The sequence below is a fragment of the Dama dama genome, chromosome 33 (assembly GCF_033118175.1).
Source record: "Dama dama isolate Ldn47 chromosome 33, ASM3311817v1, whole genome shotgun sequence".
Classification (NCBI taxonomy): Eukaryota; Metazoa; Chordata; class Mammalia; order Artiodactyla; family Cervidae; genus Dama; species Dama dama.
In genome coordinates this window covers 45,371,380-45,432,327 of record NC_083713.1, presented here as the reverse complement: position 1 = coordinate 45,432,327, position 60,948 = coordinate 45,371,380, and the positions used below count along the sequence as shown (strand labels likewise).

General features: G+C 39.3%; 1 long non-coding RNA gene across 2 annotated transcripts; it reads left to right on the top strand.

The window, feature by feature from the left end:
- Positions 1-1,826: 1,826 nt before the first annotated feature.
- On the top strand, positions 1,827-42,534 carry LOC133050950 (uncharacterized). 2 transcript variants are annotated; one of them, XR_009691740.1, is made up of 3 exons: positions 1,827-2,308; positions 5,524-5,686; positions 42,292-42,534. It is a non-coding gene; the product is annotated as an uncharacterized LOC133050950 (long non-coding RNA). The 2 variants fall into 2 exon arrangements; XR_009691741.1 differs by having other exon boundaries at positions 5,524-5,673; positions 42,292-42,306.
- Positions 42,535-60,948: the final 18,414 nt, after the last annotated feature.

The following is a 60,948-nucleotide window of genomic DNA, read 5'->3' as shown; positions in this document are numbered from 1 at the left end:
TCATTAACTGAGATTTCCCACTAAATGTTGTTTGAACAAAAGCCTTTTAGGCTAAAAATGGGTTTTAAAAACTACTGGTCAATTGTGTAAATATGACCAAAGTCTCTATAGTTCTCAATTGCATCATACATGTGCTAAATACTTAGACTCCAAAGAGAAGCCCCTATTCTCAAGAGCACTGACAGTCAGCTCTCCAGGATGCAATCATTTGTGTTCAGTGAGAGAAAATTAAAGGGCAATTTGAAAGGTTCTCTCTTATGCTCTTTTTCCAGCTTATATAGTTTTCTTTTCTGTTGTTCTCAAGATAACCACATAAGTAAGAATAATTAATTTGGGGGAGGTTTGCATTCATAAGCTGCAAACTATGGTTAATATTTAGAATTTGATTAAGAGATCAAAAAATGTCACTCTGTGAAATTGGAGGTGCACTCTGACTCTGTCTTGCCCAATTACCCTGAGCCTAGCAGCTTCTGGGGTTCAGAGGTGCCAACCAGAGGCTGTTACAAGGCTTTCTCCCCTATGGGTCCAATAAGAGCCTTGAGATCAACACAGCATGCTCCATATTAGGATCCTAGAAAGTGTGGTCTTTGAGGATCTTTGACCTTCCAGGGGAGGGTCAGCCAGTTATGGTCCAGGAAATGGAGGAGGAACTGAATAATGGGATCATCCTCTCTACCTTGAGGCAGGAGAGAGAATAGCAGAGAAGTTTCATTCTCATGCCTTGAAAGAGGACTGACAACCTTCTGGTGCCTACAGTGCCAGCCTCCAGGCCCCTCCACCTCTCGCATCCTCACTTAAGGTGTCAGCCACGCTGAAGTCCCCATAGTAGTCTCAATGGGCCAATGAAGAAAAATTGCTTCACATCTAAGCAGACTTAACACTAGAAAGAGGTAAACAAAGGGAACAATATGAATAGGCCTCCAAAGAAATAGAGATGCTGGATGAGATAGAGAACAACTTGAACAAAGCAATGATTAGAACTCAAGTTTTCAAGTAAGGCACAAATTAGACTTCCTAGAAAAAAGTGCCCCCCCCCCCCCCAAACCTCCATGATTTCCAAATAAAAAAATTCAATATGGGACTTATAGAAGAAGATGGCTATTTATATAATCAGGAAAGAATGATACATCTATATTTTTCATTTAAAAAAGTATATACTATATGCCTGGCACAATGCTAAGTGCTGGATATAAATGGCCACAAGGAAATGATTTTTGTCTTCCTGGAGCCAAAAGACTCGAGAATGACAAAAGGGAAGGCCATTCTGAAAAAGTGACACATTAATGAGTGTGATTAAAATTTTAAATAGTATAAAGCTCATAGGAACAAGAAAAGGAAAATGGATGAGATAGTTCATCTCTTTGAAGTTATCTGGCTGAGATGAATTGTAAATATACCACTTACGCTGCCCAATTAAAGAACCAGGGAGTCTTCAAAATTCTACATGGAGAAGTAAAGTGTAAATGATACAGTGAAGGCCATGATACAATTAATGTTATTATGGACAAGGATATGTCATAATAGGAGTATGATCGATTGCAACTAACATTTTTGAACATACATAAATTGCACTGTGCTAAGCGCTACACTTATTGTCTCATTCACTCTCTATAAAGTGTCTTCTATACCTTCCCCATTTGATACATTAAAAACCCAAGGGGCAGGGTTGTTACTCAATTGCCCATTCACAAAACTAGTGAGTAGTTGAATCAGAATTCAAACACAGGTCTTACCTGCCTGTAGTGAATTCTCTTCCATGCCCTGTAAGCCGCTCTTTACAGGAAACTGCCCTCAGCCAAAAGGCCCCTCTTCTTGTCACTTCAGCAGAGCTATAGCTATATAGTAACTCATTTTTAAACCAGGCACCCTCATGCTCTTCTATTCATCTCTGGCCCAAGAACACCTTTCAGATCTTTTAATCACATAATATCTTGCCTAACTTGTTGGTTCTTTTTGTAGATTAAATCAGCAGAAATGAAGAATGAGTAACAGGTGATCAGATCTCTTCCCTAGCTTCCTTTCAAGTAATTGCCAGAACAAACTCTGCGACCAAACTGTGTGAACAAGATAACATCTAGAGGAAGATCACAAGGAGTCAACAAGTCTCCACACAAGTCTGCACAGAAAAGGGGATGGTGATGACTCTGACCCCTATTTCAATGGTTAACTGAGATTACTTCTCTGTTTCTCTTAAAAAGCTTTGATGGCCAAGTGGAATCTCTGGAGGTGGTTTTTGGGGAATGTGGATTCCACCATGTCCTCAGATTGCCAGCATTCTGATCAAAGGCACTTTTCCCTTCTACCATTTGTGAGTATGTAACTTATTTTGTAAGCGGTAAGCAGTGGGAACCAATTCATTGGGTAACATACCCTATTCTCCTCTAACCTGGAGTCTTGAGAATCAAAGATGTGACCATTCTGTGTTTCTGCTGTGGTTCTGGGAGAAGGGTCATCTGATGACAAGTCCTGTTTCTGAATAAAGAAGTATTCCTTGAGCCTACAAAACAATTCATTAAGCAAATTGCTGTAACTTTCCTGAAAATACTGCTTTTGCTCATTCAGTTCTCTTATCTTTAATTCTGGACTCTGAGTCAATTCATTAGTTTCCATTCTATAATGTGATTTGCTAAGTGATCTTGGGCCTCACAACAGACTTTTCTGACAGATGTACTTTCCTTTATCAACCCTTAAGTTGATCTCCTATGAATTTGGTTAATATGAATGATTTTCTCAGCTCCAATCATGACTTTTAAAATGAAATACATTTATATTATATTTTATTTATTTTTTTAATTTTAAAGAAATGAAAGACAGTCCATGAAATGCAGTCCCAGTAGTTATCTATTGGACTTTATTACATATTTATCTATAATAAAGCAGTTATCTTCCACAAGTGGGCACTTTCAGAAGAAATATATAGGGCCTATACATTCAGCACCAGTACTATAAATGTTCTTTTTTTAAAAAACAAACATAATAAAGTAAGTATGCATAAAAACATCAGTGAATTATGTAGACTCCATTGAAAACTACACAATAGAGACACATAAGGCTTATTTGCTATCCTTTCAGCTAAGTTTAAAATTTGCCTTCAAAATTTTGTTCTCTCAGGCCTCATCTAAGTTCTTGCCTCAAGAAGAGGAAAGTTTATAATAAAGCGAGGTTCATATAGTACTCATTAAGGACTTTGTATGTTTGACTCTATTAGATGAATACTATTACTATTTTACAGATCAGGAAATTGAAGTCCAGAAAGAGCAATAGTTTGCCCAAGGTCACACAGCTAACTGGGAGCAAAGTTGAGCTTTAAAACCAGACTGTTAGAGGTTCACCACTATAGTCTTCTTTTCTGCTTTTCATTCTGCCAAAAAAACTCAAACCCTCTGGTTTCTGTCTTCCTGCAGGGAATTCCCTGAATTTTCTCCAGGGAACTTCCCTTTTCCTCTCTCTGTTATTTAGAGCAAGCTCCTAATTCCCCATGCATGCACCTTAATGTCTCATTAAAATATGTCTCTGTGTTAACAGTTCTACATCCAGTTCCCTAAGTAAAATGAACACAAAGGAAGGTTTCTGTTGCATAAAAGGGGCAGTGAGAGATACCAGAATGTGCCACCCAAAATATGCCTCTTTGGAGTATGGGTTATTTTGAACTAAAGGCCATAGAGACCCAACAGACATAGCAGAGGCTCTAAAACTATACATAAGATTAGTAAGTAAGACTTCCATTTGTAGAAATGTCTCTCCCATACAGGAAGAGGAGGACTTTTACCAACTTTTTTATGAATGGAGAAAAGTGAAAGTGAAAGTCACTCAGTCGTGTCCAGCTCTTTGTGAACCCACCGACTATACAGTCCATGGAATTCTCCAGGCCAGAATACTGCAGCAGGTAACCTTTCCCTCTCCAGGGAATCTTCCCAACCCAGGGATTGAACCCAGGTCTCCCACATTGCAGGCACATTCTTTACCAGCTGAGCCACAATGGAAGCCTACGTCATACTTAAACCAGCACAACAGGATTTTCCTGGTGGCGCAATAGATAAGAATCTGCTGCCAACTGCAGATTCAATCCCTGGTCCTGGAAGATTCCGTATGCTGCAGAGGAACGAAGCCCATGCTCAACAAGTACTGAGCCCTTGAGCTGCAACTATCAAGCCCATGTGCAGCAACTACTGAAGCTCATGCACCTAGAACCTGTGCTTTGCAGCAAAAGAAGGAAAGCAAGAAAAAAAAATGTTAAAAAAAAAAATCTGCACGGCAGTTTTTTACTAAACATATTTTTCCTGTCACCTTCCCCAAACTTGCCACTACCACCCAGAAAGCCCCAAATTCTTTTCTTTTGTTGGTATTTAAAGCCAACAGGGTATCTAACCCCAAATTTGGGTGACTCATTGCTGGGTGCTTCCATGTGTACATGTTCATGTTTATGAAATTCTATTGTTTTTCTCTTGTTAATCTAATTTTCAGGGCTTCAGTTGGTAAGATTGGTAGAGGAAGAGATTATTTTCTCCCCTAAGACGAGAGAAGTAAGGTGACACCTCTAGGATCACATAACTGGGCAACTGCCTCTTGCAAGACTAGAAAGAGTGACTCATTCAATTCTATATGCCAAATGGAGCTCACTATCGAGACTGAAGGCTTGGAGCTTTCAGCATTTTCAACTTTGGGGCTCCCTACTCTGAGAGATAGACATTATATTTATAGTTAAAGGGTAGCAGAATGTGTCACCCCAAAATATCACTGTAGGAGTTCACGGCATTCCACACTAAAATATGCCACTTTGGTTTTTTTTATTATTTTGAGCTGTAGGTAGTTGAAAAACCACAAATGCAGGGAGAGAATTTTTCTAACACCCCTTATCTGTCTAAAGACAAAGCCTCCAAAAGGAACTCAATTGTCACAAATCCCCTCCCCAGGAAGAAGTTTCATCAGCCAGCGAAGACAAATATATCACAGGACAGAAGACAAAAAACTGACACCACAGCCAGACTTTGTCACAAACTATCAAACCTCCTATGTATTCTCCTAAGGGTCCACTTGTCTTTCCATCTTTTGTAAAAACCATTTACTGTGCCCTAAGAGCTTCTACACCCCTCTTCTGCTTTTCCTGTTAAGATGGTATTTAATCCTGAATTCTAAAGGCACCTAGGGGAGTGACTCATTTTTCCTGGATATTTCCTATGGATACATGCATATACACGTTAATAAACTTCTATGAGTTTTTCTCTGGCTAATCTTTTACTAACATGTTCTCAGTCAAGAACTCAGAAGGATAGAGGAAAAATTATTTTTCCCTCATACATAATCAGGCTCTTCAGAAAATGTCCAATCAATTTTCTGATATGATAATTAATGGGAAGCAGCTGTCTTTTCCCTTTTATTTAAAAAGTGGGATTTATGGGAATGATATGGGGATTAATATTTATAAAGTGCTTTTTGAAAGGAAGAAGCACTGTGATTTTTCAATAGAGTATAGAGTTATTGGAGAGTGAGATTAATCTATCTCTTGTAAATCTCTTTAACTAGGCAAAATGGATATGACAAAGGACCTGATCAAAAGCACCCCAAAGACATCAAGTGCTGATCAGTGCATACTGTCAGCCTTTCCAGTATTTCAGAAAAGTCTGCAGAGCATTCCTCCTTCTGCCTGCCTCCTCTCAGTGTAACTTATCACCAGTACGTAACCTTGGTAAGGCTTGGGGACAGCTTTAGTTGTTCCACACACATTTAGTTGTTCTTTTCAGCAAGATGTCACATCATAAAAAAATAGGCTTCCTCCCCAAAATAATGTAGGTATTTTTTAACGGAAAGATTTAATGGGTAATAGAGAAGACTGTTTAGATTGCCTATACCACAGTGATACTTAGTAATATCTCTATAATACATCTTTGATCTATTCCCAAATGTTCTTTCTGGCTGACTTATGTTCATGGCCTAATCTCTTCCAGAGCCTCCAAAACCTTAACTGTTTTCTGGAGCCCTTCAGCTCTGTCCACACTTCGTTTCACAAAACAAATCAAAGCTTGCTGGCCAGTCAGCTTTGTGCCCCTAAGCAATCAATTCAGGTTCAGAGATTAATGTTACTCAAGTCTGTCTCTAAAGCTTTAGTCCAGTATTCCAGGAAGCAAATCCTGTACTCTAGGAAGCAAAATAGGAACACTCAAGAAAGGTATATGGGTGAGAGTGTGGGAAGAGAGAGAGAAGCAATTCTGATTTAAAAGAAGCAAGATTTTCTTCTTTCTTCTATGTGCTAACATCTGGAAATGTACTCCCATCTCTAGACTAAGCTGGTACCTAGAATCAATCAATTAAACACAAGATCTCATTTGAGATAAATGATAACATGAGGAAATAAAAAAATCACACGGCCTAAATTTCTTCAGCAGTCAGTGTGTATCAATAGATAGTTTTAATCTAAAATAGACTGTGGGCAGAGTTAAGTTCAAGAAAATTAAAAGTGAATAATAGTTACTGTTTTAAATGATTTAAAAAAAGGGTAGCCAGTAAAATATCATAAATATATTTAAGACATTAGTCTATACAATAATACAACAGAATATTAACACTAGTCTAAGGATTGAAAAACAAAATTTACCAAGTAAATTTGAAGATTGAATTGACTTTATCCAATGATTGATGCAATGATTCTATAGTCAGCAAAAACAAGACTGGGAGCTGACTGGCTCAGATCATGAACTCCTTATTGCCAAATTCAGACTGAAATTGAAGAAAGTATGGAAAACCACTAGACCATTCTGGTATGATCTAAATCAAATCACTTACGATTATATAGTAGAAGTGACGAATAGATTTAAGGGATTAGATCTGATAGACAGAGTACATGAAGAACTAGGGATTGAGGTTTGTGACACTGTACAGGAGGCAGTGATCAAGACCATCCCCAAGATAAAGAAATGCAAAAAGGCAAAATGGTTGACAAGGCCTTACAGATAGCTAAGACAAGAAGAGAAGCTAAAGGCAAGGGAGAAAAGGAAAGATATACTCATTTGAATGCAAAGTTCCAAAGAATAGCAAGGAGAGATAAGAAAGCCTTCCTCAGTGATCAATGCAAAGACACAGAGGAAAACAAGAGAATGGAAAAGACTAGAGATCTCTTCGACAAAATTAGAGATATCAAGGGAACATTTCATGCAAAGATGGGCACAATAAAGGACAGAAATGGTATGGACCTAACAGAAGCAGGAGATATTAAGAAGAGGTGGCAAGAAGACACAGAAGAAGTATACAAAAAGATCTTCACAACCCAGATAACCATGATGGTGTGATCACTCACCTAGAGCCAGATAACCTGGAATGCAAAGTCAAGTGGGCCTCAGGAAGCATCGCTATGAACAAAGCTAGTAGACGTGATGGAATTCCAGTTGAGCTATTTCAAATCCTAAACGATGATGCTGTGAAAGTGCTGCACTCAATATGTCAGCAAATTTGGAAAACTCAGCAGTGGCCACAGGACTGGAAAAGGTCAGTTTTCATCCCAATCCTAAAGAAAGGCAATGCCAAAGAATATTCAAACTACCACACAAGTACACTCATCTCACACACTAGCAAAGTAATGCTCAAAATTCTCCAAGCCAGGCTTCAACAGTACGTGGGCCATGAACTTCCAGATGTTCAAGCTGGTTTTAGAAAAGGCAGAGGAACCAGAGATCAAATTGCCAATATCCGCTGGATCATTGAAAAAGCAAGAGAGTTCCAGAGAAACATCTATTTCTGCTTTATTGACTATGGCAAAGCCTTTGACTGTGTCACAGCAAACTCTGGAAAATTCTTCAAGAGATGTGAATACCAGACCACCTGACCTGCCTCCTGAGAAATCTGTATGTAGGTCAAGAAACAACAGTTAGAACTGGACATGGAACAACAGACTGGTTCCAAATTGGGAAAGGAGTATGTCAAGGCTGTATATTGTCACTTGCTTATTTAACTTATATGCGGAGTACATCATGTGAAATGCCAGGCTGATGGAGCACAAGCTGAAATCAAGATGGCAAGGATGAATGTCAATAACCTCAGATAGGCAGATGACACCACCCTTATGGCAGAAAGTGAAGAAGAACTAAAGAGCCTCTTGATGAAAGTGAAAGAGGAGAGTGAAAAAGTTGGCTTAAAACTCAACATTCAGAAAACTAAGATCATGGCATCTGGTCCCATCACTTCATGACAAATAGATGGGGAAACAATGGAAACAGTGAGATACTTTGTTTTGGGGGGCTCCCAAATCACTGCAGATGGTGACTGCAGCCATGAAATTAAAAGACGCTTGCTCCTTGGAAGAAATGCTATGACCAATCTAGACAGCATATTAAAAAGCAGAGATATTACTTTGCCAACAAAGTTCCTTCTAGTCAAAGCTATGGTTTTTCCAGTAGTCATGTATGGATGAGAGCTGGACTCTAAAGAAAGCTGAGCACTGAAGAATTGATGCTTTTGAACTGTGGTGTTGGAGAAGACTCTTGAGAGTCCTTTGGACTGCAAGCAGATCCAACCAGTCAATCCTTAAGGAAATCAGTCCTGATATTCATTGGAAGGACTGATGCTGAAGCTGAAACTCCAATACTTTGGCCACCTGATGTGAAGAGCTAACTCATTGAAAAAGACTCTGATGCTGGGAAAGATTGAAGGCAGGAGGAGAGGGGGACGACAGAAGATGAGATGTTTGGATCGCATCACTGACTTGATGGACATGAGTTTGAGTGAGCTTCGGGAGTTGGTGATGGACACGGAAGCCTGGTGTGCTGAAGTCCATGGGGTTGCAAAGAGTTGGACATGACTGAGTGACTGAACTGAGCTGAATGATTCATAAGTTAGACAAGCAGAGAAGAACCCCAAGGAACTGTACAGTAGGCTCTTACAGTTAGAAAGGAAAAAGAACAGATTGTTTCAAAGCAAGGTCATCTTCCTCTAGGGATGAAAGGAACTATCAAATGGATTACCTCACTAGTGCTGGTACCTCACTAGGAAATTCCTGACTGACTGGTTAAGATTACATCCTTGATGGAGGTTGAAACTGTAATAGGTTAGGTATTAAGTCTTGGTTTGGTGGCATGGGTTTAGCACAAGTGACTCCATCTTGAGTCTATTGTCTCTTTTTTAACAATTCCCCTCTTTTGATCAGACTCTCAGCTTAACTGAGAGACCTGACCATAATTTAAGGTGCTAGTGCTCTGATGTTCTTATAAGTTTTGTTGATCCTTCTTGTGGTATTCACAGGTCGTGATGCTTTTTTGCTTAACGTATATGATATTTTCAGGCCACAACTTCAGATTCACAGTGTTTTTTTTTTTTTTTTTTAAAGTCAGTCATTCTCTTTGTTCCTTTTCTGACATTCCAGTCTTAGGGAGATCATTTGCTTGGTGGTTTATGGCTGCAAATTTGCATTTAAAGCCTTTCAGACAATACAGTGCATCAGGGAGACCATTATGATTATTGTAAGTGGGATAAATCCCAGTGCTTGGAGTGCACCTAGAAACCATGGTCCCCAAGACCCAAACTAATTAGAGTCAAGTAAGTCAAAGAAACACCCTGCTGAAGGGGTCTTTGTAAGCCAAGCTGAGTGATTTTATATAACTGAGTTTCAGCTTCTCCAGAGGAGTTAATTAGGTGCAGCAGGATGTTGGTCAGAGCATAGACACCTTGCTAAAAGATAATCACAGGCTGTCCTGTTATCAAGAACAACTTTGGGCAGAGAATCTAAGGATTTTTGTTGAGCAGCTATTGCTTTGACAGCAAATTCCACTGAAATTCCTAATTTCAAGAATTAGGAAGAGGCTTCTCATGATGGCCTCATTCACATTTACTTCTAATCAGGAAAGTAGGGCCCCTGCCAAAAGAAGAAAATCAGAAACCACCAGATAATGCCTGTTGAATCTGTGGCTCAGGACTAGAAAGCTGATAGTCATGGAGACCAGTAAAAGTTTAAGGATTTGTAGACCACACAGGCAGTTTTATTTTGGTTACTTTTGCCTTGTGTTCCTTTCTTTGCATAGAGGGCAGATGTAAAGTTAACCAAGTTTGTGATTATTCATCAGAGAAAAGGAAATAGGCCAGGGGTTCTCTACCATCTTGGACAGATCAGAATTTTTGATGACAAATCTAGCAGTCTGATAATTTACCCCCCTTAGCAATGGCCTGGGAGATATGGGTGGTGGCATTACCTTTCCAGGCCAATGCCAGAGTAAAGGAAAGAAAGAGAAGATGACAGGGTTTCATGTTTAGTTACAGTATAAAATCGTTTTTTTTTCCCAAGTATTTATAATTTGGCTGCACTGGGTCTTAGTTGGGACCTTTAGGTGTGGCACATGGGATATTTAGTTGTAGCATTCAAACTCTTAGTTGTAGCATGTTGGATCTAGTTCCTTGACCAAGGATCAAACATGGGCCACCAGGATTGGGAGCGTGGGGTCTTAGCCACTGGGACACCAGGGAAGTCCCACAGTATGAAGTCTTGATCTGGTATCATGGGAGGAACCAGTCCCCCTCAGTCTTGATGTTGGCTACTTCTCTTTCTAGTCTATTTGATTTAGAGGGCTCCAAAATTTGCTTAGGGCCAGACTGCAGGTATAGCCTTCTTCTGAGGTTCAAGTCCCTGAAGTCTGGCTGTCATCTGGGTAGTGAGGAGACTTATTATGGTCCCCTACAAGGAGATTCAAGGGCAGACTTTGTTCTCAGTGATCCCAAGGAAAAAAGGGTGAGAAAATTGGAAATGTTAGTTTGGAGACTCATATTTGAGGAAACTAGAATGTGGGATCCAGTCCAATTTACAAGTATATAGCAAAACTTCAAAACAGGATTAGAATTTAATATCTACAAAGGTGCAAACTTAATTTTTCTTTCTACAATTATCCCCATTTCTTTTTTTCAAGGATAATCACAGTAAATATAATTTGTTTTTGTTACACTTGGCCTGATTATTTACGTAAGTGCTGCAAAATAGTGATTAACCATATAAACTTTAAGACGGCATAGCTGAAACCTGGTAAGCAAGGGACCAGGTCTGTTTTTCCAAGGGGCTATTTTGGCTCTGTAAAGTCAATCTTCATTTCTTTAAACTGTCATATCTAAGTCTATGCACATCGCTCTCAAATATGCCATTCCAGTCAAAGTCTTGGGAATACGGCCAATGTTTTTAATTGTGTCCTGTTACAAGGAGAACAGATTCTTATTAAGCTTATGCAAATAACTAACTGTATTGCCATGAAAAGAATATTTAAGAGTTTCCAAAGTCTTGAGGGATCAGGTAGGGAGAAAAAAATATTTCATCTTTGTTTATAAATATTGTTGTTGTTTGTTTGTTATTTAGTCACTAAGTCATGTCCCATTCTTCGTGACCTCATGGACTATAAACCACCAGACTCCTCTGTCCATGGGATCTCCCAGTCAAGAATACTGGAGAATGTTGCCATTTCCTCCTACAAGGGATCTTCCCAACCCAGGGATAGAATACATGTCTTCTGTGTTTCCTGCATTGCCAGCAGATTCTTTACCCACTGAGCCATCAGGGAAGCCCAAAATGAAAGTAATGGTCGCTCAGTTGTGTCTGACTCTGTGACCCATGGACTGTAGCCCACCAGGCTCCTCTGTCCATGGGATTTCCCAGGCAAGAATACTAAACTGGGTAGCCATTCCCTTCTCCAGGAGATCTTCCTGACCCAGGAATCGAACCCGGGTTCGAATCTCCTGCACTGCAGGCAGCTTCTTTACCTTCTGAGCCACCAGTGAAGCCCCTATGTAAAGGTATACTCAATCAAATTCTTGCATGTTATATATAGCTTAAGAAAAATATTCCTTTAAATTTGGAAAAACAAAACATTAAGTAACTAGCTATGTTGCAAACAAAAAATCATAAAAAATAGAGCTATTCTCTTCACTTCATTTAGTCCCATATAGTTAATACTTTTGCTTGAATCTGGTTTTTCCATTAGTTCTTTATGAAAAATTTTATTGTATAGTTGATTTACAATATTGGGTTAGTTTCAGATGTACAGCAAAGTGATTCAGTTATATATATATATATGTGTGTGTGTGTGTGTGTGTGTGTGTGTATACACACACACATATTCGTTGTTTTTAGATTCTTTTCTCATATAGGTTATCACAGAATATTGGATAAGAATATTCCCTGTGCTATACAGTAGGACCTTGTTAGATGTCTGCCTTATATGTAGTTGAGTGTGGATGCTCATTCCAAGCACCTGACTTATGCCTCCCAGTGTTTATCCTTTGGTAACCATACATTGTTTCCAATATCTGCAAGTCTGTTTCTGTTTTGTAAATAAGTTCATTTGTACCATTTTTTAAGAAAATTAGATTCCACATATGAGAGAGATTGTATGATGTTTGTCTTTCTCTGATTTCACTTAGTATGATAATCTCCAGGCCCATCCATGTTGCTGCAAATGGCATTATTTCATTCTTTTCAATGGCTGACATTTCACTGTGCCACATCTTCTTTATCCATTCCTCTGTTGATGGACATTTGTGTTGCTTCTGTGTATCGGCTATTGTAAATACTGCAATAAGCATTTGAGTGCATGTATCCTTTCAAATTATGGCTTTCTCTGGATATGTGTCCAGGAGTGGGATTGCTGGATCATACAGTAGCTCTAGTTTTAGCTTTTTAAGGAATCGCCATACTGTTGTCCACAGTGGTTGTACCAAGTGTAGGGGGGTACCCTTTACTCCACAACCTCTCCAGCACTTTTTTGTCTTTTTTTGATGATGGCCATTCTGACCTGTATGAGGTGATACCTCACTGTAGCCTCAATTTGCATTTCTCTGATAATTAGTGATCTTTTCATCTTTCCATGATGCTCTTTAGCCATCTGTATGCCTTCTCTGGAGAAATGTCCATTTAGATATTCTGCCCATTTTTTGATTTTTTAAAAAAATTTTACATAAAATATACGAGCTGTTTGTATATTTTGGAGATTAAACCTTTGTTGGTCACTTTATTTGCAAATATTTTCTCCCATTCTGTGGGTTGTCTTTTCATTTTGTTGATGGTTTCCTTTGCTATGCAGAAGCTTTTAAGTTTAATTAGATTCTACTTGTCTATTTTTGTTTTTATTTTCATTACTCTAGGAGGTGGATCCAAAAAGATATTGCTGCAATTTATATCAGAGAGTGTTCTGCTATGTTTTCCCCTAAGAGTTGTATAGTGTCTGGCCTTACATTTAAATCTTTGATCCATTTTGAGTTTATTTTTCTATAAAATGTTACAGAATACTCTCATTTCATTCTTTTACATGTAGTTGTCCAGTTTTCTCAGCACCACTTATTGAAGAGACTGTCTTTTCTCCATTATTTATTCTTGCCTCCTTTGTGGTAGATGACTTGACCACAGGTGTGTGGGTTTATTTCTGGGTTTTCTATCCTGTCCCATTGATCTATATTTCTGTCTTTGTGCCAGTACCTTTTTGTTTTGATTACTGTAGCTTTGTAGTTAAAATTCTTACACTATTCAGTTCTGTGGTCTTAAAATTACCAGAGATCTGTACTTGTTAAAGTCTTTTTCATGAATCTCCTCACAGATGACATAATTTTGCAGAAATACTCTTGCAAAGCATTAGAGTAAAACAATAACTCTATGAAAGTGACATAAGCTATAAGATGCCCATTATTAAAGATCTGATGAGAGTTCATTAAATAATGGAGTGAGCAAGGAAATCTGCTTATTTCTGTGAAATTTTAAGATAATAACTAGAATTATGACTGACAGCATTTTTCCAGGACATATCAGATTTCCAGGAATTTTACGCAATTTTTCTGGAACACATAAAACCTATATCAAATACAAACAACATAAAGAAGGCTTAGCATTACTTCTTATTTGACAATGCTTTCCGTGTAATTTAAGATGTCAAGTAAGCCTAATTAGTTTAATATCTCTTTTTTTATTAGAAGAGAAACAAATCTTTTGAGATACTCTGGGGACCCTCTGGAAAATCTCACATAGTTCAAAGTTGAATTCATTTAGAATTTGATTTTTGGAAAGTTTGTTAAAAAATATCAAAGTTGTTTTAAAACAACTAAAACACTTTGCCAGATAAACACAGAAAGTTAAATAGTTTTTTTTTTTTTAAGTATATGCTTTTATTTTTTTATTTTTATTTTTATTTTATTTTTTTTTATTTTTTCAGTGGGTTTTGTCATACATTGACATGAATCAGCAATAGATTTACACGTATTCCCCATCCCGATCCCCCTTCCCACCTCCCTCTCCACCCGATTCCTCTGGGTCTTCCCAGTGCACCAGGCCGGAGCACTTGTCTCATGCATCCAGCCTGGGCTGGTGGTCTGTTTCACCATAGATAATATACATGCTGTTCTTTCGCAACATCCCACCCTCACCTTCTCCCACAGAGTTCAAAAGTCTGTTCTGTACTTCTGTGTCTCTTTTTCTGTTTTGCATATAGGGTTATCGTTACCATCTTTCTAAATTCCATATATATGTGTTAGTATGCTGTAATGTTCTTTATCTTTCTGGCTTACTTCACTCTGTATAAGGGGCTCCAGCTTCATCCATCTCATTAGGACTGGTTCAAATGAATTCTTTGTAATGGCTGAGTAATATTCCATGGTGTATATGTACCACAGCTTCCTTATCCATTCATCTGCTGATGGGCATCTAGGTTGCTTCCATGTCCTGGCTATTATAAACAGTGCTGCGATGAACATTGGGGTGCACGTGTCTCTTTCAGATCTGGTTTCCTCAGTGTGTATGCCCAGAAGTGGGATTGCTGGGTCATATGGCAGTTCTATTTCCAGTTTTTAAGAAATCGCCACACTGTTCTCCATAGCGGCTGTACTAGTTTGCATTCCCAACAGGGTAAGAGGGTTCCCTTTTCTCCACACCCTCTCCAGCATTTATTGCTTGTAGACTTTTGGATAGCAGCCATCCTGACTGGCGTGTAATGGTACCTCATTGTGGTTTTTATTTGCATGTGTCTGATAATGAGTGATGTTGAGCATCTTTTCATGTGTTTGTTAGCCATCTGTATGTCTTCTTTGGAGAAATGTCTGTTTAGTTCTTTGCCCCATTTTTTGATTGGGTCATTTATTTTTCTGGAATTGAGCTTCAAGAGTTGCTTGTATATTTTTGAGATTAATCCTTTGTCTGTTTCTTCATTTGCTATTATTTTCTCCCAATCTGAGGGCTGTCTTTTCACCTTACTTATAGTTTCCTTTGTAGTGCAAAAGCTTTTAAGTTTCATTAGGTCCCATTTGTTTAGTTTTGCTTTTATTTCCAATATTCTGGGAGGTGGGTCATAGAGGATCTTGCTGTGGTTTATGTCGGAGAGTGTTTTGCCTATGTTCTCCTCTAGGAGTTTTATAGTTTCTGGTCTTACATTTAGATCTTTAATCCATTTTGAGTTTATTTTTGTGTATGGTGTTAGAAAGTGTTCTAGTTTCATTCTTTTACAAGTGGTTGACCAGCTTTCCCAGCACCACTTGTTAAAGAGGTTGTCTTTTTTCCATTGTATATCCTTGCCTCCTTTGTCAAAGATAAGGTGTCCATAAGTTCGTGGATTCATCTCTGGGCTTTCTATTCTGTTCCATTGATCTATATTTCTGTCTTTGTGCCAGTACCATACTGTCTTGATGACTGTGGCTTTGTAGTATAGTCTGAAGTCAGGCAGGTTGATTCCTCCAGCTCCATTCTTCTTTCTCAAGATTACTTTGGCTATTCGAGGTTTTTTGTATTTCCATACAAACTGTGAAATTATTTGTTCTAGTTCTGTGAAAAATACCGTTGGTAGCTTGATAGGGATTGCATTGAATCTATAGATTGCTTTGGGTAGAATAGCCATTTTGACAATATTGATTCTTCCAATCCATGAGCATGGTATGTTTCTCCATCTATTTGTGTCCTCTTTGATTTCTTTCATCAGTGTTTTATAGTTTTCTATGTATAGGTCTTTTGTTTCTTTAGGTAGATATACTCCTAAGTATTTTATTCTTTTTGTTGCAATGGTGAATGGTATTGTTTCCTTAGTTTCTCTTTCTGTTTTTTCATTGTTAGTATATAGTAATGCAAGGGATTTTTGTGTGTTAATTTTATATCCTGCAACTTTACTATATTCGTTGATTAGCTCTAGCAATTTTCTGGAAGAGTCTTTAGGGTTTTCTATGTAGAGGATCATGTCATCTGCAAACAGCGAGAGTTTCACTTCTTCTTTTCCTATCTGGATTCCTTTTACTTCTTTTTCTGCTATGATTGCTGTGGCCAAAACTTCCAACACTATGTTGAATAGTAGTGGTGAGAGTGGGCACCCTTGTCTTGTTCCTGATTTCAGGGGAAATGCTTTCAATTTTTCACCATTGAGGGAGATACTTGCTGTGGGTTTGTCATATATAGCTTTTATTATGTTGAGGTATGTTCCTTCTATTCCTGCTTTCTGGAGAGTTTTAATCATGAATGGGTGTTGAGTTTTGTCAAAGGCTTTCTCTGCATCTATTGAGATAATCATATGGTTTTTATCTTTCAATTTGTTAATGTGGTGTATTACATTGATTGATTTGTGGATATTAAAGAATCCTTGCATTCCTGGGATAAAGCCCACTTGGTCGTAGTGTATGATTTTTTTAATATGTTGTTGGATTTTTTTTGCTAGAATTTTGTTAAGGATTTTTGCATCTATGTTCATCAGTGATATTGGCCTGTAGTTTTCTTTTTTTGTGGCATCTTTGTCTGGTTTTGGAATTAGGGTGATGGTGGCCTCATAGAATGAGTTTGGAAGTTTACCTTCCTCTGCAATTTTCTGGAAGAGTTTGAGTAAGATAGGTGTTAGCTCTTCTCTAAATTTTTGGTAGAATTCAGCTGTGAAGCCATCTGGTCCTGGGCTTTTGTTTGCTGGAAGATTTTTGATGACAGTTTCGATTTCCTTGCTTGTGATGGGTCTGTTAAGATCTTCTATTTCTTCCTGGTTCAGTTTTGGAAAGTTATACTTTTCTAAGAATTTGTCCATTTCATCCAAGTTGTCCATTTTATTGGCATAGAGCTGCTGGTAGTAGTCTCTTATGATCCTTTGTATTTCAGTGTTGTCTGTTGTGATCTCTCCATTTTCATTTCTAATTTTGTTAATTTGGTTCTTCTCTCTTTGCTTCTTAATGAGTCTTGCTAATGGTTTGTCAATTTTGTTTATTTTTTCAAAAAACCAGCTTTTAGCTTTGTTGATTTTTGCTATGGTCTCTTTAGTTTCTTTTGCATTTATTTCTGCCCTAATTTTTAAGATATCTTTCCTTCTGCTAACCCTGGGGTTCTTCATTTCTTCCTTCTCTAATTGCTTTAGGTGTAGAGTTAGGTTATTTATTTGGCTTTTTTCTTGTTTCTTGATGTAAGCCTGTAATGCTATGAACCTTCCCCTTAGCACTGCTTTTACAGTATCCCATAGGTTTTGGGTTGTTGTGTTTTCATTTTCATTCATTTCTGTGCATATTTTGATTTCTTTTTTGATTTCTTCTATGATTTGTTGGTTATTCAGAAGCGTGTTATTTAGCCTCCATATGTTTGAATTTTTAACAATTTTTTTTCCTGTAATTGAGATCTAATCTTACTGCACTGTGGTCAGAAAAGATGACTGGAATGATTTCAATTTTTTTGAATTTTCCAAGACCAGATTTATGGCCCAGGATGTGATCTATTCTGGAGAAGGTTCCGTGTGCACTTGAGAAAAAGGTGAAGTTGATTGTTTTGGGGTGAAATGTCCTATAGATATCAGTTAGGTCTAGCTGGTCCATTGTGTCATTTAAGGTTTGTGTTTCCTTGTTAATTTTCTGTTTAGTTGATCTATCCATAGTTGTGAGTGGGGTATTAAAGTCTCCCACTATTATTGTGTTACTATTAATTTCCTCTTTCATACTCGTTAGCGTTTGCCGTACATATTGCGGTGCTCCTATGTTGGGTGCATATATATTTATAATTGTTATATCTTCTTCTTGCATTAATCCTTTGATCATTATGTAGTGTCGTCCTTTGTCTCTTTTCACATCCTTTATTTGAAAGTCTATTTTATCTGATATGAGTATTGCGACTCCTGCTTTCTTTTGGTCTCCGTTTGCGTGAAATATTTTTTTCCAGCCCTTCACTTTTAGTCTGTATGTGTCTCTTGCTTTGAGGTGGGTCTCTTGTAGACAGCATATATAGGGGTCTTGTTTTTGTATCCATTCAGCCAATCTTTGTCTTTTGGTTGGGGCATTCAACCCGTTTACATTTAAGGTAATTATTGATAGGTGTGGTCCCGTTGCCATTGACTTTGTTGTTTTGGGTTCATGTTTATAAAACCTTTCTGCATTTCCTATCTAGAGAAGATCCTTTAGCATTTGTTGAAGAGCTGGTTTGGTGGTGCTGAATTCTCTCAGCTTTTGCTTGTCTGTAAAGCTTTTGAATTCTCCTTCATATCTGAATGAGATCCTTGCTGGATACAGTAATCTAGATTGTAGGTTATTCTCTTTCATTACTTTCAGTACGTCCTGCCATTCCCTTCTGGCCTGGAGGGTTTCTATTGATAGATCAGCTGTTATCCTTATGGGAATCCCTTTGTGTGTTATTTGTTGTTTCTCCCTTGCTGCTTTTAATATTTGTTCTTTGTGTTTGATATTTGTTAATTTGATTAATATGTGTCTTGGGGTGTTTCGCCTTGGGTTTATCCTGTTTGGGACTCTCTGGGTTTCTTGGACTTGGGTGGCTGTTTTCCTTCCCCATTTTAGGGAAGTTTTCAGCTATTATCTCCTCGAGTATCTTCTCATGGCCTTTCTTTTTGTCTTCTTCTTCTGGGACTCCTATGATTCGAATGTTGGGGCATTTCACATTGTCCCAGAGGTCCCTGAGGTTGTCCTCATTTCTTTTGATCCTTTTTTCTTTTTTCCTCTCTGCTTCATTTATTTCCACCCTTTTATCTTCTACCTCACTTATCCTATCTTCTGTCTCCGTTATTCTACTCTTGGTTCCCTCCAGAGTGTTTTTGATCTCATTCATTGCATTATTCATTTTTAATTGACTCTTTTTTATTTCTTCTAGGTCTTCATTAAACATTTCTTGCATCTTTTCAATCTTTGTCTCCAGGCTATTTATCTGTAACTCCATTTTGTTTTCAAGATTTTGGATCATTTTTATTATCATTATTCTAAATTCTTTTTCAGGTAGATTCCCTATCTCCTCCTCTTTTGTTTGACTTGGTGGGCATTTTTCATGTTCCTTTACCTGTTGGGTATTTCTCTGCCTTTTCATCTTGTTTAGATTGCTGTATCTGGAGTGGGCTTTCTGTATTCTGGAGGTCTGTTGTTCCTTTTTATTGCGGAGGTTTTACCCAGTGGGTGGGGTTAGACGATTGGCTTGTCAAGGTTTCCTGGTTAGGAAAGTTTGCGTCGGTGTTCTGGTGCGTGGAACTTGATTTCTTCTCTCTGGAGAGCAATGGAGTGCTCAGTAATGAGTTTTGAGATGGGTCTATGTGTTAGGTGTCACCTTGGGCAGCCTGTATGTTGACATTTAGGGCTATGTTCCTGCGTTGCTGGAGAATTTGCTTGGTGTGTCTTGCTCTAAAACTTATTGGCTCTTGGGTGGTGGTTGGTTTCAGTGTAGGTATGGAGGCTTTTGGACGGTCACTTATTACTTAAAGTTCCATGTAGTCAGGAGTTTTCTGGTGTTCTCAGGTTTTGGGCTTAAGTCTCCTGCCTCTGGATTTTAGTTTTATTCTTCCTGTAGTCTCAGGACTTCTCCAACTATACAGCCCTGATAATAAAACTTCTAGGATAATGGCGAAAAGATTCTCCCCCGTTAGGGACACCCAGAGAGGTTCACAGAGTTACATGAAGAAGAGGAGAGGGAGGAGGGAGATAGTGTTGAGCAGGAGGAGAAAAAGGGGGACTCAAGAGGGGAGAGATAGATCTACGCAGTTGTCTGTTCCCAGAGTGTCCTCCGTTGCCCAGACACCCACCAAGATTCACAGAATTGGATTGGGAAGAAAAGGGGAAAGGAAGAAATAGAGGTGTTCTGAGGTAGAAAACAGAGAGTCAAGACTGGGAGAGAATAATCAACACACTCCTGAATAAAAATGGGAACTGAATATTGGATTCTTAAATATTCACAATTTATATCATATATTGAAAAACAAAAATTAAAAATCTAGAGATTAAACTCTTAAAAATACTATATTAAAAACAAAAACCAAAACACACACACAAAAAATTTTAAAAATATATATGAAGTTCAGTTTAAAAAATAGGGCTTCTTTTTTTTTTTTGGTAAGGTTATAGTGTATTGAAAATGAAAATTAAGGAGTAGTAGAGGAGTACTAGAGGACTTGAAAAGTAATGAGGAAAAGAAAAATAGAAAATATAAGAGAAAAAGGAGAAAAAAAGAGAGAGAGAGAAAAAAAAAGAATTTTCCCTAATTAAAAAAATCGTAAAAATCTTTGAAAATGAAAGTTAAAGAGTAACAGGGGAGTAATAGGGAATTTTAAAGGAAAATAAAAGAGAAAAAATAAAAAAGAAAAAATAAAAAAAAATTTTTTTTTTTTTTCCTATTTAAAAAAAAAAAAAAGTAAAAATATATCTAGGAATTTCTCTGGAGCTGTTGCGGTCTGTGTCGGTTCGGCTGTTTCAGATATCTCTTCGTTCCAGCTTACACTTCTCGATATCTACAGGCCTCTTCCGGTGTAATCGGTGTTTTCTACAGGGATTTTAATCTGTTGCACTGCTCTCTTCAGAAGCGGTTCCCTTTGTTTATTTGGCTTCTGTTTGCCGGTCTCTTCAGAGCCTCATTTCCGCCCTGACGCAGGCGGGCGGTGGTGGACTATTATTCAGGTAGCTAGTTCTGTTGTGCTGCTGGGAGGGGCCGACGCTGCGGGGATGGGCTGGCGCTGCCGGGAGAGGCTGGCGCTGCTTTCTCGGTCTGCGCTGCTCAGGATCCCGGCTGCTCTACATGGAGCGCGCGGCATGCTGCGCGCAGCTTCAGCCCGCGGGTGTTCCACAAAAGCGCGGAACAAAAGGTTGCGTCCGCTCTTGTGCCTTCCCTGTCAGAGCGGTCCAGGCAGCCAGGAGCTTGACAGGCGCACTCTCTCCGGGTGCGGTGCGCCCACTCCCTTCCACGGTCCCAATCTCGGTTTCCGCCGGCGCCAGTCGGGTGCGTGCGCCTTCTGCCCTCTGCGTCCCCGGCCCCAGTCCCCGCCCGCACCGGTCGGGTGCCTGCGCCCTGTGTCTCACCGTGACCTGCTCCCGCCTCCGGCGGGTCTGGGCCAGTCCGCAGTCTGCGAGCTCTTCTCTGGACTTTCTCAGTCCCTTTATTCTGCGAATGGCCGGCAGCGTGTTTGGGCTGGTTAATTTTCTCTCTCTTCCCTGCTCTCCCACAGTTCAAGTTGGCAACTCACAAAAGCTCCCTCCGATTGTCCTCAGGGCGCTCAGGCCCGGACCCTACCCCAAGCAATGCCGCCCGCTCCTCTCCGTGCCGCCCCCACTTGCTGGTGGCGGATGCGGGTGTCTGGGGCACTTTTCTGCTGAGAGTTGCTTTTAGGCACGTAATCTGTGGGTTTTATTTATTGTTTCCCTCCCAGTCAGGTTGTCCTCCTAGATTCAAACACTTCCCCCAGGCCTGCCAGTGCGAGGGTTTCCCGGTGTCTGGAAACGTCCTCTAAAGACTCCCTTCCCGGGACGGATCTCCGACCTTAGCTCTTTTGTCTCACTTTTTATCTTTTATATTTTGTCCTACCTCCTTTCAAAGACAATGGGCTGCTTTTCTGGGTGCCTGATGACCTCAGCTAGCGATCAGAAGTTGTTTTGTGAAGTTTGCTCTGCGTTCAGATATTCTTTTGATGAATTTGTAGGAGAGAAAGTGGTCTCCCCGTCCTACTCCTCCGCCATCTTGGCTCCTCCCCCAATAGTTGTTTTTTTAAAAAAGATCTTAGCTTTTTTAATAGAGAAGATTGGGTGTGCTTAAGTAAGCAAAGACCTGTTAAAGACAATACAGAAAATTATTTTTGCCAAAACACAAAATCTTTTGTTTCCTAGGCAGATTATTTTATTTTACTATTTGTTTATTTATTTTTTAAAATTACTTTACAATATTGTAGTGGTTTTTGCCATACATTGACATGAATCAGCCATGGATTTACATGTGTTCCCCATCCCGAGCCCCCCTCCTGCCTCCCTCCCCATCCGATCCCTCTGGGTCTTCCCAGTGCACCAGCCCTGAGCACTTGTCTCATGCATCCAACTTGGGCTAGTGATCTGTTTCACCCTTGATAGTATACTTGTTTCAATGCTGTTCTCTCAGGACATCCCACCCTCGCCTTCTCCCATAGAGTCCAAAAGTCTGTACATCTGTGTCTCTTTTTCTGTTTTGCATATAAGGTTATCATTACCATCTTTTTAAATCCCTTATATATGTGTTAGAATACTGTATTGGTCTTTATCTTTCTGGCTTACTTCACTCTGTATAATGGGCTCCAGTTTCATCCATCTCATTAGAACTGATTCAAATGAATTCTTCTTAATGGCTGAGTAATATTCCATAGTGTATATGTACCACAGCTTTCTTATCCATTTGTTAGGCAGATTATTTTAAAAGATAAAGAATCTTTCACAATTTCTTACAAAGCAGAAAATGTATTTTATGTTTTTTAAGAACATGCGTTTTCATAGTAAATTTTTCAATGTGGCACAAAATACGTTTACAGTTAGACTCAAATATATTTAATTTCTCTGTAAAATTAAAACCCAAATGGATAAACCTATGTTCAGTAATTAATGTTTCAGTATTTTATTTTACTTGGAAATCATCTAGATATTTAATAACTATCTGTCATTTAACTAAGGGAAACTTTAAGGATTCAGGTTACCAAAAAGATTTGGGGGAACTATTTGCAAAGTTCATGTAAAAACTTCTTATCCTACTTACATATATTTAATTGACTTATTCTTAACAATTATATTGGACTACCCACAAAAGAGGCTTCCCCGGTAGCTCAGTGGTAAAGAATCTGTGTGCAGTGCAGCAGACATGGGAGACTCAGGTTCAGTCCTTGGGTAGAGAAGATCGCCTGGAGGAGGGCATGGCAGCCTACTCCAGTATTCTTGCCTGGAGAATCCCATGGACAGAGGAGCCCGGTGGGTTGCAGCCCATGGGGATGAAGAGTCGGACACAACTGAGGCTAGTGAACACTGCACACAGCACCCACAAAAACTCCACGTGACGTCAGACAAAGTCAGCCATTATTTCAAGCTGTTTTTCTGCCTGACAAGTTTTGTAAGTAAGGACTTTGGTTTCCTAAGGCCAGAAATTGTAAAACTTGCAAGCCTTTTGAGGTACACGAGGAAAGTTTTTGAGTTGCTAAAAATAGGTGAACGTTGATGCCTCTAGAGTTGCATTTCTAGTTTTGTGAAGATTTGTAAGATAAAACAGTTGCTCTCAATTCCTCAAAGAATTGGAATCCGGCTTAAATGACATCATAGGTTGACCCACGCATCCAACAACATTATCTTTAATTTGTGTTTTTTATATTAGGGGAAAGATTGCTAGATAAGATGGAAACCAACAGATTTCTATAGTCTGGATTTAGAAACTATTTGCCTTTGGAATGTTTTAGTAAATCCTTTAGTAAAGGCTTTTTTATTTTCCTCTCTGGGGATGCAGTTTCATTTAAGCTGAAAAGAGGGAAGACAAAAATAATTTCTACCAGGCTTTGAATATTAGCTGCCAATTTCTGACCAAATTCTGACCACAGAGCTGCTTAAAAAACAAAACAAAACTTTAAAATATCTTGTCAGGTTTCAGCTGGCATAAATAGTACGTATTCCTAGAAGTATTAAACAACTCCTTGTCAACCAGGAGAGAACAGGGTAGGGCACAAGCTTTAAAAGAACAACATAGCCCAATGACATAGCATAAACTGATTTAGTCAGATCAGTCCCTGAGTTGTGTCCAATTCTTTGCAATCTCATGGACTCCAGCATGCCAGATTTCCCTGTGCATCACCAACTCCTGGAGCCTACCCAAACTCCTGTCCATCATGTCAGTGATGCAATCCAAACATCTCATCCTCTGTCGTCCCCTTCTCTTCCCATCTTCAATCTTTCCCAGCATCAGAGTCTTTTTCAATGAGTTAGCTCTTCACATCAGGTGGCCAAAGTATTGGAGTTTCAACTTCAACATCAGTCCTTCCAATGAATATCAGGACTGATTTCCTTAAGGATTGACTGGTTGGATCTGCTTGCAGTCCAAAGGACTCTCAAGAGTCTTCTCCAACACCACAGTTCAAAAGCATCAATTCTTCAGTGCTCAGCTTTCTTTAGAGTCCAACTCTCACACCCATACATGACTACTGGAAAAACCATAGCTTTGACTAGAAGGACCTTTGTTGGCAAGTAATGTCTCTGCTTTTTGATATGCTGTCTAGATTGGTCATAGCTTTTCTTCCAAGAAGCAAGCATCTTTTAATTTCATGGCTGCAGTCACCATCTGCAGTGATTTGGGAGCCCCCAAAAATGAAGTCTGACACTGTTTCCACTGTCTCCCCATCTATTTGTCATGAAGTGATGGGACCAGATGCCATGATCTTAGTTTTCTGAATGTTGAGCTTTAAGCCAGCTTTTTCACTCTCCTCTTCCACTTTCATCAAGAGGCTCTTTAGTTCTTCTTCACTTTCTGCCATAAGGGTGGTGTCATCTGCCTATCTGAGGTTATTGACATTCATCCTTGCCATCTTGATTCCAGCTTGTGCTCCATCCAGTCTGGCATTTCACATGATGTACTCCGCATACAAGTTAAATAAGCAGGGTGACAATATACAGCCTTGACATACTCCTTTCCCAATTTGGAACCAGTCTGTTGTTCCATGTCCAGTTCTAACTTGTTTCTTGACCTACATACAGGAGGCAGGTCAGGTGGTCTGGTATTCCCATCTCTTGAAGAATTTTCCAGAGTTTGTTGTGACACAGTCCAAGGCTTTGCCATAGTCAATAAAGCAGAAGTAGATGTTTCTCTGGAACTCTCTTGCTGTTTTTATGCTCCAACAGATATTGGCAATTTGATCTCTGATACCTCTGCCTTTTCTAAATCCAGCTTGCACGTCTGGAGTTCACGATTCACATACTGTTGAAGCCTGGCTTGGAGAATTTTGAGCATTACTTTGCTAGTGTGTGAGATGAGTGCACTTGTGTGGTAGTTTGAGCATTCTTTGGCAATGCCTTTCTTTGGGATTGGAATGAAAACTGACCTTTTCCAGTCCTGTGGCCACTGCTGAGTTTTCCAAATTTGCTGACATATTGAGTGCAGCATTTTCACAGCATCATTGTTTAGGATTTGAAATAGGTCAAATGGAATTCGATCACCTCCACTAGCTTTGTTCGTAGTGATGCTTCCTAAGGCCCACTTGACTTTGCATTCCAGGTTATCTGGCTCTAGGTGAGTGATCACACCATCATGGTTATCTGGGTTGTGAAGATCTTTTTGTATACTTCTTCTGTGTCTTCTTGCCACTTCTTAATATCTTCTGCTTCTGTTAGGTCCATACCATTTCTGTCCTTTACTGTGCCCATCTTTGCATGAAATGTTCCTTTGATATCTCTAATTTTGTCGAAGAGATCTCTAGTCTTTTCCATTCTATTGTTTTCCTCTATGTCTTTGCATTGATCACTGAGGAAGGCTTTCTTATCTCTCTTTGCTATTCCTTGGAACTCTACATTCAAATGAGTATATCTTTCCTTTTCTCCCTTGCCTTTAGCTTCTCTTCTTGTCTTAGCTATTTGTAAGGCCTTGTCAGACAACCCTTTGCTTTTTTGCATTTCTTTATCTTGGGGATAGTCTTGATCACTGCCACCTCTACAGTGTCACGAACCTCCATCCATAGTTCTTCATGTACTCTATCAGATCTAATCCCTTGAATCTATTTGTCACTTCTACTGATTCAGTTCAGTTCAGTTCAGTCACTCAGTTGTGTCTGACTCTTTGTGACCCCATCAGTCGCAGCATACCAGGCCTCCCTGTCCATCACCAACTCCTGGAGATTACTCAAACTCATGTTCATCCAGTCGGTGATACCATCCACCCATCTCATCCTCTGTCATCCCCTCTCCTCCTGCCCCCAATCCCTCCCAGCATCAGGGTCTTTTCCAATGAGTCAACTCTTCACATGAGGTGGCCAAAGTATTGGAGTTTCAGCTTCAGCATCAGTCCTTCCAGTGAACACCCAGGACTGATCTCCTTTAGGATGGACTGGTTGGATCTCCTTGCTGTCCAAGGGACTCTCAAGAATCTTCTCCAACACCACAGTTCAAAAGCATCAATTTTTCAGCACTCAGCTTTCTTCACAGTCCAACTCTCACATCCATACATGACCACTGGAAAAACCATAGCCTTGACTAGATGGACCTTTGTTTGTAAAGTAATGTCTCTGCTTTTTAATATGCTATCTAGGTCGGTCATAACTTTCCTTCCAAGGAGTAAATGTCTTTTAATTTCATGGCTGCAACTACCATCTGCAGTGATTTTTTTTTTTTTTTTTAATTGGTCTTTTTTTTTTTTTTTTTAAATAAGCAAGGTTTTTTATTATTATTATTATTTTTTTCCAGTGGGTTTTGTCATACATTGATATGAATCAGCCATGGATTTACATGTATTCCCAATCCCGATCCCCCCTCCCACCTCCCTCTCCACCCGATTCCTCTGGGTCTTCCCAGTGCACCAGGCCCGAGCACTTGTCTCGTGCATCCCACCTGGGCTGGTGATCTGTTTCACCATAGATAATATACATGCTGTTCTTTTGAAATATCCCACCCTCACATTCTCCCACAAAGTTCAAAAGTCTGTTCTGTATTTCTGTGTCTCTTTTTCTGTTCTGCATATAGGGTTATCGTTATCACCTTTCTAAATTCCATATACATGTGTCAGTATGCTGTAATGTTCTTTATCTTTCTCGCTTACTTCACTCTGTATAATGGGCTCCAGCTTCATCCATCTCATTAGGACTGGTTCAAATGAATTCTTTTTAATGGCTGAGTAATATTCCATGGTGTATATATACCACAGCTTCCTTATCCATTCATCTGCTGATGGGCATCTAGGTTGCTTCCATGTCCTGGCTATTATAAACAGTGCTGCGATGAACATTGGGGTGCACGTGTCTCTTTCAGATCTGGTTTCCTCAGTGTGTATGCCCAGAAGTGGGATTACTGGGTCATATGGCAGTTCTATTTCCAGTTTTTTAAGAAATCTCCACACTGTTTTCCATAGCGGCTGTACTAGTTTGCATTCCCACCAACAGGGTAAGAGGGTTCCCTTTTCTCCACACCCTCTCCAGCATTTATTGCTTGTAGACTTTTGGATAGCAGCCATCCTGACTGGCGTGTAATGGTACCTCATTGTGGTTTTTATTTGCATGTGTCTGATAATGAGTGATGTTGAGCATCTTTTCATGTGTTTGTTAGCCATCTGTATGTCTTCTTTGGAGAAATGTCTGTTTAGTTCTTTGCCCCATTTTTTGATTGGGTCATTTATTTTTCTGGAATTGAGCTGCAGGAGTTGCTTGTATATTTTTGAGATTAATCCTTTGTCTGTTTCTTCATTTGCTATTATTTTCTCCCAATCTGAGGGCTGTCTTTTCACCTTACTTATAGTTTCCTTTGTAGTGCAAAAGCTTTTAAGTTTCATTAGGTCCCATTTGTTTAGTTTTGCTTTTATTTCCAATATTCTGGGAGGTGGGTCATAGAGGATCTTGCTGTGGTTTATGTCGGAGAGTGTTTTGCCTATGTTCTCCTCTAGGAGTTTTATAGTTTCTGGTCTTACATTTAGATCTTTAATCCATTTTGAGTGTATTTTTGTGTATGGTGTTAGAAAGTGTTCTAGTTTCATTCTTTTACAAGTGGTTGACCAGCTTTCCCAGCACCACTTGTTAAAGAGGTTGTCTTTTTTCCATTGTATATCCTTGCCTCCTTTGTCAAAGATAAGGTGTCCATAGGTTCGTGGATTCATCTCTGGGCTTTCTATTCTGTTCCATTGATCTACATTTCTGTCTTTGTGCCAGTACCATACTGTCTTGATGACTGTGGCTTTGTAGTAGAGTCTCTGCAGTGATTTTGGATAGAACCAGATAAATCTAAGATGGTAAACAAGTTGAAATCCACTGTACGTTGAGCCTCAATATACATTCATTGCAGCACTTCAGCAAGCTACATAACACACCCACTAGTGCCATGAAAGTTCTGAGGTCAATCCTCAAAGGCTAAACAGTGGTCAGTGGCCCAATTCCTGGAATTCTCCAGTCCTTCCCTGGAATGGTTGGAATAATCCTCCCACTCATTAAAAAGCTAACCACACCATATTTCAATGCCAGTCTCTCCTTCTGAAATGACCCATGCTCTATTTGTGGAGTGTTGCTCTCTAAATGAATCCAATTCTTCCTTCTCACTTTGTCTCTCAGAGAATCCTTTCTGCCATGTGACATCAAGAGCCTGAGCTTCATTAAGTTCTGAGAACAAGTGTATGAGCTCAGCTAAAAGACCATGGGTTCAAGTCCCAAACTGGGTTTTAGCCAAGTTCGGGTCCCAGCTGTGTGGGTTCCCCTCCCAGTCAGAGGTACATGGTTTCCCTTGGACTCTAGAGACATCCCCAAAGAGGATGGATGCAAAAGATATTTCATTTTCCTCTTTCTATTGGGTACTATACAGTTAGGAGAGCTGACTCTAGTAATAATTCTCACACTTAGTCAGTTTCTGCTTGTTCTCCTGGGTCCCCATCTGCAGCTTTGGTATCTACCAGAAATTGGCAACATTTTCCTTTCATTTTAATTTTTGTTTTCCCTTGTCACAAGTTTAGGAGAATAACATTGAATCATAAAATTGAAACACTGAAATGTAAAATCCCACATTGTAATATAAAATCAAATTGGGGAGGGGGCATCTATATGGGACCTTTCCCTTAAGAGTAGATATGGAGATGTCTTTAAGGTCATTAGTTTGGTGGACTTTTGTTTATAGTCATGCAAAGACAATTCAGCAACTAACCACCATCACTACCAAAGGCAATTCAGACAGATTACTAGAATGAATACTCAAATAAATGAGGATAGAGGGAAGCAGTAGGAGTTACATCAGGCTTATTGTTTTTAGGTACCTCTTATGTCATTAATTTTTCATTAACCTTTGCAATGAATCTTTTAATGAAGCTATTTTGGAATTCTGAAAACTTTTGGAGGCTTCTGCATACCAATTAAAATAGGTATCCCACTCTGCTTGCTTAATCTGAGAACCTTAACTTTCAAGCACACTTCCTAAATGATCTTATCTAACTGAAACATTCCTCATAATGGCCATGGTTATTTCCCTGAGTGCTGACAACAGTTTGGTAGGACCCTTAACTGCAAATGGAATTTAACACATGTTTCTGTCCAGCCATATCTAACCACAAATAGGATGCAACCCCTCATTTCTGTCTCAGTATTTTGGGAGGCCTCCAAACTGATGGTTACCAAGCTATGTTCTCATGACACAAAATAATGACCTTGTCTGATTCTAGGCTGTTTTTAATAATATTTTGCCATTTTGTAGATATTTATTGCTTCTAGGACTCTAATTCTTAGACATAAAATAAGCAAGTATTCTGGAAGGTGGCATGCTTAACTCTTTAGAATTTAAAGATTCTATCTCTTTCAGCTAAACCTTTGGGTCTCTTGGAGCCAAACTAATATCTGAGAGGGATGTGCCACTGGTTTGGGAATTGTGCATGATTTCACACAGAGTATCCTGTTGTACAGAAATTTTCTTGAGGTTTGCAGATACCCTAAGGTGAATTTAACTCATTCTGTAACCAACTTACTCTAACATGGCGGGGGTCTTAGAGTGAGCAGGCAAGCACTCTTCACAGCTTTGAAATGCTCAACCAAGGTTCACCAATTCTGCACCCCATTTTTTTTCCCTTCCAGCTTCTGAGATTCCCATTAGCAGTGTCTTTTACTGGACCCACTTCTGCTCAAGACAAACCTAGTCTGACCTTGGTTTAGTTCTGGACCCAAACCATTTTTTAAGATGGACCCAGTCCAGTGTTTAAATCAGATCCAGTCCGACTCTGGCCAGTTACCACCAACAGATTCCAATGTGGAATCTGGGGATTGAGAAAAGAACTGAACCAGCAGACCCCAAAGGATGCGAAGAACTTCGGGCTGATTCCAAAAAAGGAAGGGACTACAGTTGCTACCAGTAGTTCCCACTGTGGAATCAGGGACAGAACCAAGGGCTTGGGTTCCCAAGAAATGGGGAACTGTGAAAAGCCAGTTAAACTGGGAGCTAGACACAGACAGATAAGCTCAGAACTGAGAGGAACTTAACACCTGGACCTCAGAAGACAGAGAACTCAAAAGGGTTCATGGCTACTATGCAAGTGATTCCCATTGTCCCAAAGTTGGTGTAGTCTCCTTTGATCCCACTGCTGCCAGCCAATCAGTTAAAAAAGTCAACTCAGGAAATTTGAAGATCTCATTGGCTTTATTCAGTGATTCAAGAATCAGGAAATATCCTATGTGGCAAAAAGAAACAAATTCTGAGGACTGCACAAAATGGAAGACTTTTATAGACAGAAGGGGGAAAAGAATGGATTGTTTCAGATAAAGTCATCTTCCTCTACAGGATGAAAAAAGTCTATCAGGGGATTGCCTCCTTAGTGCTGACTAGGAAACTCTAGACTGGCTGATTAAGATTACACTCCTAAGGGAGGTTGCATCTACAGTTAGGTTAGGTATTAAATGTTGATTTGGTGACATGGGTTTAGCACCTGTGACTCCATTTTGGACCTGTTGTCTCTTTGTTAACAGAAAAAAAATGCATAAAACTTGAGTGAAAGATAACATTCTAAGGTTGTTTAAAATAAGCAAGTAGATAAATTTGCCTTTGGGTGATTTAATTTAAAATTCAAAATGTTCAGAGAGGTAATGAAACAAATATAGGTAAAATGTAAAATGCAGAGGAAGTGTTAACAGTTGTTTAAAGATAAATGAGACTTGGACCATAAAGAAAGCTGAGTGCCAAAGAATTGTTGCTTTTGAACTGTGGTGTTGGAGAAGACTCTTGAGAGTCCCTTGGACTGCAAGGAGACCCAATCAGTCAATCATAAAGGAAATCAACCCTGAATATTCATTGGAAGGACTGATGCTGAAGCTGAAGCTCCAGCATCAGCATATTTGGCCACCTGATAGGAAGAACTGACTCATTGGAAAAGACCCTGATCCTGGGAAAGATTGAAGGTAGGAGGAGAAGGGCACAACAGAGGACAAGGTGGTAGGATGGCATCCCCAACTCCATGGACATGAGTTTGAGCAAGCTCCAGGAGTTGGGGATGGACCGGGAATCCTGGCGTGCTGCAGTCCATGGGGTTGCAAAGAGTTGGACATGACTGACTGACTGACTGAACTGAACTGAAAGATAAACTGAGGCATTAACCTTTTAGGGAGTTTATCTGAATAAAATTTGATTCAAATTGGGCTGCACCAGAATGGTAATGGTTAGGAGTGCTCCTCCAATAGGAGCCAGGAGAAAGGCTTTGTGTATAGAGAAGGTGTGGAAGCTAGGAAAGGAAATTATTTGGCTGCATGTGTGTGCGCTCAGTTGTGTCCAGATCTTTGTGACCCCTTGGACTGTAGCCCACCAGGCTCCTCTGTCCATGGGATCATCCTGACAAGAACACTGGAGTCGTATGTCATTTCCTTCTCCAGGGGATCTTCCCAACCAGGGATCGAACTTGAGTCTCCTGCATTGGCAGGTGGATTCTTTACTGATGGGTCACCAGGGAAAACATGGCTTAAAAATTAGTTGGCTGTTTGTGATTGGTTGTCCTTTGGTTTCAATCTCTTAACCTTGATAGGCTTAAGTTTTAGTTCGCTTACATCGGCCACCATTTCAGTCTAATGTCCTCCTTGTGTAATTAATTTGACGTACTTAACACTACAAAACAAACCATAAAGTTAAATTTAAAGAATGTTTATAAAGATGACTCATCAAATGACATAATTTTCAATATTTAAATGGACAATACAGGACATTTTAAAATAAATTATTGAAGAGTTTCAGGGGCTTGCCTTGTGGCTCAGTGGTAAAGAATCTACCTGACAAATATACAGTGGGGCAAAGACAGCCTCTTCAATAAGTGGTGCTGGGAAAACTGGACAGCTACATGTAAAAGAATGAAATTAGAACACTTCCTAACACCATACACAAAAATGAACTCAAAATGGATCAAAAACCTAAATGTAAAAAGAGAAAATACAAAACTCTTAGAGGATAACATGGGCAGAACACTTGATGACATAAATCAAAGCAGGATCCTCTATGACCTACCTCCTAGAGTAGTGGAAATAAAAACAAAAATAAACAAGTGGGACCAGATTAAACTAAAAAGCTTTTGCACAGCAAAGGAAACTATAAGCAAGGTAAAAAGACAACCCTCAGAATGGGAGAAAATAATAGCAAATGAAACAACTGACAAAGGATTAATTTCCAAAATATACAAGCAGCTCATACAACTTAATACCAGAAAAACAACCCAGTCAAAAAGTGGGAAAAAGACCTAAACAGACATTTCTCCAAAGAAGACATACAGATGGCTAACAGACACATGAAAAAATGCTCAATATCGCTCATTGTTAGAGAAATGAAAATCAAAATGACAATGTAATATCACTTCACACCAGTCAGAATGGCCATCATCAAAAAGTCTACAAACAGCAAATGCTGGAGGGGGTGTGGAGAAAAGGGAACGCTCTTGCACTGTTGGTGGGAATGTGAATTGATACAGCCACTATGGAAGACAGTATGGAGATTCCTTAACAAACTAGCAATAAAACTACCATATGACTCAGCAATCCCAATCCTAGGCATATACCCTGAGGAAACCAAAACTGAAAAATACACATGTACCCCAATGTTCATTTGCAATAGCTAGAACCTAGATGTCCATCGACAGATGAATGAATAAAGAAGATGTGGTACATATACACAATGGAATATTACTCAGACACATAAAAAGGAACACCTTTGAGTCAGTTCTAATAAGGTGGATGAACCTAGAGCCTATTATACAGAGTGAAGTAATTCAGAAAGAAAAAGATAAATATCATATACTAATGCATATAAACAGAATCTAGAAAGATGGTACAAGAATTTATGTGCAGGCAGCAATGGAGAAACAGAAATAGAGAACAGACTTATGGACATGGGGAGATGGGAGGAAAGGGTAAGATGTATGGAGAGAGTAACATGGAAATTCACATTACCATGTGTAAAATAGATAGCCAACAGGAATTTACTGTATGTCTCAGGGAACTCAAACAGGGGCTCTGTATCCACTTAGAGGGGTGGGATGGAGAGGAAGATGGGAGGGAGGCTCAAGAAGGAGGGGATGTAGGTATACCTATGGCTGATTCATGTTCAGGTTTGATAGAAAACAACACAATTCTGTAAAGCAACTATCCTTCAATTAAAAAATAAAAAAATTAAAAAAAAATAATCCACCTGCTAATGCAGGAGATATGGGTACAATCCCTGGGTTAGGAAGATTCTCTGAAGAAGGAAATGACAACCCACTCCAGTATTCTTGCCTGGGAAATCCCACGGACAGAGAAGCCTGGCAGGCTATACTCCATGGGTTGCAAAAGAATCAGACACGACTTAGTGACTAAACAACATATTATCAAGGATAATTATGAAAAGGGATAGAGCACTGAACTCCCTGGGAAGAGAGAATTATCACCTTGGTAGGAATTATTCTTAGGGTGAACATACCTAGTATGGCCCACCTCTGTGCAGCTCTGAGACCTGGGAAGGCCAAATTGCCACCAACGACAGAGGTTGTTATTGCTTTGGATGATTCTTTTAATTGTTGCAGATTTAAAATGTTGGCAATCTTGTTCAAACAATGCTTGAAGAGTAATGAATTGGCATGCTTTGTGTGTATTTTCTAAATCTTTCAAGCATATCTCCAAATATTAGGATAGTAGTGGGAAATGTGTGTTGCAGTGGGTAACTACACATTGTCTACAGCATATCCTTCCAGGTTATCTGACAGTGATTTTGTGGGGAATATTTCACAATTCCAACATTTGTAGACAACAATACAACAAAAAATGATTCTTGTCTATAGACATACAAACTCTGTTCTGTGCCTAGTCACTCAGCCATGTCAGACTTTTTGCAATCCCATGGGTTATATAGCCTGCCAGGCTCCTCTGTCGATTGGATTTCTCAGGTGAGAATATTGGAGTGGGTTGGCATTTCCTTCTCCAAGCTCTGTCCTATAGAAATTCAATTCACTTTCTTCCTTTCATTAAAGAACTAAGCTAGTTTTGCCTCTTTTTCCACATTCATTTCAACATGCCTTATCTATCAATGTGTCTGTTCTTTGAATTCTCCTTTGAACAGATTATAGAATTTTACCCATTAATGAGTTAGAAAAAACCTTAATATGTGCTCACTTTCGGATCTGTATGAGTTACAATTTACTTTTTTTTAAATTGGTCTTTAACATTACTTAAGAAACAAGCTTCCATTTATAGCCAATTAGTTGAAATGAGTGATCAGAACTTCTATTTCAGAGGCATGCTGTATCTGCCCATACCAATTAAACCTTTTCTCTGCTTAGTGAATGTGGTAAAGAACTTTTTGCACTAATTAGCTTCTCACTAATCAATCATTTTCAGTCTGATCAGCTTCTCTGCAAGGGATGCAGGAAAGGATGGCTCACCCAAGTGTAATCTCTGTAACTACCTCGTTCTTTCTGCATCTTTCTACATTAACAGTTCTTTCAGACTGTTTTTTCTTTCTTACAGAAGTTTTTCCTTTCTCACAGTATTCTGTGAAGTACAGAACTGAATTTGTTGTTGATCGCAAAACTGCTGACTGTTCAATTACACTTTATGCAGAATTATTGTTGTTTAGTCGCTAAGTCCTGTCCCACTCTTTGTGACCCCATGGGCTGTAGCCTGCCAGGCTCCTCTGTGCATGTAATTCTCCAGGCAAGAATACTGGAGTGGGTTGCCATTTCCTTATCCAGGGGATTTTCCCAACTCAGAGATCAAACCTGCGTCTCCTGCTTAGCAGATAGATTCTTTACCACTGAGCCACCTGGACTCCCTGTGTAGAATTATGAGTCCTAAAAGAAAACCTCCTTTTGTCTTCTCTTCTCTCACAATACTTCTGACACCAAATGTGTGGGGGTTTTAACCACACCAACTCTTTCCCCAATTCTCTGAAGACACCAACTGGGTGTCCTACAGTTTAATTAATTTCTGACACCTGTTGCCTGTCATTAGTGCAGACCCCACAGGTTAAAGACTCAGTACCACGAAACTGCCTCCCCCCACTTCAGATCTCAATTTCAGGTCCAGGTTGTCACAGGTGCTTCTCATTGACTGTAAATCAGAAATTCCCATGACCGTCCCCTCAGATTCAATAATTAAACATGGCTCACAGAACTCAGGAAAATAGTTTACTCACTAGATTACTGTTTTATTACAAAGGATACAACTTAGGAACAGCTGCAATGAAGAGATGTGCAGGGCAAGGTCTTGGGGAAGGGGTACAGAGCTCTCTCGGAGCACACCACCCTCTTAGCAACCTGAAACTCTCTGAATCCCTCTGTCTAGTGTTTCTATAAAGATTCCTTTACTTAAGCATAATTAATTAAATCATTGGCCATTGCTGTTTAAGTCAATCTCCAGACCCTCTCCCAGGGCTCACGTGGTGAGGCTGAAAGTTCTAACTCTCAACTCACTAGGTTGGATTCCTGGCAACTGCCAATTCATAGAGGTTTTTCCAAAAGTCACTTCATTAACAAAAAATTCAGGTGTGGTTGAAAGGGGAACTTGTTATGAATAATAAAAGACCCTGCTTTCACCTTTCTGTGGGCATAGGACAGAAAGCTACACTCCAACAGTGGGTATCTGCTGCAAAGTAAAGGTTTACTTCAGTACACCAAGCAAGAACAGGCAGCTCGAGCTCAAAAGACCTAAACTCACTTTCAGGTGAGGGTTTTTAAAAACAACACTGGGGAGAGGATTGCAGGATGGTGATCAGCTGGTGGTCTTTCTTCGGACTGGTTGGTGGTGAGTTAACAGGGTGATGTTTAGGGAACCTCAATCATCAATCTTCTGGATCCAGCCAGTCTGGGGTCAGCATATAATCACCATCCTCTACCGGAGCGGGTGTTAGTTTCTGCAGAACAGCTCAGAGGTGTCCATCAATTGTTTCTATATCCATTCAGGAGAAACCGGGAGTGTGTTCCTGTGTGAGTGCTGAGCCTCTTCAGTCATGTCTGACTCTTTGCTAAGATTGCAGCTAATGAGGTGGTGCAGTAAATTCTCAAAACGGCTCCTCTGTCCATGGGATTCTCCAGGCACGAGTACTAGAGTGGGTTGTCATGCCCTCCCCCAGGGGATTTTCTTGACCCAGGGATTAAACCCATGTCTCTTGTGTCTCCTGCATTGGCAGGTGGGTTCTTTACCACTAGCACCAACTGGGAAGCCCCAGGAGTCCTGTGACTCTTGTCCTAATCATTAACTGTTTGAGCCTACTCTCTGGGACTTGGGGAAGGCCTATGGGCTTTTGTAAACCTGCAAGTCCCCCCCGAGGTCCTGCTTGGATTCAGAGGGATAGGACAGTAAGTAGTCCTAGGTAATCTATAAGAATTGTTTCTCTTTTTTCCCCCACATCTGTCTAGAAGGTAACAAAAACATATTTATTTTTCCATTAGAATTTGGTATCTAATTTAAAGATACACTCAATAAACATGGAAATCTTAACTAAGATGTAAATTTTTACTTTAAAAGGGGCATAAAAAAATAAAATCCATTACTTAGAACTCTTTACCCAATTACTTTCACTCTATCATAGTTTCTGAGGATGCCAGCTGTGTTTTCCTTGTGGTAAAGATAGGCAATTTGAGTAAATTAAAGAATGTTTGCAATTGATGTGTACAGAGCTGTCCTTGGAAGTGTACATGATATTTTCAAGATGAAAGACTCTAAGTGTTTCGTCTTTTCAATGTTAGGATTGGTAAGACGCTGTCCTTTTTCTTTCTCAATTATGATTGTAAAACCAACATGACCTGAAATTTTATGTAATAATATCTGTATTGAGTTTCCTGGGGCTGCTACTGCAAAATACCACTGCCTGGTGGCTTAAAATAGCAGAAATTTATCATCTCACAGTTCTGAAAGTAGAAATCAGAGAAAAGATGTTGGCAGGGTTAGTTCTTCCTAATAACTATGAAGAAGAATCTATTTCATGTCTTTCTCTCATCTGGTCGTCAACTGGCAATATTTGTTGTTCCTAAGCTTGTGGAAACATTACCCCAGTCTCTGCCTTTTTCTTCACATGGTGTTGTCTGAATATGTATGTTTGTGTCCAAATTTCTGCTTTGTATAAGGAGTCATATTGGTTCAATATGACCTTGTCCTAACTTAATTGATTACATCTATGATGACCCTATTTCCAAATAACATCACATTCTGAGGTGCTGGGGGTTAGGGCTTTAACACGTAAAATTTGTGGAGACATAATTCAGCCCAAGAGAGTTGGGCTGAACTCACTGGACACCTTCCCATATGATGTGGTCAAAGCATAAGCACATAATGATTGGAAGGTGTTTTCAAAAAGTTTTTCACAGTATTGAACCAGTGGCACAATGATAAAATCTGACAGTTTACTCATTGTCAGCTCATTATTTAGTCAAAAAGAGCCTTAGATTTTGATTGTTTATCAAATATGGATGATTTTTAGTATCCTGTATGGTTGCTGGTATTGTGAATTATCTGCACATATTATAAGACTATTATTTTCTGATATCACAGCTTTTGTTTTTGGTAACTACAAGGAGAGCATGTTCCTCCAAATTTCTTGTGACAGTGATTACTATAGCACATAGATTAAGCTCATGAGAACTGTGTTGGTACCACTGGAGCAGTTTCTACATCAGGCTGGGCAAGTCAAAGTCAAGGCTTACTCTGGGGGTAAGTCAGAAGGCAAGATGTCTGGTATAGTTTCTCTGATTTTTTTCTTTTCTCCCTCCATTCTCTGGTTCCCTAGGTCAAGTGGAATACAGAGGGATTGTTTGCTTGATAGTAGCTATGTTTAGAATCAGATCTAGGCAGTGATGATGCATGCAGAATATATCCAGAGTGTAATACTAAAATAGTATGTATATCCAAGTTTATAAAATAAATTTCCTTTTTACAAAATAAATTTCCTTTTTACTCATTTATTCATTCATATATCCATTCAGCAGTCATTGAGAACCTCTATAGATTAAGGGTTAAGGTCAAGTGCTTGGGAGTCAGATATATATGAATTATAATCTGGATTCTATTATTAACTAATTACATGACCTTGGAAATTTTCTTTATATTTCTGTTGGATATTTTTGAAACTCAATTTTCTTATCTGTATGTATTTTAAATAATAATACTGTAGTGATAGATTACATTATACATTTGGGGGTAAGAACCCCCATATCTCAGTAGCCTGAAATGACAAAAGTTTGTTTCCTTCTTAAGCTACATGTCCATCACTGCTGGCTGAGTTCTCTATACTACATGGGCTGTCCTCCAGAACCACAGAGAAGCCAATATTTCAAACATTTCCCATTGCTATGGGAGAGGAAAAAAGAGATCTAGAGGGGCATTTTTATCATTTCTGCTCATAACATACTGGCCAGAATCAGTCACTGGCCCGCTCAACCACAAGGGACCAGGAATTGCTTTACTATCACGGAGAGTGGGAAAGACCTGGTGAACAACACACAGACTGTCACAAACCCCCTTCTATAGGGTATAAAGAAGGATTTCATGCAATTATTTGTGTTTGTGTGTGTAAATATATAAAGTTCCTGGTACAGTGACTGGTAGGGGCATGTTAGACTTTCAATAATAATAGTAGCTATTATTATTCTTGTATATTATCACTATTAATCACCTCTATATGCCAAGCACTGAGCTAGGTACTGGGAAGCCATAGGCTATCAGTGAAATTCCAACTGGGGGCAAGGAGTGAGACAGCTGTGACTTAGTAAGGCTATCATCACTTACCTTGAATGAACAAATTAATAAACCCAGTTTGTTAATTGGTCATAAGGGAAGTGGGCTAAAGCAGTGTCCAAATATTGTCTTATTTAATCCTCACCCTGTCCTATAAATTAAGGACATTTATGCCAGTTCACAAATGAGGTAAACACTAATAATTACCTTTTAAAACACTAATAATTACCAATTTTTACTCCTATCAACAATATATAATAATAATGCATGTTTTCTTGTATCTTCTCCACAACTTCCAGTTACCAACCTTTTAAATGTTTGTTAGGAAACATTTAGGGAAATAAAAATTTATGGCTGCTTTAGTATATATTTCTCTGATTACTCAAGAAGCAGAGAATAATTTCTTATGCTCACTATTTGTGCTTTTGTGTACTGATCATTCATATCTTTTGCCCATTTTCTTGTTGGATTGTTGATCTTTTCTTATTGATTTGCAAGAGTCCTTTAAATATTGTAATAGCAATTATTTGTTATATATGTTATAAATATTTTCTCTAAGACTCTTGCTTCTCTTTAATATTATATGTATCTTTTACTAATACAGAATTTAAAATCTTATATATGTATGTATCATGTATTGGTCAATCTTTTCTCATGGCTTCTGGACTTTATATGTCAATTCAGAATATCTTTCCTACTGAAATAAAAATAATTCTTTATATTTTGTTCTATTAAGTTTCTTTTCATAGTTTACTTTTTAGACAATATGAAATTAACTTTTGCATAAGTTCTGAGATAGGGATCTAATTTTATCTTTTCCTAGAGGAGTAGTCATTTGTTTCAATTATTGATTTGGAAATTCTTAGTTACACACACACACACACACACACACACACACAATTTTCTAGACTATTTTACCCCTATTGGCATTGCTACACTGTTTTAGAAACCATAGCTTTATTGTATGTCTTAATAGCACTGAGGATTGATCCTCTCTCATTGTTCTTCTCTCTCCAAATATTTTTGGCAATCTTGTGCTTTGTCACCATGAACTTTTAAATCTGATTTTTAAGTCCTACAAACTATTCTATTAGGATCGCCCAGATGTATTGATTAACTGGGGAAGAATGATAGCTTTATACTATAGAAGTTTCACATTCAGGAACATGATGTATCTTTATATTTAGATCTACCTTTCTGCCTCGCAATAAAGTTTGATAGTTTGCTTTATGTAGGCTTTACATATTTCTTTTGAGTGTTATTCTCAGGTATTAATGAGCTTAATTGCTATGATTCTGAATGGAACAAATGTTTCCATTATGTTTTCTGATTTAATATTGTTGATACATAAACTTTATTTTTGTTGTTGAGCTTGTATCACTGGCTTCCTAAATTTTCACACTGGATTCAACAGTTTTTCATTTGATTCATTTGGATAGTCTAGAAGAAAACTGTAGAACTTACAAACACAGCTTTTTGTACGGCCATTCTTATCAGGAAGATAGAAGCCACTTAAGTATTTACCATAAATGGAATTTGAAACAAGAAAGTGGTTACAGAGGTGAAGGGACCTTAAAATTATTAATGGCAGGAAGCCCCATTACTAGACTGAAAAGATAAAGAGAAGAGGCAGGGTTAATGGAGCCTAGGGACCAGGTCACCCTCAAGAAACTGGAAGCTTGTGGGGCAGTGCAGTGGGAGTCATGTAGGAGAAAAGCTGCTGCCAGAGAGGTTGTACAAGGCTGAAAGGAGGTGGGAGAAATACCTAGGCTTCTCCCTTTCCCCACCATCCAATCAGTCTCCTACTCTTCCTGCCATCTTTTGGATTTAGCTGGACACCAGCTGAAAAGGAACCAATCTGCAGAGATTGGCCCACCTATGATAGGAGAGGATCTGAGGACAGGTAGGTCTAGGATTGGATCACTTTCAAATATACATGCCTCTAAATTCCTTTTCTCACTTAATTATACTGGTGAGGACCTGCACCACAAATTTAAAGAGTGCTATGGATAGAACATCTCTGTGCTTATTCTTGATTTTAGAAGGATTACTTCTGATGTTACAATCTTAAATGGGATGCTTAGGAATCGAATCCTTTGTAACATAGACTGAGATGATTATGTAAGAATATATATATATACACATTAATTTACTATATTGATTTTACTAAAATTGCACTGATAGACTTGCTAATGAGCAAAAGTGAATCAGCCTTCCATTGTTTAGAAAAACCTTACTATGTAAGTGTATTGTCCTTTTTAATAAAGTGCTATATTAGATTTATCCATATCTTATTTAGTACTTTCATATCTATGTACATAGGTGTTATGAAACTAGAAAATTATGTTAATTAGCCTTGAGAATGGGTTAAGACCCTTTCTATCTTTTCTACACCCTATATATTTAATATAAAGTTTTCCTAATCTTTGAATGTTTGGAAGAACATCCACTTAAAACCTGATGTTTGACAGAGTGGTGGTGGTGGTTTAGTTGCTAAGTTGCGTCTGATACTTGTGACCCCCAAGGACTGTAGCCTGCCAGGCTCCTCCGTTCATGGGATTCTCTAGGCAAGAATACTGGAGTGGGTTGCCATTTCCTTCTCCAAGTGATATAGTATTCATAACCTTTTCAAGTTCTTCTATGATTACACTTTATTTCCTTCAGCCAATTGCTAAAATTTGCTTTAATAAACTTTCATGTAGTCAGGAAGGCAGGAGAGTTTATGGGCATCTGGGTCTTCAACTCTTAGCCAGCTGCCTTGAAGACAGTTCCTTGTGTGGTTGAGGGAGGTTGCATAACCAGGATTCTTGTTCTAAAACTGATGATTTGCTTCTATAGGAGAAATCTGTATCTCATTAGGTGTCAATTTGGAGAATGGTATAAAGAAAGAGGCCACTTATTCCATTATTTTAGGGATACGTGTATCTGACTGAAACTCACTCAGAAGAAAAGTGGTACCAATGTAGTAGCCAAGGAGATGATGTCTCAGGGATAGTCTCCCAGCTATCTTTTCATGTGTGAAGCCAGAAAGTGCTATCATATAGGGAGAGAAAGTGGGAGGTTCCCGGGGTGAGCAACTTCAGCTAATTAAATCAATTTTAAGACCAGAGGTTCCTTTTGTAACCTTAGAACCAGTCCTAAACTGGTCCATTTTCTAACAAGATACTGAGTTGTTTTTCAGAGACAACAGAAAACCATCAGTCATGTAGCCGAAGCACACACAGAGGAGATATTTTGGCCTCAAACAATGCCAATGTTTCCACCCTCACAGAGCCAAAGAACTTGGAAATGATCTGAATGTCAGAATCTCCTCAGAAGTGAACGGTCTGATGTCCAGGAAGAGCCAGTGCTGAAGTACCTTTATCATACCTTCCTCTAAAGGGCCAAGTTCTAAGCCCTCCAATGCAACCTGTTTGCCAGCACTTCCACAAAACAGCCCTCCTCCTCTAATTCAGAGAAGTTTGACCAAAACCCAGATCTGGGACATAGATATGAACTGTGCCTTCTGTCTCCTTGCCAGCAATAAAGTTTTTTCTCAAAAGCTGATGCTGTAATATTGGCTTCTATGTTCACTTGGCATCAAGCCCTTTGCTTGGTAACACTCCTGTGTTCTTCACCAAAGTTGGGAAAAGAACTTAGTTTTCTCACATTACCCCCCTATAAAGCAAGAAATGTTTATTTTTAAAGTGACTACAGATTATGAAATGTATTGTCTTACACAAATTTAAAGCCAACATGGGACACTACGAGGCATCTGTGGAGAGGGATAGATTTCTTCACACCTCGATCCTATTTTGATTTAGGGGAATTTAGGTTAAAACTGACAACCAGGGCAGCCTTACAAGACAAAAGAAGTACATTTCTATGTCAGTCTGTGGTTATATTTATGTAAGCATGACCATTGGGAAGGTCAGCTTTGCTTTGATGGGAAATGTTTTCGGTTGATTGTGAACTCCCACCACCCTCCACCACCACAAAAGTCACTGCATGCTCTTTGTGCTTCTGCCATTTTTACCGCACTGTGTATTAACCTATGCCTGGTTCCCACCTGCAACTTCTCTCATTCTTTCCCCTATCCCCATGGGATGGCAAAACAATGTGGATAAACCGTATTAGGAGGAAAGAAGTAAGAAATAGCTTCCTTGTTCCAGGAATGTGCTATGCGTTTTCCAGATGTTAAATGAGGTAATTGCCCTAAACAATGGTTCTCAAACCGAAAGATGGATCATATGGGTTATTATTTTTAATCTGATTCTTGGTATGGAAATTTGAGATCTGCTGACTTAGCTACAAAAGCTCTGCTTTCTAGTTAGGTGAACTTTCATTGAGTTGAATACATGTTTGCCATGGACGGAGGAGCCTGGTAGGCTGCAGTCCATGGGGTCACTAAGAGTTGGACACGACAGAGCAACTTCCCTTCCCTTGCTACTTACTATGTTTGTGGCATTGACAAGTGTACTAACCATTTAAAGATTAGTCTCTTCTTCAGAAAATGAGTATATTAATAACAGTATTAAGAATAAATGAGACTAAATGTGTCTACTGAAGGCTTAGCAGAGTGCCTGAAACATTGTCAGCAATCCGTCAATGTAAGTTATCATTACCCAAGTCAGAAGACCTGGATTATTCTCATAAGTAGTGTGTTACTTTGGAAAATTTACATAATTTCTTTGTCCCACTATTTAATCATCTGCAATATGTTTTTCTATTTTTTTAAAAAAAATTTGTGATGGGTTTTTATACCTCTTAATCTTCAAATAACTTTATATAGTATTATTTATCATTTGGAGGAGAAACTTTTAACAATGAATTAATAAGTGGTAGATGGGGAATTGAACATAAGTTCTCTGATATTCCCTGGTGTTTTCCCTGGTGGCTCAGATGGTAAAGGATCTGCCTGCAATGCAGGAGACCCACATTCAATCCCTGAGTAGGGAAGATCCCCTGGAGAAGGAAATGGCAACCCACTCCAGTATTCTTGCCTGAGAATCCCACGGACAGAGGAGCCTGGTGGGATGCAGTTCATAGGGTCACAAAGAGTTGGACATGACTGAGAGACTTTCATTCACTCTCTGATATTAGATTCTCATTCTTTTGTTTCTATATCACACGGTCCTCAAATAAAGGACTTGAACCCAAAGCAATCTACAGATTCAGTGCAATCCCTATCAATCTGCCAATGGTATTTTTCACAGAACTAGAACAAATAATTTCACAATTTGTATGGAAACACAAAAAAACCTCAAATAGCCAAAGCAATCTTGAGAAAGAAGAATAGAACTGGAGGAATCAACCTGCCTGACTTCAGACTATACTACAAAGCTACAGTCATCAAGACAGTGTGGTACTGGCACAAAGAAATATAGATCAATGGAACAAAATAGAAAGCCCAGAGGTAAATCCACACACCTATACACACCTTATTTTTGATAAAGGAGGCAAGAATATACAATGGAGAAAAGACAATCTCTTTAACAAGTGGTACTGGGAAAACTGGTCAACCACCTGTAAAAGATTGAAACTACAATGCTAACACCATACACAAAAATAAACTCAAAATCAATTAAAGATCTGAATGTAAGACAAGAAACTATAAAACTCTTAGAGGAAAACATAGGCAAAACACTCTCTGACATAAATCACAGCAAGATCCTCTATGACCCACCACTCAAAGTAATGGAAATAAGAGCAAAAATAAATAAATGGGACCTAATTAAAAGCTTTTGCACAATGAAGGAAACTGTAAGCAAGATGAAAAGACAGCCTTCAGAATGGGAGAAAGGAATAGCAAATGAAGCTACTGACAAAGACTTAATCTCAAAAATATGCAAGCAGCTCATGCAGCTCAGTAACAGAAAAATAAACAACCCAATCAAAAAATGGGCCAAAGAACTAAACAGACAATTATCCAAAGACATACAGATGGCTAACAAACACAAGAAAAGATGCTCGACATCACTCATGATCAGAGAAATGCAAATCAAAACCACAATGAGGTACCATCTCACACTGGTCAGAATGGCTGCTATCAAAAGGTCTACAAACAATAAATGCTGGAGAGTGTGTGGAGAAAAGGGAACCCTCTTACACTGTTGGTGGGAATGCAAACTAGTATAGCCACTATGGAGAACAGTGTGGCGGTTCCTTAAAAAACTGGAAATAGAACTGCCATATAACTCAGCAATCCCATTGAGGAAACTAGAATTGAAAGAGACACATGTACCCCAAGGTTCATCGCAGCACTGTTTACAATAGCTAGGATATGGAAGTAACCTAGATGTCCATCAGCAGATGAAAGGATAAGAAAGCTGTGGTACATATACACAATGGAATATTACTCAGCTATTAAAAAGAACGCATTTGAATCAGTTCAAATGAGGTGGATGAACCTAGAGCCTATTATACAGAGTGAAGTAAGAAAGAAAAACACCAATACAGTATATTAATGCATATATATGGAATTTAGAAAGATGGTAACAATAACCCTATATGTGAGATAGCAAAAGAGACACAGATATAAAGAACAGACTTTTGGACTCTGAGGAAGAAGGCGAGGGTGGGATGTTTTGAGGGAATAACATTGAAACATGTATATTACCATATGTGTAATAGATGATCAGTCCAAGTTTGATGCATAAAACAGGGCACTCAAAGCTGGTGTACTGGGACAACTCTGAGGGATGGGATGGGGAGGGAGGTGGGAGGGCATTCAGGATGGGGGACACATGTACACCCATGGCTGATTCATGCCAGTGTATGGCAAGAACCACTACAATAATGTAAAGTAATTAGCCTCCAATTAGAATAAAGTAATTAAAAAATAAATAAAGATACCATTAAAAAGATGAAAAACTACAATGGCAAACTGTGTAAAAATGCAGGAAAATTGAGACCCATTGCAAGGGTCCAAGTGACCTTCAAGTATGAGCTTAAAGCCCAAATTCCAGCTGCCAATGTGAAGTTGTCTCCCCACAACTTCTATTTCTAGTATCATCACTCCCCCACAGCTAAGATATTCAAAGGAAGAGAACAGAGGAACCCAGTCACACTGGTTAAGACCAAGAGTGGATTACAATCTGCTTTCTGAGTAGTGTTTTTGAGAGATATGACCTCTCAGTTGCTGCAGGCTGCTTCCCTCCCTGTACAGTCACCAGAAACCTGGGAATAAAATGAGCATGCATTCTACCAAGTTGAAATGTCTTCACTTGAATTTTGGAGGCCACGGGTATGCAAGTAGAGTAAGGTTTTTCCTGTTTCCTCAGATCCTTCTGCAATCAAGTTTTGTTTTTTGCATTCTTGGAGGATACAAAGGAAAGGGGACAGAACCTAGAATTTAAAGAAAGAGCAGGAGTTACAGTACTGCTGGCTAAAAACTGGGATGTCCAAAGCTGACGATGAAAGATGAAATGTACCACATACTCCCAAAGAGTGCCAGCAATTAGGGTCAGTCTTCTGCCTGCAGGACTTACCACCAGGTGACAATGTATAACCAGCAGCATCACTATCTATCAATCTTGCCCAGGTATCCCAACTCAAAATAAGAAAAGCATGGAAGAGATGGACTAAATGTTAGGAGTGGTTTATTTTTGTTTCTTTCTTAGGGGGCAATGATTTCTTCCCTCCAAAGGCAAGGGATGGGGTTCTTTAGGGCTCCTCATAACTGTTGGGTGTATCCTCCAAGCAGGGCAGGCTAGCAGTTGTTATCCAAAGAATGCTTAAAGTGCTATAGAACCAGTAGACACAACTTGAATGTCTTCAGAGTTGTAAGGAGAGAGAGTTCTTGAAGGATGTACTGTGAAACAAGGAATTCCCTTGTATTATAGGGTGAGTAGAGTTTTTGCCCAACCTGAGACACTTTTGAAAGTGAAAGGGGATACTATAATCATCCCTGGATAACCGTTGTAAAATATGTCAACCAGCATGTCTGATTACCTAAATTTACTTTAATATACTTTATCACAGACAGTGTGATATATGCATGCTAATTAGTTTTAATTTACCAACCCTATGGGTGATTAGTTAGTATTTGAAGACCCCTAATTGGACATGCACACTCCCAAAGTAGTTGGTTAATGTTTGAATGACTGACTAATCAGAAACCCACTCTCAGAAGGCACATTGGCGTCACTTATCTTTGTTACTTAGCATAATGAATATTAGAAAATTTTCATTATTGGAATCAGTGGTGCTCAAGATGTGTGGACAGACCAGTAATATTGTACAGACAGTTTTCCCCCTTCTATGAACAGGTATAACTACTCATGAAATTCAAAAGCCTTCACTATTTGGAATGGTTCCCTAGGTTTAGGATTCCAAGGAAGTTGAGAGACTGTTTTAAATTTCATAATGGAAGATTTTATTACTTGACCCTGACCAGAAGGCTAACTGAATATCCTTGCATCTGCATGGTTGGACAGAAAGCTAGAATTTGATTAGAGCTACAGTACAAGTTGTAAGACTGCTTTACTGCCTTCCATAACATTTGCCTGTATGGGTAGCAAATTTACTGTAGCATACCACGTGGTACCAAGGTTGAGGGGAAGGACCCATTCAGTCCTTACTCACCTCTAACCATAGGACACTACAGATATCCTCTATGAAGATCCAAACTGGCTTGGGCCAGTGTGTGATACTTGTCATTTTCAGCTTCCTCCCCACTATGGAAAAGAAAGGATGCTTGACATAAGTACTCTGAGATCTGGGGTATGCTTGAACTTGTGATAGATGCTCACTGGGGCCTGGAGATTTCTAACACAAGGAGGCCAATGGATTAACATATGCTTCCTGAAGTAACTGTGTTACAATGCATCTAGGAAGTGGACGTGGGGTTGGGGAAGCAATTGCTAAGAGATCCAATTATCCAAGATCCTTGGATAGTGTGGAAGAGGATTCCAAATGAAGGAACCCAGAGATTACAGGAGGGACAGGAGCTCTGGGCTGTGGACTACACAAGGGGTTGGGCACTGCATCACTGCAAAGTCCACGGGAGACACCACTATCATTTCTAAAAGGGGCTTGCTTGATAGAGGGGGCCAGAGTGAAGTTTTACATCATTCCAAGGAAACCATGCACAATGATTATGCAGTGACCACTGCATCAGCAGAGGCTTTCAGCCTTAGCTGGCAGAACCAGAACAAGGTGGTGGGGGAACCCCTTTCTAATACTGAAAGTAGTCTCCCGGTGGGCTTCCCAGGTAGCGATAGTGGTAAAGAACCTGCCTGCCAATGCAGGAGACACAAGAGATGCGGGTTCGATCCCTGGGTCAGGAAGATCTCCTGGAGTAGGGCATGGCAACCCACTCCAGTATTCTTGTCTGGAGAATCCCATGGACAGAGAAGCCTGGAGGGCTGTGGTCCTTAGGCAAAGAGCCAGACATGACTGAAGAAACTTGGTACCCATGCAGTCTCCCTAATAACTCTGTTTCCCATCTCTCTTCCCTGTTCCCATAGCATAGGTCCTAGAAGAGAAAGAGAGAATATAGTTCTCAGAGCCTCTTTCTTCCTCCTCACTTTAAGCTCTCAGAAATAGGGAAATGGATATTTTACTAAAGATTTTGTAGGCTAGACAGTGGTTCCATGATGTACTAAGAGAAGGAACTGATGAAATTTCAACAGTTTATTTCTGTTCTTTCTCCAAATTCTTCCCTCATTTGTCCTAGAAAAACTCCCCTAATTTTCCTTTTATGTATGGTTTAAATTAGTAGCTTCAGTGAGACTGCTACCATCAATTAGGGGAACTCGGTGGAAGTGTTCTTAGACTGTTTCCACAGAGGGAGGATACCACTGGTTTTGATGAGCTGGAGCCAGAGAAGATAAATGTCCTACAATAAGTAGCAACGTCCCACACAACAAAGAATTGCACCGTGTCTTCCATGACTCTTGAATGTCCTGCTGGACATTCATGTACGTGAGAAGCTCTAATTATCTGAGACTAGAACTTACCTTAATGTGTGTGAGTATGTGTGTATGTATGCTGTATGGCAGGATTTTAATACACACGAAATCTTTCAGGAATGCAACTACTATGCAAATCAAAAGAACTTGGTGGCTTAGTTTTAAAATTTTCTAAGAGAGTGTTTGTCATTTCTGATAATCACATCACTAACAGCTATACTGCTTATGGCATTTGAGAGGCCAATGAAACCTACCAATATCAGTCTGCATTGACAGCTATTGCAATCTGGTGATTCCAACATTGGCATAAGCATCTAACAACCTCCTTAAGTGTTATAGCGTAGTCAAGGCTAAGCAGTTACACTAAATACTATTCAGATATTAATGTCTTTTCCTACTTAGGCTTGCCAGGTTTAACAAATAAAAATACAGGAAACCAAGTTAAATTTCAGATAAGCTACAAATAAATTTTTAGTGTTAAGTATGTGCTAGGTATTGTCACTCTGGCAATCCTATTTATAGTACAGTTAGGAAATTTTATTGAATTGCTTGAAATGTGTGTGACTAGGAAATATTATTCTAATAATTTAATTTTTGAAGGTTAAAGGGATGCTATCTAATATTTAACATAAGAAGGGATCAGTGGAGCTAGACAGAACTTAAAACTACTGGTTTAGTGCAAAACAGATATAGCAAAGGAGGAGCTGCATGTCCACAACGTGCTTCTGGGGCAGAGTCTCTGTCCCCAACTTGACCCACTAAAATAGTTAAATAAATGTTCTCTCTCTCAGAAAAAAAAAATTCTTACAGAGTCAGGAAAAAGGATGGCAACCAGAGGCCACTGACCAACTGCTCTAGATTTTCTCCGCTTTGTTTCCACCTTGTAAAGTGTTTCTCGTTAGTTATCTGTGTTATTCATAGTATCAACAGGGTATATGTATAGCACAGGGAACTCTACTTAATGCCCTGTGGCTGAATGCGAAGGAAGTCGAAAAATGAGGGAGATATATATATATATATATATGGTTGATTCATTTTGCTGTACAGTAGAAGCTAACACAACATTGTAAAGCAACTATACTGCAATAAAAATGAAATTAAAAACAGAATTGTGCTCAGAAATAGGTTTTCTTCATTTTGATTTATATTTTTAAATCTAGATTTAATCAAAGTACCTGTTCTCACTATGGGGAGGAGGTGCCATACAGCACTGATGACCTAAAACACCTGAAACATTGTACCAGTATTTTCTCTCCTCAAGCCTCCTACTCATTTTATAATGCTTCCCAGACACTAAGATAAATTTTCTGTGTCTTTTGAAACAGACATATAGCTTTAATTCTTGCAACTTTAATATTTAATTAAAATATTCCTACCAAAATGGGTAGAATAATATTTTAAGATGGTATACTCTATTGAAAAACAAAGACTGAATTATGGTTTTTTGATTAGATTCAGGGAAAATCTGAAGACCATAAGTATCAGAATGCCTCTAGCCAAGCTGTATAAGGTTCAGGATAAATCACCAGGAAATGTACAAAGGGCAGAGATATTTTACAGTTGAGAAAACGGCAGAAGAATAAATAAGTAAAAATGAAATAATAATCATTAAGAGGAGGAAAGGCTTATCTGGTTTATCCTGATAAAATTACAGTTACTGGAGCCAGGATGATCTTCCAGCATTGCCATCAGAACATATTATTCCCCTGCTTAAAACTCCTTAGGGACTTTGGATTGAACTCAAAATAAAGTTCAGAATTCTCTACAAGCTCCTGCCTGACCCGTTTCCTGATTCTTCCTCCAGCTTAACCTCACACATCTGCTCCAGCTTCACTGGACTCTGTTCACTCAGGTCTTTTTCCTTAGGCTCCTGCCATAAGGTCTTAGAACAGGCTGTTCCCTCTGTCTGAAACCTCTATACGATCCATCCTTCGTCTACATCAACTGCCATTCAGGTCTCAGTCCAAATATATTTCCCTAGACTTGCTTCAGGGCCCTCACTATATGCTTCATAAGGCGGGGTGTTTGGGGGAAAATGGATGCATGTATATGAATGGCTGAGTCCCTTTGCTGTTCATCTGAAACTATCACAACATTGTCAACTGGCTATACTCCAATATAAAATGAAGTTTTAAAAAGCCCATTTAATCCATTCAATATCATTTGATCAATGCGTATCAATAGTTATAGGATTTGCCTTAAATCTGTGTATGGCGTTTCTCATTTTCAGCCTCCTCCCCACTATGGGAAAGAAGAGAACACTTGATGTAAGTCTCCTGACACTGGCTTGGACCCTAAACCCTTGAATATTTATATTCCCTATAAGATTACAGGGGGCTTCCTTTATGGCTCAGTCGGTAAAGAATCCTCCTGCAATGCGGGAGACACAGGAGACATGGGTTCAATCTCCGGGTCAGGAAGATCCCCTGGAGGAGGAAACAGCAATCTGCTCCAGTATCCCTGCCTGAAAATCCCATGGAGAGAAGAGCCTGGCTGGCTACAGTCCAAAGGATCGAAAAGAGTTGAACACGGTTGAGAGACTAAGCACGCAGAAGACTACAAGCTCTGTTAAGTCTGGGGTTCTATCTATCTTTATAACCATCATCTACTGACTGATAAAATAGGTACTTAATATGTGACTTCTGATTCTAGTAGTAATGTTGTTAAATGTCATCTTTGAGATTAAATAAGAATATATACTCCTCATATAGTTTAGAAATATAGGAATTATGTTTCTTTTAGTTTTCTTGGCATTACACTGGCAAACTCAGGTGTATATTAAAAAAAGACTGATTCATTTACTTAATATGAGTTCAGAACACATCATGTGTGCACAGTGCTAAACAGTGGGGATACAGAGGTGGAAAAAGTTGGCAGGCATGAATCCAGCTGTAAAGGAAATTTGAACAGAAAGCAAAGAGAGATGAACACATTTTGTTATTTAACTGGAATGCTGATGAGCTTCATGTGGTAAAGATTAGGTGCTAAGGGAGACTATGATAGATGACCTGCTATAGACCCAGTGTTTTTGTATCTCTGTAATTCATATATGTTAAAACCTAATACCCTAGGTGATGGTGTTGGAAGTGGGTCTTTGGGAGGTGATTAGGTCATGAAGGTACGGGCTACTTGAATGTGATTAGTGCTGTTACAAAAAAGAGGTCTGATGGAGCTCCCTAGCCTCTTCCACTGTGTGAGGTTACAGTGAAGTGGGCTCTCACCTGGCACTGAATCTGCTGGCAACTTGATCTCAGACTTCCCAGCCTCCATAACTATGAGAAGTATGTTTCTGTGGTTTACAAGCTACCTAGTCTATGGTGTTTTGTTACAGCAGCCCAAATGGAATAAAACAGGAGTCCTTGCCAAGCTGAGACTGTCTGAAGAAGTGACATTTAACCTGAGGTTTGAAAGAGTAGGCTTCCCTGGTGGCTCAGATGAAAGAATCTACTTGCAATGCGGAAGATCCAGGTTTGATCCTTGGGTCAGGAAGATGCCCTGCAGAAAGGACTGGTAACCACTTCAGTATTCTTGCCTGGAGAATTCCAAGGACAGAGGAGCTTGGCAGGCTACAGTCCATGGGGTCACAAAGAATCAGACACTACTGAGCGCCTAACACTTTCACTTTCACTTTGAAAGGGTGGTGTGGCAGTGCTGGGTGAAGTGCCTTAGCGGAAGAGGAAATCTGTATGAGGAGGCTTTCAGAGGAGAAAAAGGATGGCCTTGCTGGAGGTAGAACATGACTATCAGCTGATTAACAAGCTCCCCAGGGATTCTGATGTGGACCCAGGCATGCGAATCATTGGGCTGGAGCTTTTCTATTCAAAATGTGGTCTGGTCCCTGCCACAACAGCATCACCAGACATTTATTGGGCCTTTCTTAAGTCTCAGTCAAAATCTGTGTATCAAAATCTCCAGGTGATTCATGTAGAGGTTACAGTTTGAGAAGCACTGCGTCAGAAGAATTTAAAAAGAGAAAACGCCAACATGTACTAAGGGTGGTGTGTGTGCACGCTTTGTTGCTCAGTCGTGTCTGGCTCTTTTGCAACCCCATGGACTGTACTAGGCTCCTCTGTCCATGAGATTCTCCAGCCAAGAATGTTGGAACAGGTTGCCATTTCCTACTCCAGCGGATCTTCCTGACCGAGGGACTGAATCCACGTCCCTTGCGTGGGCCGGCGAGTTCTTTACCACTAAACCACCTGGGAAGCCCACTAAGGGCAGTGCTCAGAGAATAAGGGTAAGAGTGGTTGGATGAGGCTGTTGGAGCAAGTAGAGCTCAGATTATGTAGAGCTAAGAGCAGTGTCTTCCAAGAGAAGGCGATATAACTCAGTGAGTGTAAGAGGCAACTTAATGGAGTTTAGAAACAGAATATGAGCAACTATCTGTTTATATTATATCTATCTATCCATCCATCCGTCCACAACTATCTATAATCTAGTATCTATTTAAAATCTATTATTTATCTTCGTATATTTTAACCTCAAAAGATAAGAAAATAGTAATACCATTTTGTTTTGGCTGCACTGTGCGGCATGCAGGATCTTAAGATCCCAGACCAGAGTTTGAACCCATGCCCCCTACAGTGGAAGTGCAGAGTCTTAACCACGGGACCGCCATGGAAACCCCTACCATGTTTTTGATGACTGTTCCATAAAGCGAGGACACTATGAGTTTTAGTAAGGTGGAATAAGAGAAGCTAAATGTTCTATGTGAAAACGTCACATGACAAAGAATTTTAGAACCATGTTTTCCATGGTGAATACATGTTAGTAAACATCTGTCCAAACCCATAGCAGGTATATCAAGAGTTAACTAATGTAAGCTACGGACTTTGGGGAACTGGGAGATGTCATTGTAGATTCATCGGTTGTGACAAATGCACCACCTCTGGTGGGAAAGCCTGCTAATGGGGAGGCTATGCATGTGTCAGGGCAGAAACTGTATGGGAAATCTATGTACCTTCCTCTCAGTTTTATTTATTTTTTTGCTTGTTTGTTTTTTCACATTTTTATTGGAGTATAGTTGCTTTACAATGTGTTAGTATCAGGTGAGCAGCAAAATGAATCAGTTATACACATGCATATATCCACTCTGTTTTTAGATTCTTTTCCCATATAGGCCATTACAGAGTATTGCTATACAGTAGCAATCCCTGTGCTATACAGTAGATTCTTATTAGTTATCTATTTTATATACAGTAGTGTGTATATGTCAGTTCCAATCTCCCAATTTATCCCTTCCCACCTTCCTCTCGATTTTGCTGTGAACCTAAAACTGCTTCCCAAATGAAGTTTATTAAAATATAACAAAATACAGTATTTAATATGTGAATTACACCATCCTTCCTCAGTCCATCTTAAGCACCAAGTGTTCCCATGCTGTGTATTGTATGTGAGTTGTTTGGATGTGAGTGCCCCCAAGGCAGAGATAACAGAGGCAATCTCACTTGTTTGTTGGCTTTTAGAAACCTTCACTTTGATGTATGCCATGTGTACTCAGATAAATGAATTTAAAGATATATCTCCTGGTTTTATTTAGACTAACTACCTCAAAACTGGATATCCACAGGTGTGAATAAAAGGTTAGGAAACCTTTTCTCCTTCTGCATAAGAACTTGCCCTTTTGTTAGCTTTTCAGCTCCTCGCTTACAGTCCTGTTAAAGGTAGTACATCAAATAGGTTGCTAGGCAACATCATTTACTGGTAAAAATGACTAAGTAAAAGGCTACAACTGTACCGGGGGAACTGTAAGTTCCTAATGGGAACATCATAGCTTTTGGGTGAGAGTGGTGATCCAAGAACCCCAGAAGCTATGCCTATGGAGTTGCTTGAAGAGACACTGGTTACCAGGGTAGATCCTGAAAGAAGCCAATATGGATTTGATAACCTTGAACTTGAGCTGTCATAAAGGAATGGCAGAGTTCACTCCCTCGACTATGGCAAGAGGTGTTGAAGGACTCTGGCAGAAGAGGAATGCTTAGCTCTGACCCCTGGCAGGCTGTATTCCTAGTCTATATTCTTCTGAACAAATTTGAAGCCAGGTGTGACCTATAGTAGTTCAAGAATATGAATATTCAGTAGAGCCTTAAGACCCCCTAGTAGGCATTGCAATAGCCTCAAAAGATTCCTGCAAAAAACTTGCTGTTTAGAAATAATACTAACAATACAAACAGCAAACAGGAAGAAAATGTCAGCATCAATACTTCTTTGACTCCAAGTACAAACTCTTCATCAGTCACATTGCAAGATTAAAACCAGTGACACCCTAGCTAGATCCAGTGGGTCTAGTAAGCAGTCAGTGAAAAAAAACCGGAATTATCAAGAAAACTCTTTGAAACAGGAATATAAATCCACTATTACTAATGATGTATGTTTTTCAGGTACATGGTTATATATCAAGTGTCTACTGTGCATTCAGCTATTCTGAGATGTAAGAGTATATATTATGCCATGAATCATAGCTAGTGGGATGAAGCTATTATGGCTAGCAAACGTTTAAGAACTAAGGTTCTGGAATTTTATTAAAAATATTTTTTAACTGATGGTAAAAGAGTTTCAATGCCATTAGTAAATAAAAACAAAGTTTAAAATATTTTTCTTTCATATCCTTTTAAAACTTCCATTTTTGTGTATATTTAAAACAAATAATACATCATTCAGTAAACCTTGCTTTTATATATACTACAGATATAAGCTAATTTTTTTTTCAACTGTGGACCTGGAGAAAAGTATTCGGAGATCACTGCTGGGAAGTAATGATTCTTGATTCTGACCAGTACAGGAGTCAACTTTTCAAACTTTTCAGAATGCTTGAGCTCCTTGTCACACATACAGTGTTAGAATCTCTGGGAACGAAGCCCAAGGATTAATAGTTTGGAAAGCTCCACAGGTAATTCTGAGGTATAACTGTTACCTACCCTCCAGAGTCCATCCCCAACCAGGGTCCTTCCTTCAGCACGGTGTTGTGTGGGTCCATAGAGTGAGTTTTTTGGTTGAGAAACCAAGGAAAGCTTTGATCAGAGAATGGAGGGGTTGCAGCTTGAGCTCTGGCGTCCAGGCTCTGGCGCAGTCAGGCAATCAGGGCCGCCTGGTAGGGATCTGGTTGGCGGGGAGGGGGCGGGGTTCTCGCAGGTCACGTGCAGGCGCGCCTGGGCTGCGCGCGCAGTCTCTCTGCGCACCCCTTGGGGTCACAGCGGCCCGCAGTCTGCTCACGGCCCGTCCCCGCCGCCACCTTCAACCGCTGCGCCTGCACGTGGCCCTCGGAGCCACAGTATTGGCTGGAGTCCTGCCGTTGGCAATAGGAACTCTGGTGTGAAGGATACAAGCCGTCAGCACGCGGTCCGGGAGCAAGCGCAGATAGACTTAAGCACAAAGGAAGAAAAGGTTAGATTTTATGTTGTTACCCAGATTCTATTTCTCTTTCCCAGGAACTGTTCATGAGCTTCACCCGGGACAGGGCCACGCCAAGTGGTCACAGTCTAGAGACAAGGGAAGAGTTTCTCAAAATATCTCCGTTCTCAGACTACCTGCATCAGGATTACCCGGGAGAGGGGGCTTATTGAATCAGAATCTTGGGACTATGTTGTCGTTGTTATTTTGTTGCTAAATCGTGTCCAGACTATTTTGCGACCTCATGGGCTATAGCCTGCCAGGCTCCTCTGTCCATGGGGTTTCCCAGGCAAGAATACTGGAGTGGGTTGCCTTGCCCTCCTCCAGGGGGGATCTTCCTGACCCAGTGATTAAACCATCATCTCTTACATTGGCAGGCAAATTCTTCACCACTGAGTCACTAGGGAAGTCTGGGACTATGTAGATGCTCTATATTGGGTATTATGCTAAGACTTTTGCTTCTATTAATATTTTATTTTAAACTCTCAAATACTTTTAATGTGGAAGTCATTCCCATTTTATAAAAGAGAATACTGAGGGTTAGAGAGGATAAGGGACCCTCAGGATAAGAGTCACAGAGGTGCTCAAAGGAAATCTGAATTGTTAATGAATTCTATGGGCTTCCCTGGTGGCTTAGATGGTAAAGTATCTGCCTGCAGTGTGGGAGACCTGGGTTCTATCCCTGGGTTGGGAAGGTCCCCTGGAGGAGGGCATGGCAACCCACTCTAGAACTATAGTTCATGGGGTCGCAGAGTCAGACATGACTGAGCAACTAACACACACACAGCAAGCTTTGCAGAGTAGTCTTATACACGCCAAAGGCTGAGAAGCCCCGGAACAGAGCAGAGAAAGTTCCCTCCGGGTTGGTCGTCTTCACATTAAGAAATTCCAAAGCAGTCACCAGAAGCGATTATGCCAGAGAAAAATTAACTTTCTGCCCTTAAACGTGCACAGCAATAATAGTTCATCAGTATGAAATATATTCACATTAAAAGCTCTCTGGGTTAGCGTTTATATTATTTTGATAATTTCTTTATTAGAATATAGTAGTCATTCACTGGAAAAGCTTGGAACAATAGCTGTCCTCTGTTATTTCACATTATGCATACGAGCAGATAAATATAAGTGTAATTTTTAAAATTTGAGTACAATCAAGGTTGACAGAAGCTAATTAAGTAGGACATATGCAGAAAGGCTCTTAATTAGCCTTTAAAAAATTGCCACTTATCTTGTTACTTCAACTCTCAAGAAGAAAGGAGCCAGGAAAAAAAATGGCAAAGCATGTGTGTATGGAAGAGGGCTAAGATTCAGACCAGCTGGGCACAAAGACAGTTCTTAAAAACATAGGAGAGTGGCTAAGGCAGAATGACCTTGTGTTGAAGAGTTGTTATCTAACTAAATGGAGGGGAAATTTAATAATAATTCTCCCTGCAGGGATTAGCTAAATTCATGTCATCATATTGGGAAATAATCAGTTAGAAGAGAAATAAAGTGAGGCAGGTGGTTTCTGGCAATACACCCCAAGAACCGTTTGTACTTTACAAAATGTGCATGAGTGTATGTGTGCACACAGGGATATGAAATGTTTATGTTTCATGCATGCTAAATTCAATTATCTTGCAGATGTTAGCATTTTTTTTTTTTGTCTTTTTGGATGAGTAGAGGTAGCAAATTTGTGGTCTACTGCGTGGCATAGGACAGTAGACAAATTTAATTGACCTCACAGTATCAGTGAATTTTTGTTGTTGTTGTTATAGTTTACTGGCTTGTTTCCGAATCTTTTGTGACCCCATGGACTGTAGCCTGCCAGCTTCCTTTGTCCATGAGATTTCCAGGCAAGAATACTGGAGTGGGTTGGCATATCCTTCTCCAACGGGTCTTCCTTTTGCAGGGATTGAACTTGTGCCTCCTGCATATGCAGGCAGATTCTTTATCACTGAGCCACCAGGAAGGCCCTTATCGTTGAATACAGTGTTTTAATAATTTTGACCATACTATTAACATTAAAGGTGGAGAAATTCCACATAAAATTCCAGAGCTCTGTTTCGCTTTCATCATGGGAAGAAATGACAGCATTTAATCTCTGTTCCTATGTGGCATTCACACTGTCTGGTATGCTCAGGCCTTTTTATTCTTTCACCTGCATTTAATTTGTGATGTCTCTTCTGGAGGGATAAAAGGAAGAAGTGATATGTAGGAGGGAGGAGTTTATCACATCTTTATTCTATGATTGGTACTATTAGCATAGACTTTTTATGTATGGAGCTAAGATTTTTGTATTCTTTATTTAAAACTGTCAAACCAAGTTTGCTAGGTGAGAATATAGAGATTCAGAGAGAATAAGTCCACCAAGGTCTCGCAACTTGTGACAGAGGCAGGAGGAAATCAAGATCTATTTTGGCTCTTTCTGCTATCTTATGATCATGACATAAATGTTAAAATAGAGTTAAAATAGTGTCCTCAGACTCCTATGTGTGCACATATTTTCCTTCCTGTTCTAACTACTATTGGTAGTGAGTTTTGTTTTCAGGTATCTTTCTGCTGTATCAGGCCTATAAATATCAGAGGAAACATCAACAAATGTTTATTAATTAGCAGCTGTACATGAAAGGTAATTAACTAGATTATATGTCTTGGATATGGTCACAGTTTAAAACAGAATAGAGGCATTAAGAAAAATGCACGAATAACTTCAATACTAAATTCAGTGAGTGTTGTACAAAGAAATTGCTACAGAAGATGAGAGAAGAAAGAAATCTTTTAGTGTGTGTGGCATAAACTCCTGGGTAAATTGTATGATCTTTGGCTATTACTGTTTATCTTGTTTTCATCCTATGTTCTCAGGTCTCTGGCTGATATATATCTCTCTATATTGTATATATATCTGTATATTATACATATATATATATATATATATTTACACACACACACACACATATATGCTGTGTGTGTGTTAGTCACTCAGTTGTGTCCAAGTCTTTGTGACCCCATGGACTCCTCTGTCCATGGGATTCTCCAGGCAAGAGTACTGGAGTGGGTTGCCATTCCCTTCTCCAGGGGATCTTCCCAACCCAGGGATCAAACTCAGGTCTCCCACGCTGCAGGCGGATTCTTTACCATCTGAGCCACCAAGGAAGCTCATGTATATTATATATAGAGCTATCTATATTATATATAGATACATATAGTCAAAATGTGCATGTGTACATAGAAATAGATTAAGATATAATTGTTTGTACATACATGAATACATGGACTAGGCCAGGAGAATAATCTAGAACTCATCATAGAATCATATAAGCCAGAATCTAGAGCCTTGATTTTAGTAAATGTCGGATGCTAGTATGATAAATATCAAGAGATGGTATAGAATAGTGGTTAAGGGTCACACTATCTGGGCTTAAATCCCAGCTATGCTATTTATTTAGGATTTTCCTGGTGGCTCAGATGGTAAAGTGTCTGTCTACAATGCGGGAGACCTAGGTTCGATCCCTGGGTTGGGAAGATCCTCTGGAGAAAGAAATGGCAACCCCACTTATTACCTGTATAAACTTGAGCAAGTCATTTGATCTCTCAGTGCCTTAGTTTGCTTGTTTATAAAATGGGGATAAAAAGAGTGTACCTGCCTTCTGTGCTCTGGTGAGATTTAACATGAGCTAATACACACAGAAGAGTGTCTTTCTCAAGATAAGAATGATTTCAGAGTTAGCTATTATTATTATTACTACAGTGTAATACACTGATCTTTCAATATTCAAATAAAATCATGTTTAATGTTGTCCATTTTTGGCATGTCTCTTTACTTAATAATGTAAAGAAGCATCTATTCAGAAGCTGCTGTTCTTAAGTCATTGCACAGTTCCCTGTCACTTCTGGGTTTGATGTAAGCCCAGCTTGTTTCATGGTTAGCACCACAAGGAAAATTCTAAGCAAGTGGAAGAAGCAAGAAGAATAGATCGTATGTAGTATTGGTAGTCTGTGATGCATGGACCTGAGCATAAACCTATCTGCCTGCCCTCTGCTCAATTACTCTGGGATCTAAAGTACCACAGTCAGGAGAAGACCCCAAGTGTGTTTCATGACTCAGTGTGGAAAAGTTATTCTTTCTCCCCAGATTCTTATTTAGGTCACATGCCCAATTTTTTTGTAAAGGAACCAGGGACATATAAAAACACAGGTAAGATTTTAAATTTCTTTGTAGGTAATTATTTTCTGTTTCACATTTATGGGAAAATACAGATCTTGCACTGACAAAAAAATACCTGAGACATTTTTTGAACTTTTATTCATATGTAGTAAATACTGTTAACATTATAGTAGTTCATTAGGTTTTAAAAGTTAAATATTAAATCCCTAAATTTATCTTTTAAACTGCTTTGATGGTGTAAACATTCCAATAACTTTCTTGAGGTAAATTAAACATAAAAGTAGAACGTAGCAATAAAACAATACAGCCTCATTTTTAAGTGTATAATTATTTTCATTTAAGGTAGAAAAAAACATTCAAACTGATAAAGTTTACTTATGTCACTTTGCAGTCAATTACCTTTGCAACTCCTGGCCTCAGGAAACAACTCATCTGTTTTCTAAAATTATAGATTAGTTTTATCTGTTCTAGAATTTCATATAAATGGAATAATATGATA